Below are 71,450 nucleotides of genomic sequence, written 5' to 3'. Positions count from 1 at the left end.
AGGTGTCATCATCTTCGATGGAAAGGAATGGTTCCGGATCGGAGTGGTTCGGTGTAGCCGAAGAGTATGAGGGAGACATTGGAAATTTGTTTTCAACGAACGTGACGTCTCTAGAGACAAAAATTCGTCGTGTGGAGATATCGTAAACACGATAACCTTTTTGTCCATTGGGATATCCAAGGAATATACCGGCGGAAGAGCGGGCGTCCAACTTGGTTTTAACCAAAGGAATTCGAGCATAGCAAAGACATCCAAAGACACGTAGATGTGAAAGATTGGGAGCAACACCCATGAGGATTTCATGGGGTGATTTTCCATCGAGAATGGGTGTTGGTAATTTATTGATTAAATAAACCGCGGTGATAACACACTCTCTCCAAAAAGAGAGAGGAAGGTGAGCTTGGAGTCGTAAGGAACGTGCCACTTCAAGGATGTGGCGATGTTTACGTTCAACTACCTCGTTTTGTTGGGGTGTATAAGTACAACTACGTTGGTGGGTAACCCCTTTTTCGACAAACCAACTTTGTAGAGAGGAATTGATAAATTCGGTTCCATTGTCCGATCGAAAAGTCTTTATTTTACAATTAAATTGTGTGGAGACATAGGTAAAAAAATTCATAATTGTCCTATTTGAATCGGACTTAGAATCCAAAAGAAATATCCAAGTACAACGTGAATAATCGTCGACAAGGGTGAGAAAATATCGACACCCGGAGGTGGATGGGACCGGAAAAGGTCCCCACAAATCCGCATGTACCAACTCAAATATGTGAGAGGAAGAAGTGGTACTAGTTGGAAAAGGTAAACGACATTGCTTAGAAAGTGGACAAACATCGCACGGTACTTTATTAGATAAAAATTTAAAATTCAAACAAGGAAGTTTGGAATGGAAATATTGAAAACGACTAAAAGATGGATGGCCTAAACGCCAATGCCATAAAACAAAAGACTCATTACTAGAACTATCTTTAGTAAGACTAGAAATCAAAAAAATGGGACGCTCCGTGCGAAGGAAATAAAGATCATCATGAAGACTACCATGCCCAATCGTCGTCTTCGTTGTTCGGTCCTGAAAAAGACACAAATTCCGGTCAAATAAGATGGTACAACGAAGTGATTTAGAGATTTGAGAAATAGAGATAAGATTAAATTGAAAAGATGGAATGTGAAAAACATCTTCAAGATAAAATCTATTGGAAAAATAGACAATACCAATATGTTCAATCTTTACCCGTGAACCGTCCGGTAAACGGACGTATAAATTCGGTGGTGCAAGGGAATAAGAGGAGAATCGAGATATATTTGAACAAATATGCTTGGCGGCTCCCGAGTCAATAACCCAAGGAGGATGAAAAGAAGAGTAGTACTTACCGGTAAGGTTGATTAGAGGGTCCTTGTTGGTGTTGCCTTGAGAATTGGTTGTGGACGGTTGCCTATTGCGGTCAAGGAGTGCCAATATACCTTGGTATTGCTTATTAGTGAAGGAGGTTGCTGGAGGCACCCCCTGACCGGTTTTGTCAGAAACCGAGAGATTGATGGACTCTTGTCGGGTGCGGGTTCGTCCTCTTTGACCATAGTTGGGTGGATACCCATGAATCTTGTAACAAGAGGAAACATCGTGTCCATGGATTTTGCAATTTTCACAAAAAGGACGAGGACGTTTTGGACGTTGTCTCTCGGTTCCATTAAAACGAGTTTGATTAAACTCATTGTTTCCAACGGCAAGTGCCGAGTTGTTGGAGTCAATACTCATAGGAGTGACTAAGTTTTGTTGAACCTCTTCTTGTTTAATAAGTGAATGGATTCGAAGAATCGAAGGGAAGGGTTCAATCAATAAAATTTGACTCCGAATAGATGAAAATCTATCGTTAAGTCCTTGAAGAAATTCCATAGCCCTATCCTGATTTGTTCTTTCAAGTAAGAAACGACCATGTCCACATGTACAAGGCTCGGTGATAATCAAGGAATTGAGTTCGTCTTGAAGAGCCTTGAGGTTGGTGAAATATGTAGAAACATCGGAGTTGTCTTGTCTAAGACAAGAAATCGCTCTCTTTAATTGGAAAATTTTAGGAGCATTACGTTGATGGAAACGATCATAGAGATTGTGCCATATATCGGAGGCCGTTTCATCATATAAGATGGATGATCGGAGAGGTGGATCAACGGAATTGATGAGCCAACTAGAAACGAGATCATTACATCGTCCCCATTGTTCTAGTTCATTAGGATCGGTTGGTTTTTCGATGCTTCCATCAACAAAACCTAACTTAGCTTTAGCTCTTAAGGCTTTAGTCATTCCTCGTGACCATGAGGAATAGTTATCACCGGTTAGAAGTGGTGTGATAAGAATAGTAGTGGGAGAATCCGAATGGTGGACATCAAACGGCTCGCTATTGATGTTATGATGAACTTGAGAGGTTTCCGAAGTTTCGGGAGTAGTCATCTCTTAAAAAAAAATTTGAATTCTAGCTCTTATACTATGTGAAGAGGTACGTACCTCTTGATAATCGACTCGGATGAAGCCGAGGAAGATGAAGAGAGATTGATCCCTCGGTGGAACCGAGAGGGACAGCAGGACCTCTCGGGTGAAACCGAGAGGATGATGATGAAGATAATCGGGTGAGACCGAGAGAGAAGGTTAAAGAACTCGGTTGAATCCCGAGAGTTGATCCTAGTCTTCTCGGTTGGAACCAAAGATGATGATAGCAAAGTGTTAATCGTGAGAAAGAGAGAGAGATAGGTAAATACCTTTTCTTTATTCACAATAACATGATTTTACATTATGGATCTAATCCTTTATATAGGTTTACAAGAAGTGTTTAAGAAATATAAAACTATATCTAAGTATGTGTTTATCTAAACTACATCAATCTTGGTAGTAATAGGAATCCTAATCCTACTAGGATTACTATAATTAAGTGGACCTAATCCACTCGGTTTAGCCGAGTGGAGTGGACTCTAACACCTATGATTATTTCTTATGACAACACTAAATAAAATATGCGCAACACTAATTGATAATTGAGTTTATAGTATGAATTTATTATTTTGGACAAAATACTGGAGTCATGTTTAACACAAAGAAATTAGAATTACAAAATAAATAATTTACGGAAAAAAATAAGTCTTTACGAATCATATTCTTGATTAAACCTAACACTAAGTATAAGTGTTACAATTACTAAAATCACATTACCCGATTATTATACTTGGACACTTGGTAGTCATATTGTTTGTCCACAAGTCAGACATTGTCTTAGTGTTCTTAACAAAATTAGTAAGTTCAATGAGGTAAATTCAATTACAGGAGGTAAACTCAATTACCAATTAGTATTGAGAGGGCAAACTAAAAAAAACCTTATATTCTTTTCTTCTTTACATTCTCCTCTTTGTCTTCGAATAAAATTTTGGTATTGGAGACTATTTTGGAGACCAAAATGAAATTATTTTAGGGATCAAACTAAAAATTTTATCTACTTGCAAAAACAACGTTTTTCATCTCTAAACCCCATCACCAGTACCCTACGGTCCCTATAATCACCCATCACAAACACCACCACATCTTACACCACCACTTAAAGAAGTTCATTTATAGTACATCGATGGAGAAAGTTGACATTAAAAAAATTCCACAATGGAGGTTGACATTCACGAATCTAACGACAAATCATTCGACTAATATAATAATTCTATACGTAGGAAAAACATTTTTATATAGTGATTCTTAAAAAATATATAAGGTTTTTAGATTAAATTGTTTTCTTTATATTTGTACACGAATTAAAATTTTGGCCAATCGAAGCTTTTAGCGATGAACTTTTTCGGCCAACAAATGCTTCTAACGATAAAGATTTTCGGTGTTATTGTAATTTTAAAAGTTTCGTTCAAAGTTGTCGTATTTCTTTACAATTTTCGTTTGAAGTTTTCTAACAAAATTTCAAATGAACAGCATCACCAAAAATCTTCATCGTAGAAAGCATTTATTGACTGAGAATATTCATACTTAAAAACATTTATTTTGCCAAAATTGTGGGTCTTTAACCAAAATAGAGAAATCGATTTGACCTAAAAGTGTGAGTTTTTTTTTAAATCACCATAAGTAAAAGTTTATCTTACATTTAAAGTTGTTGTATTAGTCTAATGATTCTTGGTAGTTGGATTTATGAATGTCAACCTCCTTCAATCTCCATCGATAAAACTTCTTGAATATTTAACTTCTCCATTAGTGAAACATCATCAATGATAACTTCTTCCATTAATTTAGTGTAATAAAGATAGACTTCCTTAGTGGCACTCTAAGCTTTGGTGTTGTTTGTGATGAGTGGTTGTGGGTAGTTTTTTTTCGAAAACTTTGAATTAATATTTAGGGGAAAAAGAATGAAAGGACTCTACACAGACGACAAAAAAAGGGGGTGGGGGTATACACGGTTACATACTCAAAATGCCCCCCAATTCGACACAAAATCAAAATACGAGTATGCCTTGATCCATCTAAGAGAGCTACTCCAATGAAACAAAACACCCAAAATATCTTCCTCCACCACTTTGAACGCACTAGGGGAATCCTTAAAAATACTATCATTCCTAGCCTTCCGAAAACACCAACGAATAGCATATGGAACAAGGTTCCACAGTCCTCTCTTTGACTTCTTCACTGGGGGTCTTTCTCCATTGAGGCAACAACTGAGCTAAACTATTCGGAATGCACCCACTAACTCCAGCAGACCTAATGAAATAGTCCCATAACTTTACAACCTCCGAACAATGGATCATCAAATGAGAGACTGTCTCCTGTTCCTCCTTGCATCTCCCACATCTATTGGATATAACCCAACCTCGTTTCTTGAGGGAGTCCACCGTTGGCAGCTTGCCCGGAGCTGCTGCCCAAACCACAAAACTCACCCTAGGTGAGATATGGCTCAACCACAGGGAGCTAAAGTTGAACTGTTCTGCTTGAGGAGCTATACTATGATTGAGTCTAGAATAGCAGTTCTTAACTGAAAGAATCTCATCTCCCTTATCCACCCAAACCCTAGCATTCTCCTTGCCTTCAATGGGCATACTCTGACCAAAGGTCCACAACAGATTGGCGTAAATGGGAATCTCCCAATCATTAAGGCCCCTTCTCGTCCAAATTTCCCAGGCTCCCAAAGACCGATTGAAATGGCTATGAACGTATCCTTTTGGGATGTCGAAATGAGACATATGGATGGGAACCTATCTTTAAGAGAAATCTGAAGGCACCATACATCTTCCCAAAAACTAATACTCCTGCCATGACCTAAAGACCACTTGGCGATGCTCAAAAAGTCTTTCCCTTTAGCAGTTGTTCCTTTCCAAAGGCCGCACCCAAAGGGAGTTTTGATATTCATATGCCTCCACCCCCCACTAGAGCTCCCAAACTTTTCCTCTATAATGATCCTCCACAAAGAAGACTTCTCCTGAGCAAACCTCCGTAACCACTTGGATAGCAATGCATCGTTCATAACTTTAAGGTTCTTGATGCCCAACCCCCCAACCTCTAACTCCTGACATATCAACTCCTAGGCCACCCAATGAATCCTCTTAGTATTCTCCTTATCGTGCCAAAGGAATTCGCACGTCTTTCTATCGATCACCTTAAGCACTGACGCCGACATACTCAATAGAGACAGGAAATAAAGAGGAAGGGCCGACAGAACAAATTTAATTAAGGTCAGCTTACCTCCTCTCGAAAGGGTTTTAGCCTTCCACGAAGATAACCTTCTATTCACCCTCTCTATCACTGGGTCCCAGGCAGCCTTGGACTTGTAAGACTGTCCGAGAAGAAGACCGAGATAGCTAGACGGAAGAGATCCCACCACACAGCCCAAAGCCTTGACTTGAGCTCTCATAGGATTGTCAACTATAACCGACATAATAATAGACTTAGAATAATTGACTTTCAATCATGTCGCTATTTCGAACCAAATTAATATGTCTTTTAACCTTGCAACCTGATATGCTGAGTCATCTAAGAAAAAAAGAGTATCGTCCGCGAATTGGAGATGGTTGACTGCTGTCCCTTGCTCCTCCACCTTGAATCCTTGCACCCATTTTCTGCTTTCTGCCTCTCGAAGACAGTGACTCAAAGACTCAGCAACCAGTAAGAATAATAGAGGAGGGATCGGGTCTCCTTGTCTCAACCCTCTTGAGCTCTGAAAAGGCCGCGAAGGTCTACCATTCAGGAGATCGAAAAGGAGGCCGAGCTAACACACCCATACACCCATACACCCATACACCCATACACCCATACACCCATACACCCATACACCCATACACCCATGATCTCTATTTATACCCAAAGCCTATCTTCTCCATCACCTGATATAAGAAGTCCCAAGCCACCATATCGTATGCCTTTTCGAAATCTATCTTGATAACAAGGCCCTGCTGTCTTTGTTTCCTCCTCGAGTCAATAAGTTCATTGGCTATCAAAATGCCATCCAAGATCTGCCGCCCTTCCACGAAAGCTCCTTGGAAAGGGGATATCAGCTCCTCCATAACCAGTTCCATCCTAGAAGCCAGAACTTTCGACAAGATTTTATAGACCCCACTGACCAAGCTAATAGGTCTAAAATCCGAGAAAGAGCTAACCTCCTCTTTCTTGGAAACCAACACAATGAATGTATTATTTAATCTCCAATCCAATCTAGCAGTCTCTGAAAACTCTCTAACCATTAGCATTACTTCCTGTCTAATAATGTCCCAGCTCCGAATGTAGAAACTCAGAGGAAAGCCGTCTGGGCCAGGCGCCTTATCACTAGCTAGCTCTTTCATTGCTCTCTTAACTTCCTCTTCCTTGATCTCAGCTTCTAGAAAGTAGTTACTCTCGGGTTTAATCTTGGGGAGTTCCATATTGTCGATGGAAGGCCTCCAAAATCTGTTCTCAGCATACAACGTGCTAAAATGACTGTTGGCAGCTTCTTCAAGCTCCTTATCCTCTGAGATTCTAACCCAATTACACTCTAAGTTGCTGATTCTATTACGTCTAGCCCGACAATTGATGATTTTATGAAAGTAAGCCGAATTCCTATTCCCGGCTTTGAGCCATTGAACTCTTGATTTTTGTCTAAGGCTAATTTCCTCCAAGTTCAACAATCAAGTCAACTCCACCCTAGCCATCTTTCTCTCCTGAAAATCCTGAGGGGATAAGTTATTACTCTCTTCTTCTGAGTCCCAACCACTAATCTTCTCTTTCAAGCTCTTCAAACTTTCGTTCATCCTTTTATACTTTTCCTTGGACCAGACCTTAAGTTTTTTCTTGACAAACTGCAGCTTCCTCCACAACACCTCACTATTAGACCCACTAGGAGTGCACTCATTCCACCACAGTCTAATATTATCAAGAAAATCCGCTTCAGGCATCCAAATATCTTCTAGCCTAAAAGGGAGGGGGGTTGAGCTTTAGAGATCTTTGTTCTCAACAGGACAGGGGAGATCTCTGTTCTCAACAGGACGGGGGAGGCTAAGTCCTATTTTTACCAAAAAAAAACAGGACGGGGGAGTGATCTGAAACTAGCCTAGGAAGAACAAGCTGCTCCACTAGAGGAAATTTCACTTCCCAATCAGAACCTAGAGCGAGAAGACCCTGCTTGTAAATACTAAACAGTTTTGAATTCCAACTACAATATCTCTACAAATATCAAAAAGGTAATCTCTAAGTATCCAGCTTTGTAAAATGCTCCTCTGTGCTCTGTAAATACCAGCGGCCATGAAATAAAATAGGACCGGATCTTTCTTTTCTCAACACCAAAAAACTGACTATTCACTGAAAAGAATAGTTACATTGTAGTTGTGATGAGAAGAAGAAGGACAACAATTATTCAATTAATAAAGCAAAAGGAGGAAACCTACAAGTTCAAGACCAACCCACACTAGTCGTCGTTCCCCTTCTACTATCCGGAGGTAGGACAGTTTGGTTTCTGCTGCGATTTCAGTATACATCAATATTAAGTTTCAAATAACCCAAAGGGAGAAGTTGCGAAGCAGTGATAGCTACTGGTTTTGGCCCTTAGGTTAAGTAATGAGTGTTTTCCTTCGGCCAAATACGTGCTCCTGAATGATCTATACTTCCACATGACCCACGGGGCAGTCAAAGTGTATTCTGTATTAGTGTGTGGTCTTTCCGTAGGCCACTACAGATAGGTTGTTCTGAAGTGTAAGAATAACGCGAAGACATACTAGCTGAAGTTGACTGAATAAAAAAAGTATGACAAACCATGTTTCTGCTGTTGATTAACTTCTACATTATAAATCATGGATAGAAATCAACATTTTGAAGTACGGTTTATGGTAGAGTTACAAGTATATAACCCTAGTACAAAGCAGGAAACTATATCTGCAAATATTGACATGATGAAGATACAACCGAAAGAAAGGCGATTCGAAAGCAAAACTTGAGAAAAAATAGCAGAGTTCTGAACTGTCACATCGTCGATACCATTATCGCCTTCATAGTTGCAGATGGAGAGGCCACTAATATTCTGCAAACCTAGAGAGAGAGAGAGGATTCATTTTGCGCAACTTCAATGGGTCTCAGAAATCGTAATCGATATCTGTTAGGTTTTGGGCACTCGAGCGTTTAATCAAGTTCCCTTGCTCATCGTAACGATCAAGGTTCTCACATGGAGCAGGGAAGATAGAACCAATTACCCGACCTTGAATGAAGGAGCATTGGAAGATATGTTTCTTCTTGTATGATATCCCAACCGAGAAATCTCGGAATGTGAGGTTCTTTAAGGGAATCTCTGGGCTTCCATGAAGTCGGACTGGAACACGAACACCCTGGCCATGAATCCCAATGAACTTTATACCTTCGATGATTGGATAAGCCTTTGGATCGTATCCTTCATCAGGGTGTTCATTATAATCTGTCTTGACCACAAATCCTACACGGACATTGTCGAATGTAATATTCCGGTAGGTGATGTTTCGGATATATCCACCTCTTCCTGGACTTGTTTTGATCCTCATGGCCCGCCTTGAGCCCCACACGACAACATTTTCGACTGTGACGTTTGAGACTCCACCGGACATTTCACTTCCTATAGATACTCCAGCACTGCCACATAGTTCAAAAAAGTGGGCTTTAGTTACATAACTACATTTTGTTTTACTATGTGAGACAAATAGACATTCAACTTTTTAGATTCGGAAGGTATGTTAGGGACACCATGTGCGAGTAGCATGTGTGAGAGACTACACTTAGTCTCACATTGCTTCGAAGAGTGCCACTACCTTGGGCTGTAGGTGCGACGCCGGCACCTGAGGTGTCAACATGTTCTAGGTGGTCTTTTTAGGTCTTTTCCCTTGAACAAACACCGAGCCACATGGTGGTGGGCTGGTGGCTAATCAAGGAAAATATCGGCAGGTTTCCAGGGACTGTGTCGCCATAAGTGGGCCTTGAAGACCTTACTGATTCAGTAATATGTGTTTGTGGGACTTGATACAGACTTACATGGTCAGAAGGGTAGCGAAGTTGACCTTTTCAGTTCACCAACTAATCACAATTGATGTCTTTTTGACACACATCAAATACGAACCTACGAAATCATACTTGTACTGTTGTACAAGTTTATCCCGCATGTAATTAAGACATTATTGCAACATATAGGGCGAGCATGAATTTTTTGTAGAAAAATGCAGTATAACTCTCACCTTACTGTAGAACGAACAACAAGGTTTCGGATAAGAATATTGGCAGATGGGCGACCATAAGCAATTCCATATTGATCCCACCCACTCTTTATTGCAATCCCATCATCTCCTACACTTATGTAGCAGTCCTCTATGACCACATTCTCACATGAATCTAAACAAAAGAAATAAAGTACATGATTCAGAAGTGTGAAAACAACAGAAATCTAGATGACATACATAGAATGTGCCCATGAAATTTTTGAAAAACAGCACTAACATAGTTCGGAGCAAACAAAAGAACAGAGACCCAGCACTGATATTATCCTTTAGTTTTCCTATAATATTTGAGCATGAACTACTTCAGAAGTGTGAGATAGTTACCAGGATCTATCCCGTCCGTGTTTGGAGCTCCAAATACAGGAGCCAAGATGGTGACGTTTGTGATGAAAACATTCTTGCAGTCATACGGATGGATTGTCCAGAAAGGAGAATCACGTAAGGTTATGTTAGAGATATGGATGTCACTTGACCACAATATCTGCACTAATGGTCCCCTTGTGTAGTTGAGAAGCTTTTGGCGATACTTCCTCCACCATGAGTGACCTTGTCCATTAATGGTACCATTATGACCTGCAAAAGAGCGAGTTCACCACTTAACCGTCAGATATGATCACCATAAGTCACTATAGAGGGGGAGAGAGAAAAGATGACGATCAGTTCATTTTTCAATGTTCAAGTGATCCAGAGAGCAAGTTATCATCTGAAACTGAAAAACGTTTCCAAAAGAAAATTTTAACCAAGATCTTTCTCCTCTATTTTACGACAAATAATATATAGGCAAAATCAAGACTGAAACCTAATAGATGACACGAAGCCATCACAAAAAAGAACCAAATTTTTTTGTTTCCATCCTTCATAACCCAATTACTTATGATTAACCCGTGGCAGGGAATACTGGAAGACAGGACGCAAATTCCTTGAGTTGCAAACCAATTATGAATCTAGCACATTATAAACTTGACTAAGCCTAAGATTAGTTCTTTTTCTTTTGCTGTTTCTTTTTGCATCAGATTTTTGTGCAAACTACATATTTAGCATGCTTTCTTGCTCGCGTCTATCTATTGTAAACTCAGATTTTCAAATTTGGTCTTTTATATTCAAGCATATCATTTAGCTGAAAACACACATTTGAAATGAAGACTGTTTTTAGATATAACACCACAAGACAGATAAGCGTACGTAATACCTCTTGTTAAATATGTAACCTACAAATAAATCTGATTTAGATTGAAATTTAGATCCAGACAAAACACAATACCTCATTCAGAGTCTAAACCTAGGCTAATATATGAGTTACAGAGAGTTAAATGGTTAACTAAAATTTTGCTCACATCTAATATTATGATAACAAAATGTAAATTCATCTGTTCTAGATTTGTGATGAATTAGTTGAAAAAAAGAGTAGTAAAGTAAGAAAAGAAAAATAAATCAAACCTGTAATAACGACATCCTTTAGATGCTGGCCATGGATTAGACTTCCATATCGAGGTCCAGCATGCTCCCTCCCAGCTCCGTAAGAAGGCAAAGGAGGCATCAGCGGCCAGTAATCCTCGTTCTGAAACAATGCTCACTTGTTATCAACTTTCACCATTGATGCATTATTCAACTTGAAAGACAATAAGTATTCCCATTTCCAAAACAGATAGTTTTACTGAATCAAAATTCCAAATCTAATTAAGGCCCTGTTTCTAATTTAGGAGAATGTGTACAAGTTAGGAAGTAAGATTCCAAATAAATGCACGCATTTTACTTTCAAAGAGAAATGTGAAATAGCAAAATTAGTCCATTTGAAACATAACTGCTGCTAAATCCAGAAAAGTAAGAACATGCTTCTTAACAAAATATCCACCAGGGCAACTAAATGAATCAAATTAGATTGTTAACGATTAGAAATAACTTCTAGCTAACCATCATTATGACATACTACTAAAAGCAAAACATTATAATTAAGAAATATACCCAAGAGAGAAAAAAAAAAACAAGAAGGACAAACAGTATAGGACATCCAAGAGTCTATTTTAGACTATTTTACCATATATGGTAAATCCCAACTTAAGTGTTTAATAAATAGCTTGGAAGATCAATGATATATGGGTAGGACTGAAATTGCAACCCTAGGTACATAACATCAAATGACAATGAACTCATGATAAAGTTAACATTGAATCGAATCCGGAAGTTCTACCTGCAACTTTCCACATTGAATCCTTACTCAAAGAGAAGTCCAAAACTAAATGTGTCTATTTTAACTCTAATAGTTTTATAAATAGTTGTTTTTGTTTGTTATAATAACAATCTTCTACTTTGTTACTAGGCTTGTAATTTGCTAGGCGGGATTCATCTAAGGAGTTCTAATCAACAAACATTAACTTACTCTACTATCAACTAATCAAGTCATTTTCTTGTATCAAAAGGCCCTCGAGCGAACTCGAACTATTGGACTAAACTTGTTTTACTCTATAAGAACTAAGTACACATTTATAATTTGATGATCTGCAATTTTGCAACAAAATACATGGAAAAGCAAGAAAGAAGAAGAAAGTGTACCTCAATTCCTAGAATAACAGCATCTTCAGCAAGAAACAAAGTCATATGACTAGTAAGATTAAATGGAGCTGTTAGCCAATTTCCAGGAGGTATATTAAGTTGCCCACCACCTTTTTTCCTCAATTTTTCGATCTCGATTATTGCTCTCTCAAATGCCTTAGTATTATCAGTAATTCCATCACCAATTCCACCAAAATCTGTCAAATTGAATCCAAATGGCCTTAACAATGGAATAGGTCTATTTGAAATTGGTTTGAATAACCAAAATCCATCAACTAGGTTTCTCTGCCATATAAACAATGAAGCAAATCCAATAACCCATAAAACTGTAAAAATTGTTCTATATGATGATATCAAAGGTGGAAGCCATCGTTTGAGTTCTGCTCTTTGGTGGCTAAATCTACCAAATGATAGAGTTTCAACCATTATCAGGTTCAAAGAGAACAAAGTAACCAAATTTTACTCCTCCCCAGATCAACAATCAGAGATTTAAAGATGGGGTTAGGGTTTCAAGCTGGAAATGTACAGCTACAAATTGCTTAAATATGAAACCTTAAACCATGGAGTTAGTCAGATGTGAGAGAGAGTATGAGTGTGTGTGAAGGGTAATGAGAGAAACCTTAGAAATCAAAGTTGTAACTAAGTTAGTAGTAGTGATCTTGAAAGAAACAGAGAGAATTTTATTGGATCTGGGGAGATGAAGGAGAGAGAGAGAGAGTAAAAATGAAGATTAGAATTGAGGAGGAAACTAGGTTTGAAAAGAAGGTTCCGGTTGGAGTAGAGTCGTAATCAGGTAGGAATCTTTGTAGGTTTTGGAGTACATCTCAAGGGAAGGAAGACTCTGGTTTTAACTGAAACAACAAGACATTCTTTATACATGTGTTTGATTATATCAAACAACTTTCATGATAAAATGAACTCATAAAAGGCTATAAGCACAACAATGGAGCCTTCAAGCCCATCTCAAGAAGCCCTAAAAGATCTTTGGGTCATCTCAATTTTTTCATTTGTTGAAAGGACTATTATTTTGAGTAAATCTTTAATTACATTAAAATTAGGGATAGCATGGGTAGAATTAATCAAGCTTGGAACTTGATCGATTTGCTCGAAATGTAATTTATGTTGGATGCAAATTGTTTTTCAAAGTGAAAATAGATAAAAAAAAATAGAAACAATAGAGTTTCCTAAAGCTTTCTTGAGGCTAAAGATTTATGGTAGAGAGCGTGACGAGATCTTTTCCCTGTCACAATGCTAAAGTCCATTAGGATCACACACTAGCAAATGGAGGTCAAAATCGTCTTCCTTAATGAAATTTTGGAAGAGGATGTGTACGTGACACAATCTGAAAAGTTAATGACTCTAAAAGGCTGGTAAAATGTGCAAGCTTCGGAGATCCATCTGTGAATTGAAGCAGGCAAGTAGGAGCTGGAGTCTTCGAGCCAGTGAAATAACCAAAGTCGTTCAATTTCCTGAAGAATGAAGAAGAACCTTGAATTTCAAGATGGTTAGTGGGAGTGACCCAGTTTTATTGGTCCTGAATGTTGAGAACTGGCTCAACGAAGGACCACACAAAAGTGAAATAGGGCATCAAACGATGATAAAACTCAATCAAGAAAGGTTCTTGAAAAGTCTAATGTGAAAAACTCTTAGAGCGTAATTTTACCGAAGTCTCGTGACACCGCTTGGCAAGACTTAGAGTCTGGACGACTCTGATGACTAAGCACGCGTGAGAACTATATTGTATGTTCTGACTGTGGGGCCGGTCATATAACATATGACTAGTATTCGACCAGACGTCTCATATACTTGGAGTGTATGTAGTCGTCACCAATTGAATCCAGATAAAGTACTCTGGACCTCAACTAAAGAACATCCTGAAGCACTTAAGAACTAAGGATATATAGAAGTTATTGGTAAAAATCGAAGAAATGAAATGGTTGTAAAGGTCATGTATTGCAAATATCCAAGAATGGAAGAACAATAAGCTGGAAAGAGTTCCAGACTGGCCATTGTTGCAAACTATACGAACAAAGAAGATTAATTAAAGCGTTACAAGCATTAATTTTAGTATAGAGATACTGAAGATTATCATAGAAAATTGAAGGAAGCGTCCTTCGATCAAAGAGATAATTAGCAAGATTTACACGGATTGGATTCGTTAACTAAATGTCATCGAAGACCGAGTATGAAAAGTCATACACAGGTCTAAGGCATTAGGTACATTTAAGAATGACCTAAGACTCGTAAATTGAGTGCGTAAAGGAGTTTACGTGGTGAGACTCAAATTTACAAACTCTTGTTATTAGAAATAAAATGTTCTTTTTGTCGTTAAAATCTTGGTTTAGTATTTAAACGACAGTCCACAGATAGCGAAAGATTCTAAATAGGTTTATCAAATGCATGATCTGATAAATGAAACCATATTAAGTGAATTTGAAATTATTTTGTTATTCGCACCCTAGTCCTAGTCAGTAAATAGACAATAATGACTTATAAAGACTACGATATGAGATTACTGATAACGATGTTTCATGGGCTATATGAATAAGAGTATTCAAGTCAACTACGTGGGTGCATGATTGGAGAATGTGCACTGGATAATCCCACTATGAGAGTACTTTAAAGATTTGAACGTCAAACTCATTGACAAGATTTGAGAGATTCCAAGAAACATTAGTGCTCTACTCATCTTGTGTAAGGAATGCCGAATTTTAGTTATGTTAAATGTCGCACCGTGAAAGGAGACTATAAAGGCGGATACATGGGAAGGCAAGATATAGATGAAGCTGATTGGGAGTGCAAGATAGGATTATGTCCTCCTATTGAGTTATGATCGGTACCCCGGGACCACTTAAAGAGTAGCAACTTGAAAAATGTAAGACCATGCTTAAATGTATTAAAAAGTTAATCAATTGATTGATAATTGTACTTGAGATCAAGGAAGTTTGAAAGGATTGATGTTCAGATGAGATAGTAAGCGACAGGGGAATCGAGCATTATACTTGTTTTAAGACAAACAAAAGATTGAAAAAGATGTCCTTCGATCAAGATGTCGTTGCGATCAATTTATCAGATATGACAAATGATGAAGATGTGACGCCCCAAGCCTTCGCAGTTGTCAATATTGTCCCCGATTTAGAGAGAGAGAGAAAGAGAGCTCACGGGTTTTAGACAGAGAGAGGGAGAAAGTTATTCAATTTTATCAACTCCACGCGGTTTGTAACAGAGAACTCATACCATCATCATCTCATATTTGGGGGTCAAAAGCTCAAGAAAACAGGAATATTAGAGAGAGAGAGGGAGGGAGAGAGAAACACCATTATCTTCATCTACTTCTTTTTTCTTCTTCTTGTTCTGTAATTCTTTTAGTGAGAGAATGAAACAGAGAGAGAGAGAGAGAGAGAAATATTTGTAGTGAGAGAAAGGGAGCAATTTGTAGAGAGAGAGATAAAAAATCAATTGAAAAATATTAGAGAGAGAGAGGGAGGGAGAGAGAAACACCATTATCTTCATCTACTTCTTTTTTTCTTCTTCATTTTTGTTTCTCTGGAGTTTTCTTTATTCATAGTTGTATGAGAGAGAGGTACTGGAAGAAGTTTAAAACAGTAGAGAGAGAGAGAAAGAGAGAGAAAGAAAACAGTGATGAAGACGAGAAAATTGAGTGGAAAACAATTTTCCCACAGGGAAATCGTTTTCGAGAAGATGAGAAAATTAATTTCCCTAAGGGCCTGTTTGTCTTTAAAACAGTAAAAACAGAAGGAAAATATTTTCCTTAGGGGTGCGTTTGACTGCAACAGGGAAAATCAGCAAGAAAAGTTAAATTCTTTTTCCTTTTTTCTCTTATACTTCATATTTATTATTGTTAATCTCTTTAATCATGATTAGCTGAGACTCTCCATCTAGGATTTTACGATGAAACCTCATTTTTGATCTTTTAGAGATATATTTTTGATTGATTACTCTTGATTATGCTTCATAGTTTAATTTGTTTTAGTTTGTTAAATATCTTTTCTATTCATTATCTATACTTTTAGGTTTGATATATCATGCTGAGGTTAAATCCTTTGATGGTGTATACTTATCACTTGATAGATAATAGTTTAGAGGTTTGTTTTTCAAAATAAACACAATTACATTGTTATGATTTATCGGTTTTAACGAAAACAAAGGAGGACTACCTTCAATATTTATAAGAAGTGAGGTGGAGAGATAGATGTGAGTTGGAAAGAGAGGTGAGATGGAGAAGAGGTGGCGTGGAGAGATGTGTGGTGGAGAGGAAAGTGAGGTGGAATTCGAGTTTTCTTTTTTATTTTATTTTGAAAAAATATTTATAGGAAGGGTAGTTAGGACATTTACATAAAAAAAGGGGGTCATATTTGAATTTACAGAAAATAGAGGGCTATAAAGGAACCTGGTCACAAAGTAGGGGGCTATTTAGGAAATAACCCGATAAAATTTGTACTTTTGCTCCGTCTACTTTGATAATATTTATCATTAGTAAATATTATTAAAAGTTAATATTTTTAATATATCTTTCTTACAATAAATACTTTTAATATATGTTTATTAAATAAATATTTTTTGATACCTTTATTAATATAACACTTTTATATCTTTTAACTATTGATTATTCATTTATTAATTTTGTATTCTTGTTTTGTCCAATTTGATATTGAAGTAGTTTCTTTACGTACGAATATTTAAAATAATTATAAATCACTAGTTAATAATATGATTACAATATAATAAATAAAATATTATTAAAGTTAATGTTTTTTTATATATATCTTCCTTTAAATAAGTATTTTAATAAATCTTTATTAAATAAATATTTTTTCCGTCTTTATTAATATAATATGTTATTATCTTTACTAAGAATATATAATTTTTTTATTATATCTTTGTTTATTTATATGTTTTCGTATAAATTACTATCAATTATTTCACTATTAGTTTTGTAGTCTTGTTCTATACAATTTGATAGTAGTGAAGGAGTGTTTTCACTGTGACATACTTCTAAGTTCCGATAAAATTTGATCAACTGTATCGTATTGCTTAAGTATAGTTTTTCATATTTTTTTGTTTTTTCTGCGACTTTATAAAAGGGTCGTAACTATATTTATCCATAAAGATTAAATACAATAAGGTAGTCGCGTGCGGTAAATGAATTATTTCATTCTTTGTATATTTTTAATTAAATAAACTTTTAATATTAGCTGTAATTTTATTATACTTATCATATTTACGATTTTGAATAGATTCTTATTCCACCTTTTCTTATTAAACAATAGGCGATGATTTAAAACAAGTAAATATTTTTCTTTTATGTAGTAGTTGATTAAGAGTTAAGGTTTTATACTTCATTATAAATTAAAAGTCTTTCAAGTCGTCTTTGAAGTCTTCTAGGGCCACGTTACATTGTTAAACTATCAATTGTATACTATTTATCTATTGATTTTAATAAATATTTACTAAAAGAAATATTTTACATATATCTTTATTAAATAAATATGTCATTGATTTATTAATTGAAATATTTTAATATATTTAGTTTTAATAAATTTTTGTTTATTTAATAGTTTCTATATAAGTAACTATAGATTATCTGTAGTTTTGAAATCATTATGTTGTATTCCGCTAAGTGTATCGTGATTCTTGCGGCTATAGAATAAAGGGAGATTTTATAGGGCCCCCTCATTTTTGTTAAAAGGGCCTCCCCTCTATAATAATTTAGCAAGTAAAATGGTTCATGGAGAGGCCTTTTAACAAATGGGGAGACCTTATAAAACTTCCCTAGAATAAAATGTAATTGTTTTAAACCTCTCATTTCTTAAAAATATATAATTTTAGTATATCTTTATTTATTTAATATTTTTTATATAATAACTATAGATTATCTGTAGTTTTACAATCACTATGTTGTATTCGGTAAGTGTACTGTGATTCTAGCGGTTATAGAATAAAATGTAATTGTTTTAAATCTCTCATTTAGTATATCTTTGTTTATTTAATATTTTCTATCTAAGTACTATAGATTATCCGTAAGGGTATCGAGATTCTTCCGGCCATGCAATAAAATGTATATTGTTTTAAAAATATCATTTAAGAATTTTCATTACGTGTTTTAAAAATACCATAAATGTAGAAAGCTCTTTCTCCCTTATGTTTATTTTTTGTCCTTCAGCTTTCCTATCAGACACTTCCTATGGTAACTTTTCCAAGGCTGCTTGTTATGCAAACTTGATTTGGATAAACTGTAGTTAGTTTTTGGAAAGTTTTATAAGGCCTCCCCAATTTTGTTAAAAGGCCTCCCCATGAACCATTTTACTTGGTAAATTATCATTGAGGGGGGGCCTTTTAACAAAAATGAGGGGGCCCTATAAAATCTCCCTTAGTTTTTTTGGTTCTATTTGGGACACTTGTTATAGTCCTTAATCTTCCAGCTACCATGAAAATCACTACAGAAATAGAAACGAACTACAATCCAAAATCCTTTGCAACAAACAATTATTCGCAATACGTTTTCTGAAAACTCCTCCATACGACGCCAAACTTACCAGGATGCGGATTTGTGCTCCTCTTTGCTAGTTCCATATTATGGGTTGTTTGATGATGTTGTTTTTGTTTTGTTGCTTTCCATTACTTGTTTTACGCTTTTGCAGATAAGACTAAAAGAACTCAATATTTCTGGGCACAACTAAAGTGAAGAAAGTTAAAAAATCTATATCAAAATTTACCAGTAATAATAGCTAACACGAAGATCAATAAATATGTATAAAATTGTGAAGTTGTAGTTACCATGGTTTGGTAGGAATCTAGGACGAAAATCAACCAATTTGCCTCTTTCACATCGTTGTGCCATATTTTCTGATTTATAAACAAATATTGAACATGAGAAGGACAAAGATTGAACACAAAAGAAACATAAACATTTGACTATAAATTAGTATGGGCACCTTGAAATGAATTCTGCGAGGTTGAACCATCATCAAACCGATCAAGAAATTGTACTATCAGATCCACAAACCTTGAAATAACTTTGATGAAGAAAGAAACACAAACATTTGGCTATAAATAAATTAACACTTGCACCTCGAATTCAACTCTTCAGGCTGAAACAACATCAAATCAATTAAGAAATAGTAAAATCAGATCCACACTAATTAGTAGCAACTCAAAAAACAGATTTCTAGAAAAATATTTTATGCTCGATTTCAAAACAACTCCAGATTAGTGTTATTGCAAATCAAATTAAAACAAAAATAAAGATGCTAAAAATTTAGAAAGAGAAGCTGTATAAATTACTTGTGAAGATGGAGGTGAAGATGAAATCAGACAAAGGTATTATATAGATTGTTGTCCAACCTCCCTCTATAAGATTTTTAACTAAAACTCCTTTTATTTAGTTTGAAACTGAAAATCATTTAACCAGATTGATTGAAAAATGTGAGAGGTTATTAAATATGAAGAAATTTAGTTTGTAACGGCCAAATTAATGATTTTTTTAATGTGAATCATAATTGAAAAGGACCTAAAAGTTTATATCAATACTGCTGATCTGGGGCGGACGGTTGGATTTATTTCAATGTTATTAGCAATAAATTAGAGTTATGCACGTATTATTTGCTTTGTTAATCTTCGATAAATAGAGGGTCAAGATTTATCTTGGGATAACAGACGGCTAGATTTATCATTGGTTTGTCCGAGTCAACGCTCACCATTTTATTTTATATAATAGATTGTTTTAAGGAAGAGGAAGATGTTGAGATTGACCTTGTTGAATGGTCCTGGACGAATTGCCTTGACCTCTGATATTTGATCTTTAAGTCAGAGACCAAGTTATACGTCTCATATTGCCTATAAAATTGATCAAAGATGGTGCATTCAAAGGAGAGAAAACGCAAAAATGAGAGAGTGGAAAAACTAGTTTCTTATGTTTTAGATGGCGAAGTTTCACTTGACTTTCACTTTTTTGGTGAAATTCAATTTTTCTACCCGACTTCCATGCGTGCCAAACTCTTAAGCTTGTTTTCAATCTTCCCTCTTTCTATAGAAGTCATGCATACTCTCCAAGCTTGTCTGATTTTTTTTCGTTTTCAAAAATGGACTACAAGAGTCATCATTGCAATGCATTGATGCATCATAAATAGATAATACAAAATACATCAAAATTCATGAATTGAATACGCACTATAACTGTCTTAGATGAGCCTTAAAGACCATATATATCTGAGACTTTCATATTCCGAAGTGGGTGTCCAACCACCACACCAAAAAGTGGTTAACAATTTCTTTTCTTCGTTATTTTATCCTCTTGTTTTCCTCTTCATCATTTTCATTTTCATCATTATCTTCAAGTTTGGGTTCAAACAATAAGCAAAAGGGGCGCATATAATCTTTTGGTGTCAACAGATTAGATAGCGCCTATAGAACTTCCCAATTTCCATCATGGACTTCCAATAATACCCGGTTCCATGCCCATGTACCTGACATTCATGCCTGCTAGACCGTTACTGAAAACCCGATTACCCGAATAATCTTAGAGCGCAGTTCCTTGGATCCCGCGCGAAAGTAAAACAACCCTAATTTTGGGGAATTAGATACATCAATGGTGAATGTCTCATCAAATAGCAAAACAGGGGATCTCTCTCTCTCTCCAATTTTCTCTCCCTCTATATCAGTTTTGCTTGACAATTTCTTACAAATCAATCTCGTTCCAGAATGCATTGCTAGGAATCTCTTGCATTGTTTGATTTATCTGAAAATTTGAGGTATACTAGTTTCGAATTCAATGTTTAAACTTAGAATATTGATTAGTTCTTCTAATCAAAATGAAATGCCCTATATATTTTATATGAATTGCTGCTAATAATTCAAATCAATAAGATCTTTTGTTGGGTTTTAATTGAATTTGCAGAGAGAAGAGTAGATTCATATAAGAATGAAAAGGGATTTAAAATGTTGTGTTGTAACTGGTGGACGGGGTTTCGCTGCAAGGCATTTGGTGGAAATGCTTATCGAATCTCGACAATGGGTGGTTCGAATTGCTGACTTAGGTACTACCATCAAGCTTGAACCAGATGAGGAAGAAGGAAGTCTTGCTGATGCTCTTTGTTTGGGTGGTGCTGAATATGTGTCCGCCGATCTTAGGGACAAGACCCAAGTCATTAAAGGTCACAAAAAAAATCTCTAATGCACCATAATTCTAATTACTTCTGTCACATTTGTACTGTTTTATTTGTTCATCTTATGCCATGATCATGAGCCTTATGCCATATTTTAACTTAGGTTGGATCAATGTTATCTTGATTTAATTGAAACTGTAATAGTCCCACATCACTCGCAAGAGTGTCCGGATACTGGGCTATAGGTGTACCCTCAAGTTTAGTAAGTATCGAGGCCTTTTGGGTGGGCTCGTGGTGCCTTCGCCAAGAACAAAACCCCGTACCTGTGTGATGAGGTGGACAAAGCGGGGACAATATCGATAACTGCTAAGGCTTGGGGCGTTACAAAGTGGTATCAGAGCCAGGTTTCGATCGCGGGACCTGTGGTTATGGGCGTTACAAAGTGGAAACTTAAGAAAGTAATCGTGAAGCCCACTTCATTTGGGTGGTAGGTGACATGCTTCATTTTTCCATTAAAGAGACCAGGGTTCAAATCCAGGCACAAAACTATGTAAGAGCCAGCCGGACAGGAGGGGCCATTGCCCCCTCATGAACTCTTTACAGTTTGTACTCCTTAGTCCCCTCTCTTTTAGTGAATCACAAACTAACAAATGTTTTTCATGGATTTATGTAGTTTTTGGTGTTAATCATTTCTAAGCCAGTAGCGAATTTCAAATTGATTGAGCCAAACCCAAGAGTAGTAAGAAACTTGATGAAGTAACTTAATCATAAATATTGATTATCAAATGACTTCTAGTTTCCTGCATCAGTACTGAAAATGAATCAGATTAAAATCCGACTTACAGAAGAATATTGTGAGGAATTTGGATCTCTCTTTGGTCTTACTACTTTCGGATTTATATTCAACCTATTATGAAAATCCACATACCCTAATTTGTAAATTAGTTTAGCCAGCTGCTAAGTAAAATGTACTCCAGAATCTAAACATTGCAGTTCCTAATAACTAGGTTATAAGCCAGTCGAAGGATTCAAACATGTTCCTTCGTTCCTTTTGAGATGTTATCTATTCTTACATGTTCATCAAAAGAAGTTTGAAGATGTATTATAAGATCAATGGTTGAAAAACATAGATTTTATAGTTATCTATTGCCGTTCGATAAAAAGAGTTGTGTTTTTTTAAGATCTATATCATGTTAAAAGTATATATAATGTGTAAATCAAAATTCATTCATAATATGTAAAAAAGATAGTGTGAAAAACTATCAAATTTTGCTAACACATTGGCCCCCCTTAAGTTAAAGCCCTAGATCCGATCCTTACTGTTTCCAAAAAAAAAAACGTATCATTTAGTGTACCATCTTCTTAGCTATATTTTTTCTGTTTCTGCAGCATTTCAAGGGGCTGAAGTTGTATTTCATATGGCAGCTCCAGATTCGTCGGTTAACAATCACCAGCTCCATTATTCAGTCAATGTAGAAGGTCAAGCATTTGAACTTTAAAGCATGTCATAAGAATCAGGAAGTGATGTTCTAGAAGCACCTCGCTTCTCTGAACAGTAGTTTTGTTTTGCAGGAACTAAAAATGTAATTGATGCTTGCATTGAGTGCAAAGTAAAGAGACTCATCTATACTAGCTCGCCTAGTGTGGTGTTCGATGGAGTTCATGGAATACTTAATGGAGATGAATCACTGCATTACCCGCCTAAGGTTTTTGACTTTTTCATATACTTATTGTTCTTCGAGAAAACTGATGTCTAGTTATATATTTATGATATATATGATGTTTCAAACCATAGCCTCGAATCCCAAACCTCCCGCCTTTTTCTATTCATTTTACTGAGTGTGGCCTTTCCTGTTTTTCAGCACAATGATTCTTATTCGGCAACTAAAGCTGAAGGAGAGGCCTTGGTGTTGAAGGCAAATGATAAGGACGGCCTCCTAACATGCTGTATACGTCCAAGTAGTATATTCGGGCCCGGTGATAGGCTATTGGTTCCATCTTTAGTTACAGCTGCTAGAGCTGGAAAGTCTAAGGTAAGAGTACATTTAGTTTACGTACAAGTTCTCTGTTTTCATTAGAGTTCTAATATTTTAGTAGATATCTGCCCACTTCTAGTTGTAGAATGTCATCTCTTAATACTTATCTGTTTTGATTTTCATCAGTTCATTATAGGTGATGGAAATAACATGTACGATTTTACGTACGTTGAAAATGTTGCTCATGCCCATATTTGTGCTGAGAAAGCCCTAGCTTCTGAACGTGCTCTCGCTCAGAGGGCTGCTGGTCAGGTACTAACTCCTTTCCCTTGAAGTCTGTGGGTTAATTCGAGTTTTTGGAAGCCTTATATGTTAACACTCGAATGGAGATATGTCTGCAGGCCTACTTCATAACCAATATGGAACCAATAAAATTTTGGGAGTTTGTCTCGCTCATCCTTAAAGGTCTTGGCTATGAGAGGTACTTGCTGAAGTTCTTGGATCATTTTTATTCATAAGAATGTACAATCTTTTTGGTATAACTTTATCTAGTTTGCAGACCGAGTATCAAGATCGCTGCCCCTGTTATGATGCCGATCGCACATTTGGTAGAGTTGATCTATAAGGTATTAGGGCCATATGGGATGCCTGTGCCACAACTAACACCATCAAGAATTAGGCTTCTCTCGTGTAGCCGAACATTCAATTGTTCAAAAGCCAAGGACCGTATCTTTTATACACCGATCGTCTCACTTCAGGTTGGTGTCCACTGTCCACAAGCATCTTAAACCTAAACTCGCAGTACATTCAAAAAAGACAAATGAGTATGCATATACCAATTCATGTTTCGTCTAAGAGGAAAATGCAACTATAGTCTATTGTCAGTTCAAAGTTCCACAGATCGTCAGCTCATCTTATTATGCAGCATTAGTTGTAGATGCTTACTAATTCAATCTCTTGTCAAGAATAACACAAATATCTGATTCTCAAACACTTTGCCTTTTTTTTTTGGCTCTACAACCTTTCTGGATAGAGTTCTTCCAAAAGCTTTGCTTGGGTGCATATATTTTGACAGATCTTCTGTGCTTATTGCTAGTTTGTTTCAATTTTTTCATGTAGGAGGGTCTTAGGAGAACAATTGACTCGTACTCGCATTTAAAAGCTAAACCTAAAAGAGAAGGACCATCAAAATCTCGGATGTTTCTTGGAGGTGGAAAGGGTATATACCCACGACCCATTACTTCAACTTTCTATATACCTTTCTAATTTAGTTAATTCTCGTATATGCATTTTTATTCGGCTCTCTGCATGCCTAAATGCGATATGACTTTCTTAGACATTATCTCCTTTTCATCTTTATCCCTAAATATATCCCATAAAGACTAAAAGTTTTTAGGTCACTAATTGGATTGCGATAAATTCCACCGTGGTGATTTTGCAGTTGCCGATACACTTCTCTGGAAGGATAAAAGACATACAATCTCCACACTGTTTGTGTTGGTTGCCTTTTATTATTACTTCATTGCCTCTGGGTATACACTGGTCACAGCTGTATCAAAGCTTCTAATGCTGACAGCACTCTTTTTGTTCATTCATGGCATTCTACCTGCCAAAATGTAAGCCAACTTTTATTTACTGCCAATTTCTATTTAGTGAATATTGAGTGTGTCCAATTTTCTAATTAGTGAAAATAATCGACAAGTGACCCATCAAGGACTCTTGTCGATTATTGCTGGAGTAGTTTTCTACAAACTACAATAGCATAATTAGGACTAAGAACTGATATCTTGTGGTATAGATTTGGCTATAAAATTGAGAAACTCCCTCCATCGAGTTTCGACTTTCCACAAGAGAGGTGCCATCGATTTGGTCTATTGGCTGCGTTGGTGTGGAATTCTGCTGTCAATGATTTACATTCACTTTGCAAGGGGAAAGACTGGACCCTATTTTTCAAGGTATTTATTCACGATTACATAATACATACTTCTTTCTCTTGTTTTTGTTATTTTCCGCGGATAATCAGAATTCAATTTATAACTATGACGGTATCTAATAAAACTCGCTGTCGGTTTCTGATGGCTAAAAGTCACAGCTTGAGGCACAAGGATGATATCCTTAACCAACATTACATTTTTCTCCAAAAAATCCAGCGTGCTTGTTTTAGTTAATTGGATTGCTATAAATTTGATCTAATATGTTACCTTTGGATGAAACAGGTTTCCATCTTTCTATTGTTCTTGAGTCTTCTCGGAACATTACCAATTCAAAGAACATTTGTTATAGGTCAGTCGCAGATCTCATGCTTTATTTTATTACGTCTCTCATGCTAGTGTCCTTGCATCCGAAGAGTACGACTCAAGGTTGGAGGATGGTGGATAGAGATAAGATGACTTTCCTTGAACACTATGACGCCTCACCCTGACGACTTACCAGTGTTGTCTTGATTAGCCGCCACCGCTTGGACCAGGTTTTGTTTTCTTAGGGTGGCTGTCATAAATTCACATCAAACCACATTGACATTGGTGAAGTACAGGATGACACCATGAATCTCCCGACAGACTCAATACTGATCTAAATCACCACGTCGTGAATGGGGCAGACTGTGTTTTCTTATATATATCGACACTTTTGGTGGGCATCTGAAAGCTAAAGCAATGAACAAAACACTGGGCCACACAGTTGCATCTAATCGGGGACACTATCAGGCTATCAGCAGGTTGCTGGGGGCGGGGTTATCACATATACTACGGCTAGCCTGCACGCTATTTGTACATTCATTTTATAAGTCAACGACTAATAAGTTATTTGAACTAAATGCAGGTGTTCCCTTTGCCTTCACTACGTTTTTTATATATGAGATAAAGGAGGAAGAAATTGACTGTGCAGTACACAAAGCTCTCACGTATTGCAAACTCATAAAATCTGATGGCATTTCGAAGAAATCTGTGACTTGCAATTAATCCATTTCCAATAAACTTCTAACTGCCATTTGAGGTTCAACCTAGATTCAAGATCGAGCATCTCGGCCAGTCTAGGGAGGATTCAAAGAAGCTGGCCTTTATAGATTCTCAGTACTGATATTTCCTGATCTATATGATTTTGTTAGCAGGAATTTATTGAGAATTCTGGGACTATAAAATGAGCTTCTAGTTGTGTATTTTGGTGAGTATTTGTAAATGGATTGGTATGCTCAACATTTATGGAACACATTTGGCCCCATTATTGCTGTCCCTTTTAGCAACGCTCTGCTATCAATTTGATAAAGGGGAAATTTTATAGGCCCCCCATTCTTGTTAAAAGGCACCTCTTGTGAATTCGGTGAGAGTCCACTGAATTCACAATTCGGTGCGAGTCCACCGAATTCACAAAAATATCCTACTAGAGTGAATTTCGGTGAGTTTGTACCGAATGGGCTCGCACCTAATGGTCTCTTGTGAATCTAAATGATGAATGGAACACCATTTATTATTACATTTGTTATATTTATACCTTTTAACATGAATTCAATAAATGATGAATTTCTATCTATTGGGTATCGTACACGTGTCGTCTCGCTTTTTAGTAGATGCACAACCAATTGGTAACAAGTACATCTTGGGCCAAAGTGCCATAAAGACCCATCTTATGAAGCCTCAAAGTCCATCTCTTCCTTCATTTACTTTTTTTTTTTTTTTGAATAAACCTTTCATTCATCAAAGAACAATGTCCACAATTAGTAACATTACATCAAGGATTACGTAATAATTGAACTTGAAAGGGGCAAAAACACATGTTGCCGATATTTTGGACTTATGTTGAATGCGCTAAGTCAAAACGCGTCAGTGGTGCTTGCTCTTCTGGTGAATTGAATGGTAATTGAAGGCCTAGATTCTCTTAACGCTTGGTTTCATTCCGTTATCTCCGAGGGATGTTGTATATGCCGTCCGAGGAAGAAAATACTAAATCTTTGGAATCAGACTTCAAAATATCTCTTGAATTCCTTGATCCTATTTTAAATCTAACCCCAAACTCCACAGAATTTTGGAGTTCAATAGAAAAGAAAAGAGATTCTAAGAATTACAAGATAGCAACAATAAATTAACAAAACTCTAAAGGTTACGAATCAAGGACCCTAAAGGTCACGAATTAAGGATCATATAAGATCAACAATAATAAAATTATACTAAATAAGTAGTAATATGACGATACTAGAATGAATGCCATCCAACACAGAGATTATGATGTCGATTCTCTTCTAGTGATTTTATACTTGAAACACAGATCTTCGTTATTTTTTATACACAATATGTGCCTCTTTTGATAGATCTATTTTCTCTCTCTAGGAGTACAATCTCAATTCTCAATTAGAGAGATTTACCACAATCTTCTAAAGTTCATCTTCATCTTCGTTCAACACTGATGCAAAAATCGATTCTCTTTTAATGGATCTAACTTTTGATGGAGAGTTGTCGATTTGGAACTTATTTATATCGAATCATGAAGTTTAAAGTGAATATTAACTGAGAAGATGTATAGAAATGGAAGACCGGGGATGGATTGTAGAGTCGGTTTGAGGAATTGTAGGGAGAAAATCAAAGATTTAAACGAAAAACCGCCAAGAACTGCTCCGGGAGAGGAATTAGGAGGTTGCGCCACCAACCCCTAAAATCCCTCCGTTGCAGAGCAGTTTCTTCCCCTCAGTGCCCTCCTTCATTTACTTTATACACACCTTTAACATAAATTCAATAAGTGATGAATTTTCACCTCTTTTATCGAATCTTTGGCCTCTGAGTTTGTTTCAGTATATGGACAGCCAACGGGCAACGAAGACATCTTAGGTCATAAAGGCCATAAAGAACCGACCTGTGAGGCCTTATAACCAATTTATGCTCGTCTTGAATTTATGTAACATAAAATCAATAATCAACGATATGTGATTTCTGAACTTTTTGAGTAGATGCACAACCAATCGGACAACACAATTTTTGCAAAAGGGTAGTATTATATTAGAGCATTCTTATAAAAGACTCGTCATTATATATTGTCTAAAACCTGTTATGGATAGCTGAGTCTGTTTGTGCCCATGTACAGTCGAAACCGAACGTTAGTCCAACTCGATTGACCCGATAAAATATATTGGTCGGGATAGGGTTTTGAAGTGCTAAGTATTCCACCTAACCTTACTATTAGTATTTGTCCGACATCAGCACGTCGAGCTTCTCGAACTTTCGATAATCTCAAGTGATCTACTAGGCCTTGGCATTGATGCACTCATGTTGACAACGTTTGTAGGTGTCCTTTTCTTGAGTAGTGAGTAAAGATATCCTCCATTTCGATGGTCTAAACCCGAGTTTGGCCGCCATTAAACTCGAAAAATTTCATAAATTTTGATGGGTTTTGGACAATAGGACTTTAAAATTACCGGCCCACGTGCTAACCACATGCTGATGTGCCCGACTCTTATTAGGCGGCTTATTTTCTCTCTAAATGACTCCTGATGAGGCTTATAACATCATTGTCGATCTACAACTAACTCACTTTTGGAAGTTTTAAAAGTGTCCCTTGTAAGTGCTAAAAGTACGCCCTTTCTTCACAGAGTCCCTTCGAATTTGCCTTAAGAGAGGCGCTTTTGACACTAAAAGATGACACTTTCAAAACTTCCTCTCATTTTTTTCACGTCAAAAACATGTATCTTAGCAAAAGAAGGTGTCCACCACCCTTTGGTGCAACGGTTGGACACCCCCTCTTAAACCCATGAGGTCATGGGATCGAGTCTCGATGGAACCAGTTTGCCATCAAGATTTATCCTATCACAGTCGATTTCTCAAAAAAACAAAATAAAGGTCGATGTTTTAAGGAAATAAACTTATTTTCCGGGGTACCAATTTATTGGTGGAAACAAAAAATTGTGATATTTTGTTTCTTCCAAACACCAGACATCCTTAATATTTTTCTTTTTAGTTTCTTCTTCCTCTGTCTCCTCCCATCTCCGGCCACCACTTCCGATTATTAAAACAATCATTTTATTTCTCCTTTCATATCTTCCTCTCCCTCTCTTCCAGATCTCTGTCGCCATCCCTCAAATCTCTCTCTTCGTGTAGCTTGATTGAAACTTTAGAGTTTTACTCGGTTGAAACTACGGGGTTTCAGTCCACTGAAACTCTAGAGTTTCGGAGGGAGATTAATGAAGGTGGTGATGATGATGTTCTGGATGACGATGATAAAAACAATCTTGATATTTTATTATTATTATTATTATTATTATTATTATTATTATTATTATTATTATTATAAAAAATCAAGTTTGATATTAGGGAAGGCAGACGATGGTTTATGCTTCTTTGGTTGTTGCATAGATCTTGTAGGGTTTCCCATGCACTTTGTTGGACCTATTCCATCCGAAGATGCCTTCAGGGATATGGTGGTTATAACTCCATTATTTTCTCCCGTAGCTAATTTATGGGTTAATTCCATTTTGGCCCCCTAAAGATGACCAACTCACCAAAATGGCCCCCTAAAGATGACCAACTTCCATTTTAGCCCCCTTTTGATCTTTTTCGTTAGTCAACTTTAACTGTTGGGTTAACTTTACCTTTTCTACCCCTTTATTCAAAACTTTGTCCCTCTCTATCCTCTGTTATTTTATTTTCACCGGTCGACGGCCACCATCCGCCGGAGGTTGACTGGTTACCGACGGCCTAAAACCCTTCAGTCCTCTTTGTGTTATCTTCACAACTCTCGATCTCTCTTCTTCTCTCTGCAACTCTCCATCTCTCTTTGTTTCTCCAGAACTCTTGATCTCTCTTCCCTCTACAACTCTCAATATTGAAGAAGCAGTAAGATTTAGAAGAAGCAGACAGATTTGGAAAAAAACACTCGATTTAGAAGTATAACTAGATTTGGAAGAGATTTGATCTATTCAGGGTTTGGTTTTTTCCTTTTTCTCTCTTTCATTGAGTTTAGTAGAAGAATAAATCTGTTCTAGAAGATTCTGATCTCGAAGAAGAAGTATCCGATTAGGAAGCGAAGTAGTTTATTAAGGGTTTTTTTGTTTCTTCTCTCTTTCACTGTATTTATACAAAGAAAAAAAATTGGTTCACAAGAAGAAGCATTCTGATTTAGAAGAAGAGGAGGAAGAAGCAGCACTCCATCTGAGAGACCTATTTGCATTTTTAGATTCGATGAAATTCCTCTCTTCTGATTTCATCACCTAGATTGAATCTCGAAACGTTAATCACGATTCCCCAATTCTTTTCGTCATTTTTTTTTCTCTCACTCACTAAAGATTGTAATACTGCCCCCTCTTTTTGATTTGTGTTACTTTTTTGATTTATAGGTTTTTAATGTGTGCATCAAAAACTTGGAAACTTGCTTCAAACAACTTCCGTTTTTTTATGAGTTAGTTTTGGTTGGGAGGGTACAAGACGATAGTTTAGGAAACTTGTATTATAGGTGTGATTGGAAGACATCTTTCCTTGTTTCACTTCTCCCATTCATTCCTTGTTTTAATCTCAATTAAAATTGGTCCAGCTGGGCCATTGAACAAAGCATCATTTCTAGACAGAGAAAGAGTTCAGTAATAGAGATAGAGATTGGTGATGATGGTGTGTTTGTGTGGGTCGTGGATGGTTTAAGATGGAGTGTTTGAAGGATGGGTCATTTAACTACTCTTCCCCTTTCTCACCTTTTAGATTTGTAAAAAATTTCTGGGTTACTGTTGATTTCACATCTTTCATCTAGATCCACTATTATTTAGGTATATCCTGTTCTATTTATGTTGCTTAGGGGAGAATGGAGAAGATGAAGAAGAGAAAACAAATTTATAAATGTTGTCGCCAGTTGGTGATCGGCCAACTTCCGGCAAGAAGAAAGTGACAAAGGATAAAGAGAGAAAGAGTTTTGAAGAAAGGGTAGAAAAGGAAAAAATAACTCAACAGTTAAAGTTGACTAACGGAAGAGATTAAAAGGGAGCCAAAATGGAAGTTGGTCATCTTTAGGGGGCCATTTTGGTGAGCTGGTCATCTTTAGGGGGCCAAAATGGAATTAACCCCTAATTTATTAATCTCCATTCTCCTTTTACAATTAACCTCATTAGCTAATTTATGTCCTAAGTCTGATTCGAGAGAGAGAGAGATATCAAAGACAGAGAGATTTGAGAGAGATCAGAGAGAGACATAAGCGAGAAAGACATAACAGATGAAGATCAGAAGGAGGATGTGTTTGAAAGAAATTTTTAGTCTTCCTATCCGGTGAAATTTTGCAAAAGTTTTTTTGTTTCCCAAAACATCGACCGAAAGAAAGCAACTTCACAAAATTTTTGGGAATACAGACACACTTGTATAGATACACCTGTATAGAAACTGACCATATGCTTAATGATTAAAATGTCTAAGTTAAGTCGAAAATATCAATCGGTCAGGCTTATCGATCGGACTCGGGCGGAATGCCGGTTAGAGCCTCTTGTCCGTGTCCGTCCGATTAAATTTGCCGGTCCGGTCGGGTAGTGTCCGTCTCGGACTCATGGGCGCCCACGGTCGACCCATTGAAGTTGTTAGTGGTTCCGACTGACTCTTCCCTCCGACTGACTATTCCCGCTGGTCCGGCTAAAAGTACGTTCCCTTGCCAAGTGTAATTTCTTTTCTGTCTCCTCAGATTTGTACACATTTCCGATTCTCCTTCTGAACTCTCTACTCTCTAGTTATGTACCGATCAGTTGTGAAGCGCCTCCCCCTTCTCCGGGGCCACCACCTTAACAACTTAAATCGCCACCTCTTTCCTCCACCTCCACCTCCTCCGACCACCGCCATCCCCATCACTCATCGTTTCTTAACAGATTCAATTCCTCAACCTATATCTCATACAAAAATACTACCCCAGCAGAACCCAGAAAATGATACCCTAACTTCTGAAACAGCAAGAGCATCAAAAGAAACAGTAGATGAGATTCATAGTTTTGAGAAGCAGAGTTCAAGAAGGAAAGACAAAGAACAACAAAATCGACAATGGGTTGGTTACCAAGATGAACAAGCTCGTGTTCTTCAATCTGCTCTTCCTCATGTGGTTTGTGATTCTACATTTTTTCAGTTGTTTCTTGATTTTGAAGTTATGGGGGTTTAAGAATTTGTCTTGTTATTATGTGAAAATTGAAATTGAAGGAGAAAATTTGATTCAGGATAAATTTGAGGTTTTGGGTATTTCAGTTATTTGGTTTTCATGATCTGTTTGTTTTCAACATTTCTTTTAATGGTTTGTTTGTTGAGTGAAATCAACTTTAGAGCACAAAGAGAGAAAAACTAGCTCAAACCAACAATAGTTTCTGTGATTAAATTGATTTTTGTGGAAAGTTTTGACTTTTTTTGTTGGAATTGTGGGTTGTTGTTTTTTTTAGCATAGGTTAGGATGGAGTGAAGCTGCTATTATTTCAGGAGCCAAGGAGGTAGGAATATCTCCCTCTATTGTTGGATCTTTTCCAAGGAAAGAAGCAGCACTCGTCGAGGTATGAAGGTGCTTATTGTCTCACTAATGCCCGTATTATTTTCCATTGATATATAGTTAGAGGTATATATTTTTGAATTGGAGATATATTTAGTATAAAACTATAAATGACAACTTTGATTTAGGACGAAGAAGATCGTAAGAGTGTAGATGATCGTAGTTGACACATGTTTGCAGTTCGTATGGCATATTTGGGCACTTATGTTAAGCTATTTGGTAAATAGCCGATTCCGAGATTTCATGTTTCTAACCCGGGGATGTGATTTAAATTTCATCCCAAAACTCGAAATCGGATTAAAGCGGAATATATAGCATAGCTATTAAGAGAAAATGATCGAAATGAATCTCATTGGCTTCTAAGTCTTTTTTTATAAAGTTTTAAAGGTTTTTCTGTATGATGAGCAAAATGCTCAGAGGAAGGTTTAGATTGTGCAGACATGTAGGATGTTAAGTACGCAATATCAAAGAGACTTTCTTCATTACGATCTACCAGACTAGTTAATTTTACATTGATAGATGGTTCAATTTTGGTAGTATTTTTTTGTTCGCAAGTGCAACTGAGCAATCTGTAAGATAATTCGGCGATTTCAAAGCGTATTTATCTTACCCAAACAAATGTCAACTTGAACATGCATATCAGAAAAGTTCGCTGTTCCACTGAAAAGTCGATTTGTGTTTCTGGTGCAGCTGCCCTCGGGGGCAAGGCCACATAACCGTTGGGGCACGCCCCACCAAGTGCCCAAAGGTGAAATCACTCTACCCTTATAAGCCCATCAAGCCCAAGAGCCAGGAAACTCTGATCCATACTACAGGATAAACTACTTTTTTATTTCGACTAAATTCAACATCTGTAAATGAGCATTTACATTCCATAATAACATCTATACACGTCGTAATCGAGTTTGAAGGTGATATATTCCATTTGCTTGAAATCAGTTTTTCATGGATGACTGCCTGCAAAGATTGATAGATAAAATTGAGTCGGAAGAGAACTTGAGAAACCTTATGCAAAGTGACCGCATCGTAAAACTCATCCAGATACGGCTAGAAATGCAAGAACCTTACATATCGAAGTGGGCTCAAGCTCTCAGCATTCAGGTCTCGCACTCCATACCTGTTCATCTCATTTGATCCGCTCCACTTATATAAATACACTAACTTTTACGTTTCATTACAGGTTGAGCCGATTAATATTTCTACAAGTTTTAAACAGCGAGCGGTGCTGATAGATGAAATCTGGCATGCTTCCGGGGATCACGCCTCTGACATCGACTGGTATCTGAAGCGCGCTGTTCTTGGAGGAATATATTCGGCCGCAGAAGTTTACATGCTAACCGATAATTCACCGAGTAAATTCGAACCAACACTTTGTTGTTTATTAGAACTGTTTCATGTGATAAGATTCATCATTTCTTCAGCTCCGATTTTTCATAGTTATTTTTCGGAATAAATCGAATGTACGCCCTTGAATCAGGGCAACTCTTTTGAACATAAAATTCTTCTATTTTTAGATAGAACCTATGTTTATAATAAATACACTAAATTGAAATTGCGCAAGCAAATCTCTGTTACAGATTTTCGAGAGACATGGACGTTCTTGAAGCACAGAGTGAAAGATGCATTCGATCTCGGGAAGACAGTTCAAGAGGTAATCGATTTCGAACTGGTTGGGTAGCAGTTGATTTGAGTTCATCAGATAGCAGGGTCTATATCTCTGTTGGGTTGACTGATAGGTTGTTTGTTTGTGCAGGCCAAGTATTTGGCAGAAGCTGTTGGGGCAGGAATTGGAAACTCATTTCAGGGGATTATGAAGGGAATGTCTCAGAGCTGATGAGACGCAAACGAGATGGTTGCTCAAATCTTTGATAAACTTTTAACTCCACTAATTAATATAAAGTTTTGATCCTTCTCTGAAATCGAACCAGAGTTTCGTGTAGTTATGTGGACAAAGATGTTAAATACCTTTGATTATTATATTGTCTTTCAACTATTGTTTTTTTCTGTAAGAAGATGTGGAACGTTATTGGCGGCCTATGATGAGGGGCATAGCTCTGAGAAAGAGAGCAAAATAGAGAAAGTTCCCTTGTCAGATGAGCTTGATACCCTTGCAGGAAATGGTGGTAGCAAGGTGCATGTCTGATTTATATTTTATGTTTGGGTTGCTCTAGAAACCCTAAAATCCTTTTATTGGTTAAAAGTTAGAACTTCTCTAGTTTTACCCTAATTAGGGGGACATGGAGCATCTAAGAAGCGTGAAGAATCTAGAACTCTACTGGACTTAGAGACAATCCAAGCGTGCGTCTCGACACAACATAGAGGGAGCATCAAATTGAAGCTTACTCGAAGGAACACACACCACGGGCAGAAGTAGAAACGGGAGAACTCAACCCTCACCCTAAAGGTTTAACACTTCGTCAAGGTGTCCAAAACCCTACCAATGCTATGCAGAAAGGGGATCTACCTCCAATATCCTACAAAGAGGCAATTGAACCCTCACAAGTCACTACGACCTACATTGATCGCTAAACGCCTCCCAAAGGCTTATCGGACATTGAATGCCTCCCCAAGACTTAACGTATACTAAAATCCTTCTGTATGACCTAAAATGATCTTTAAACACGGCTGGGGGACTATGACCTAAACGACGAACATCATCAACACATATCGGTGATTAACTAGAAATGATGGCTCTTATTCTTATAGACCCAAGATTATTACTTTTTTCTAACTAGACATATGTTAATCCATAAAGAGGGGACCTAAAGATCTTCTATACCACACATTTAATATTTTACTTTTTAGTATAGAATCTGAATGATTTGAATATGTAATTGTATAGATATAACCACCTTAATAAGTAATTTTACTTAATAAATTAAGAATATTTTTCTAAATTCACATTAATTCTAACGATTGAAATAATAACATGAATGAATGAATTAATTACTGAAATAATTACAAAATATTTTGTCTAGCTAAGCTGCCATTTAATGTTAATCACTGAAATTTTACCATAAATATCACTACTTATGTATCTAAAAGGGACAATGAGGAGATAGATGAGACAGAAACTCATTAGAAGAAAGGAGTAAGAAATTTTAAGATGCAGGTATGAGTGATTGTAATGAGCATGAAAACACATTGAAATTGGGTATCACCAACATAGAGGGTAAGTATTTTATTTGTTTGCAACAAAAAAAAAAAAAGTAATTTTATTTGTTTCAATTATTTATATCCCCAATTTTATTTATTTATTTTAGATATATAGATGGTTTGCTCATCCTTTAGAAAAAGGTATGAAGAAACCACAACATAAGCATAACTTAGGGTGGGTCGGAATCGAAGAGTACTTTGGCTATTATGTTGCGAAAGGATAAAATGCAAAACAACCCGATCTCTATCTATTATCTCAATGAAAAGCAAACTAGTTGATCTTAAAGCGTATATTATAATTCACATTTTCTTTTCTACTTTTTGACGGAAATATTTGAAATTGTATAATCAGTGTGGTACATGATTTGAATATTTATTTGTTAAAATTAAAAAGAATTTATGATGACCCAATATTTATTTTTAGAGGAGATACTAGGAAATCCAAATGAAATCCGAAAAATATCAAGATCTTGAACTAGGACACTTTCTTTTACACAAAGTAAATAGTCATTCAGTTGTTGTGTGATGAAATATTACAGTACAATAGACCAAAGTGGAAATATGTATTTTGAGGATGCTAAGATCCATGAAGCCTCTGTTACATATATGTGGTAAAAATGAGATTTGGATTTCGAAGACTTGGTTTTTTGTTTAGTTTTTTCATGAGGTCATTGAAATGCTTCACTTCATACATATTTGGTGGTTAGTGTGCCTAATTTTTTTGAGTTAATTGTGTTTAAGTTTTTAATTCCACTTATAATTCATTGACATAGATTAAAAAAAATGTGTTTAAATTTATGTGCAGAAACAACAAGTGACAGATGTAAGAAAAGATCAGAAATGGATGAAAATAAAAAGGTCGTCGACAAACAACCAGAGAAGAAACAAAGGATAAAAAAAGCAAAGAAGAAGAAGAAGAAGCTCAAAAAGATAAAATCAAAACCCAAATTGGCTGAAACAAATGAGTTTAAAGATTGGACTACAAGTCCAATATGGTCTCATCTGACTGAGAAACAGAAGGGACCTATTCTTAAATTCCTAAAGCATGCAAATATAAAGTAACTAAAAATTAACCCTAGCTCGAATGAGTTCTTATATCGCATTTATTCATCTGTATTTGTAATTTAAGACGAACAATACATAATTACGTAAACTACAACCCAAGCCATATCAATTATTGATATTGTTTCTGTTTTTGAGGTCCAACCCCATGATTACGGTTTTGTTCCTGCAAAAGGATTTTAGTGGGTTCAATAAGCTTTTTCCTGTGAACAAAACTACGTGTCGGGTGGTGTTGGGTCTGCACGACAAAGACATGATATCAGTAACTGTTGGTGCTTGAATTGTCACAATATAGTTAGGGTTTTGGTTACATATACTTCTTGAAAATGAAATAGGTTTGAATATAAAATGCAGCGAAGAGGCATGGGGAAATGAAGAACTAAATATAAGGATACCCGGAGAGCTAGTTGAAGACTTGATGATGAACAAGACAATTGACAACCAGGTAAAATATACAAACACATAAGGCACTTCAAACTAGGACTAATAAAAACCTTTCATATACTTTTTTTTAGAGAATGCAAAATAGTTTCATTGATCAAAGAGAAGCAGAGTGGTAGCTAAGGAAGCTAAACATCCCCCAGACAACAAAACAAAAAAACAAAAGATTACAATTAAACTGGCTTATAACCTGACCATGACATCCCAATAACTAACAAATTGACTGAACCGAGTATTGCTAATCAAATCCTGATTCGAGGCTCAAAAGTAAATTATGCTCTGCACCTTTCATATACTATTAAGTTTTGATTTTTCTTTTTTGGGTTTATGTAATTGTTGCAGATTATAGACTGGTACACCATGAATCTAAGCAAGAGAACAGACTACCAATTCAAATCTTATAGTTACTTTAAATCAATGTTATGGGTAAGCACATCTTCCTTAAATAACATTTATATTAATAGATTTACCTAGGAAAATGCTATTTGGCTCAAGAAAAAAATGATCCGAATGACCTGAATAAGGCAAATTGTTGATGTCGTACTAACGTCATGTTCAAATTTTGCCTTGTTCGCCACTAATTCTTGTCGGGCCAAGTAGCATTGTTATATTCGAATCAAGTGTTTGTACATCATTTTAAGTTCTTTAAATGTTAGGATTTTTTTATATTCTAAAGATGATTAGGGTGGGTCTTTCTTACGCCAAAAATTGCTTGATAGCTCAAAATAGCAAGTTTAGACAAGGTTAATGTGCTGAGGCCAAGCAAACAAAGCCTCGCTTTAGAAGTCCTAGTATATATGAGTCTAAAGAATGAGAGTTTCACAATCGTGTTTTCTAGAAAAGTACACGAAATGACAGTTTTCTACAAGTACTAAAGTTCAATGAGACTTCTTTTTTACCATGCACTAAAAAAGTTTTTTTTTCTTTCTATTTGTTATGTTAGGGAAAATGAGTTTTAGATAGATGTTATTATAGTTGGTTTCGCTAGCTCTTAATGATTAAACCTAAGATTGTATCAGAAAGTACTTGCATCATGGTACGAGTCTTTAAAATGAAAAGATATTTGAAAAAGAATAAATGACATCCCTTGATATTAGAAAACACGAGTTTTAACTAACTATTTTTCTTACCAAATACAATTTGTCGTTTTAACTTCACGCCATTGACTACAGTAAGATTCGAACTTTGTTCTCAAAATGGAGAGACATATGTTATTATCCAACAGTATTACGTTAAAATGTAAATTTGAATGGCAGACCCTGATAAATGGTAAATATAATGAGGATGACATCATGGAACTACTGGATCACAAAATCAGCAAAAACCTAAAAGAAGGCATAAGATGGTTATGTTTTCCAATGAACACAAATAGTGAGGAGGATCCAACACAAGGGTTTCATTGGACATTGTTGGTGTATGACTCCAAAGAGGATGATTGGAACCATTACAACTCATGTCAACCACCACATTCCTTTGACAGATATCATCAAGATGCTACCAACTTGGTAAATAATAATCACATATTTTTCGTAATCTCTTTCTCTTTATTATAATAAGTAAATAGAAAAACAAATATTGTTTGCAGGCAATACGAGTTGTGAAAGCAATCAACAATCAGTTTAGACGAAAGGAGCATCTTGCAAATGAAAATCCAATAGTTCATAAACAACCTTGTCCTCAACAGAAAAATGGGTAAGCATACAACTTTCCTTTTCATTCTTCTTTTACTTGTACTTCTTTTTCTTTTTATAAATATTCGCATTCTATTTCAGTGTCGATTGTGCACTATATGTCTGCATGTTTATGAAATACCATGCACAAGGAAAGACCAAGAAGATGAAGTTCGAAAATTCGGAGTCGGTGGCTATTAAGGCAGAAAAGTTAAGAGCAAAGTTGACATATCAACTTTTGAGTGACAAAGAACATAGCTATAACAAGGAAGGAGATGCTGATTTCTCATCTTCAAAGATTAAATAGGAATCAGGATTTGATTTTGAAATTCTATTCCTAGCATCTAATCTTTTCTCACCAAGAACTTGATAAAATCAAACCTATCTCGCAGGAGAAGCCGAAAGAACTTCATTTCGTTTTGCTTGTCTTATGCATGATTGAACTTCAAACTAAACATATATTAGTTTTGTCAAACCAAGGAAACTATATATGGCTAATATCATGGTTAAAAATGACTTAGAATTTAACTTCGGCGACGGTTTCAAGTGTTGCTAAACCTTTTTGCTTGTACTGTGGCAAGAACCATTTTTCTCAATTCACTTATGTGAAGGAAGCACCCTCATGTAGATGTAGTTGTTATTAGACATACATTTTATCATGCCATCTATACTCTATTAGATCGTTCTGTACTTAGAGAACTCGCTCTTAATGACTATATGTTAGAAAATTGTCTTCGAATACACAAAAGTAGAGGGATGGAGACGAGAGACATGAAAAGTGTCCTTAAAACATTATTTGTCTCACTTCTCGGTTGATATGATTACTTGGAACGTTGCAGTGAAAATAAGAAATCCAAATTTGAAAGTGCTATAGATCGACCAAGCTACAATGAAAGTATCACATATATAAAAGAATTAGTATGTGCCCATAATAAGAAAAAGTGGTTTTGATTTTCAGAGTGAGGCCTTGGCTGCTTTGTGAAACCAGCCTGGGGTTCTACCTCTACCCTCCACTCTTAAGACCCACATGAACCAGGCCTTCACATGGTTCAACTCCTAACTTGGAATGGGCAGAGTCAAAACTATTACTCTCACATGATCCTGATGAGTTAACTCAATCATTGTTGTAAAATTCACCATGCATGAGCATAAATAAGGAACACCACATTTAACAAGATCGGTAATGCTACGTTTCCAAAATGTTTTGACGAATTATTTTCACGGAATGATGTGGCATTACGTTTGAAAATTTGACTAGATCTGGGCCGTTCATTTCTAACGGCCCAGATTTAATTTTTAGTGAAGGACTGAAGGAGTACCTCATCCTTTCATTATCTTTCATCCCATTTTAGAAAGAGAGAGGTACAGACGTAAAATCTCCCTTTTAAACCAACTTAAAAACCCTAGATTTTCTAATCGGTCTTCCTAAACCAACTTAAATTAGATGAAAAAATTTCTTCAAACTTTTGTAATTTTTCTGGTTTCATGCCCAATCTAATAAGATTAAGGAAACCTGCAATAAAATCCGTCGTCGGTTTCCTCTTTGATCACGCGAGCCCGCCCCAATTTTGGGATAGAGACTAATCTGATAGAATGAAAAAACAAAAGATTTTTTTCTTTCTCTACTCTCTGGTCGAATAAAGAAGACACTAAGGGATTTGGGCATAAACTCATCCATATGTGATAGATGAAGAAGAAGAAGGGTGTTCTGCTTTATCTTCTTCCCGTACACACTCTCTCTCTCTTAAAAGTGGGAAGAATGAAAGGATGATGTGGCAGAAGGAAGTATGAATCTGGGCCGTATATTTTTAACGATCCAGATCTGGTCAAAATTTCAAAAGTAACACGCCACGTCATTCCGTGAAAGAAATTCGTCAAAAATTTCCGTGAACATAGCATTACCGTAACAAGATTTAGTCGGATATTCACGACTTACATCTTGGAATACAGCAATTACATACTTTATTACTCACAATTGTGGGGATCCGCTACAATAGGCAAACATAAACTAATGTAATCGAATGAGTTAATTTTACGACACTCTCTTATTTATACAGAAATTAGGGTATGTGGTTTCCTAGTTTCTCCTAACTAAACAAAAATATAAAATCTATCTAATATTATTACCATTCAATAGTTACAAGATATATATCTAATATTATTACCATTCAATAGTTACAAGATATATCATAAATATAAGAAATTATATCTTTTATATCTTCCAATATCTTGGACTCATATCTTGTCGTCGGATCTTTTCATCTCGATCCATCTCATATATCATGTATCTCAATAATTGTTCACCCACCATAATGCCCCCACGTTGGTTACGTAAAAGAAACTCTGGTGTATGTAACACATTTCTCATTTATATATCACATAATGTTAGATGAATTGTGCATCTAATTTTATGCAGTATACCTTGTACACTTTCTTACTATGTACTATTATTTACCGCCTAGTCTCTTCTTTTCTTTCTCTCTCCATCAACCTCCCCTCTCGCCCCTCTTCAATCTCACTCTCTCTTTCTTCCGCTTTCAATCTTGCTCGTCAAGTGGTCAACAAGCAAGTGTTCATCTTCTCCTTGTGTTTATTGTGGTTGGAGTTAACAAAGCCTTGAATGGACTAAATCAAATGGGGTGTGTATTAGTGCCCATATAACCTTTTTAGTCCTAACATTGGCCCACTATGTAGGTTCCGATTAGTTATGGGCTCAAATTAAGGAAAGCCCATTAGCCTAGACATATCTGATCACCCAGAACTTCTCAAATAGCCCACTGATCATCCAGCTCAGTGCCAGCAAATCTCTCATTCGTCAACCCTTTCTTTCTCTCTCTTCGTTGATATGTGCCAGCTGGAATAAATATTTAAAGTAAAAGGTCCACCAATATGCCTTTTTAGCTTACCTGGCAAGTACCTAGAAAATCTCAAATAAAACCTAGATAACAACCCTAATTAATCTCTATTATTCTCATTTCCCAATACTTAAAACACATAAATTATGGTTATTTTCCAAATAGCCCCCAACTTTATGGCCAACTTCCTGTCTAGTCCCCTATTTTATCAAAAATACTCAGATGGCCCCTATTTCAGTTACCGTTATAACTCCGTTAACTAGTCATCATCTCTCTCTCTCCTCCATCTCATCACCTCTCTCTGCCACGTCATCTCTCTCGCCACCTTATCATCTTTCCGATAAGGTCGTCAGGCGACTAAATTCCCGACGACCGGCCGACGACCTTCATACTTAAAATAAGCTTTCTCTCTCTTCTCATCTTCCCTCTCCTTTTCTCTCTCTTCATCTCTGTTCAAACTGATACAAACTGCAGATCTACAATATACAAATTGCAAAATCCAAAATCAAACTTTCAAAGTATTTGAACGATTACTACACAGATTAGTCACCAGTATCGTAGTAATCAATAAATATAATCTAACACAACATTAACATTCATAAGAGATTTAAGAGCTCAGATTAAACATCAACATTTCGTTCAAACTTCACAGAATCGACTGAATTTCATCGTAAACCATCTAAATTACAGGTTTTGTTTGTAAAATTTGGACCTAATGATTAGAACTTCGATTGAACCTAATAGAAAATTTCACATAAATTGTAGAATCCAGATCTAAGGATTTGAATACGTACTTGATGCTGGAAACCGAAATCAGAGTTAGGGTTTCTGATGTCTAGAGAACAAATTGAAAGAAATGGTTAGGAAGAAGGAAATACTTTTGACCTAATTGATTAAAGCTTGAATTTTTTGACCTATGAAGAATGAATGTGAATGACATATTAAGTGTTTGGGGAATTCTTCTGTTAAATCTGATGCAATTATAAGTTGGTGGTAAATTTTTACCATACCATCTGATTTAATGAGCTTGATAGTTGATGACCCACTTGTTTGATTACCATCATCATCACCTGGAGAAGAAGCACTTCCTGGTCTGGGAGGTAAGCAGGAGATATAATTCTATAAAAGGGGAAAACACCATGGAATCATTTGTAGATTGAGCAATGACTTTAAACCCGTCTTATCTATGTAACCATAGATAGAATCACTGCTAATATATAGAGGTTTCGGCAGGTGATCCATGAAATTGATTTGTGAACGAGAGAAATGAGGTTGTAATGAGAAGAGAAATGGTTAGGTCGGTGGATTTTTTATCGAGATTGATGGATCGAGTCGGGAGATTATAACTGTGGGCGTGTCGGTTTATATATATATATATATAGATGGGAAAAGGAAGATTGGGTTTGGAATTGAAGTTAAAAGTTGCAGAGAAAATGGAAGAGGATTATTAGTAAAGAATTGGGCTCCACAAACTGAGATTCTAAGTCATGAATCAACAGGTGGATTTTTAACTCATTGTGGCTGGAATTCAGTTTTAGAGAGAGAGGAAAAAAGAAAGAAGAAATTTTTTTTTTTTAGTTTGAAGGGTGCCGTCCGGAAAATTGGTCGGTCGACGACCTTAACGAAGAAGATGATGAGGTGGCAAGAAGGTTACGTGGCAGAGAGAGATGATGAGGTGGAAGAGAGAGAGGTGATGACTAGTTAACGGAAAACAGTAACTGGAAAAGGGGGTCATCTTGATATTTTTGATAAAACAGGGAGCTAGACAGGAAGTTGGTCATAAAATTGGGGCTATTTGAGAAGTAATGTCTTAAAATGGTATTGATTATGGGGTTTTACCTCACTTCCCTCAGCAAGAATTGCTAAATGATTCTACTCTCTAATTAATTGGTGATTGAACTTACCTTCTTGGAATTGTTAGTTTAATCAAAGGAATACTAAGGTTGTGTTTCTGTGAACTGAATTTAATTATCCAAAATCACAATTCCAACATTTATCTTTATGAATCCTGCTCGAACCAAATAATAGAAAAAGTATTATAATTACTAGATATTACATGACATAGAGTTATTCTTTGATAATTATAAGATCATACAAGTCTAAGAGCATTTTCAATGCAAAACTCAAAAAAACTCGTATTGTCTTGTGTGTTGAGTTTAAATTGAGATTTTTTTTTTTTCAGATGGCACAATTGAGATCTTAAATTCAATAAACATCTCTTGTATAACCCTCTAAAAACTTAAAAATTGTTTATGTGTCATTTTCTAAATAATTATTTTTAATATTAATGGAGAGTTGAGACCCTCAAGAGAAATCTCAAATATTGAGTTTATTGACATCTTGAAATTAAATGTTGTGACAACATCGTAGAGCATCTCTTCAAATGCAACGCTCAACAAACACTCAACTAATCCAATGTGTTAAGTATGAATCGGGATTCCCTTTCCTAACTGACACTATTGAGATCCTCAATTCAAAATACTTCTCCAATGCAAACTAGGAGTGTAACCGAGCCGAGCCGATGCGAGTAGTAAGATACTCAAGCTCGGTTAGTTTTTTTTACTGTTTGCTCGAGCTCGAGCACGGTCGAGTAATTGTCCACTTTCTCGAGCTCCACTCGTATATGTTTGAAAGAGCTTGAGGTCGCATTGTTTTAAGCTCGTTTATCAAAATACTTCAAATTAAAAAAACTTCCTAAATTATCAAAACACTTCAATGATCATTTGTCACATACAATAATAATGATTATTGATTCATATTATAGTAATCTTTTAATGGTTGATATTCCATGTACAAGTTTCAATACTAATACGTAATTATGTACTACACTATTATATATAGTATGTTAAACGAGTTGTTCACAAGTAGTTCGGGATACACTAAAGAATGCTCAAACTCGTCTAGTTTACATAAACGAGCATGATTTTGGGCTCGTGTTAAGCTCGTACTCGTTAATTTTCGAGTTGATCACGAGTAATAGTCGAGTCAAGCTCGAGCAGCTCTTTAAAAGCTTGACTCGGGTACACCCCTATGCAACACTAAAAAACTCAACATTTACTTTAGATTTACTCTTGTGTTTTATTTTAATATATAAAATTATGATGTGGACCAATTGAGATACAACAATAAATGTTAGGATACTCAAAAGAATCAACATTTATTGTTGTCACATCATATTGAGATTCAAGTTGAGTGTTGCTTTGGAGAATGCATTTTGTCAAAAACTCAAGTAAGCTTATGTGTCAATTTGTGTTTTTCAAGTTGAATAATACATTGGAGATGCTCTTAATACCCAAATTGAGTTTTGCAGTGGAGAAAGTTTTGTATTATAGTTTTCCATTTTGACTTTTTCCAATGCAAAACTTAAGTTGGGATTTAAGATGAAACATAAATTTTAGAGTGTTGCATTGGAGATGTTTTTTTTTTGTTAAGATATTGGAGATGTTTGTTGAATTGAGGATTTTGATAGCGTCGTTTAGAAGGAGAATCTCAATTGAAATTTGACACAAAACAATTTGAATTTTTTCAACTTTTGCACTTAAGAGAAAACTTAACTACCAAATAGTTTGGTAAAGTTAAAAAACACCATTGATTATACCAAAGAGAACATCCTCTCAAAGATTCCCTTCCTTTTACTCTAACAATGCACCATTCGTGCACTTCCTTACCCTAATCAAGCCTAAACCCTACTTATAATTTTAAATTTTCTATAGTTTGAATTCATTAATTAATTGTACTTTAATCCAGGTATTATTTACGCAAGTATTATATATCGTTTTTTCAACCAACGACATGATATGTATCTCTTCCCACCGTACACTAGATTCTCCCACTCTTTTCGACAGTATATATTTTTTGTTTTTTTTTTTTAAGTCTAAACCCAAAATACGATCTCGTTTAAATAACTTCCTATACCGACTATATCCTTTTAATAGTAACGTAATAAAGTTGTAGAATATTTAGGTGCGAAATGCGTATGCATCTAGCTAGTTTGTTTAACACAAATGTGTTACAATTTCATCATTTAGTTTTTGCTATTAACACTCAATTGACGTTAGACCGTATCCACTTTTCTTTTTCTTTCTTTATTTACATTTAACTAACATTAATTTTTCATCGTTATTATTATTATTATTATTATTATTATTATTATTATTATTGTTATTATTTGTTTTTATGTTCTTGTTATTGTAATAAATGAAGTCTTACTAAACATTGACTCTTTTACAATAAAATTTTATTTTGCTACTCCTATGATTTAATTTCCAATTAATCAGAATTATTTTAAAAAATGTTAGTAATAATTTTATAATTATTTTAAGTATGTGCAAGCGTGCGAGCATGTGAAGGTTAGACTGATTAGGTTGTAGATCAGTTGACTTCATTTAATTTGTGATTAGTTTTAATCTGTTTTTGTATGTAATCGAGGAGGCAGATTTAAACAGGAATATATACTAATTTTTACATTAAAATCATTTTAATTTCAAAAAAAAGAGAGACATAGCCAGCGGATCAAGCTTTCCTGCTTGGTTAACCTCATTAATTTATATTTTAAAAATTAGTAGTAATTTGCATATATAAAAACAAATTTTAAATCCAAAAGTAATATTCTCAAACAACTTGGGTGGATAAGGAGTGAGAGAATCGATTTCTTTATCACTGATAATTAAATTAAAGTGAAAAAAATAAACAAACACCTAAATAACATCCAAAATGAAGAATTTGATCAGTGGTATAGAGATTGGTTATTGTAGTTATACGAATTCCTTATGTACTTATACTAGGTTATGGCTGTGCTCTACGAACTCGGTAGATCTCTTTTGACTAAGGTCTTAAGATAGATATAAAAATAGAGAAACAGGCAATTCAAGAAAAAATTCTGAACTGTATTGTTTTTTTTCTTTCAGGTGAAGAAGAAAAAATATATTGAATTTGAGAGATCTTTGGAGAAATTTTTGAGTGGAGAGAACCCGTTTAGAGAGAGAAACAAAGAGTGGATTTGAGAAATCACAAAAGTGAAAAGTAGAGAGAAATAAGTGGAGTAGTAGTTCTGATAGTGTGAATCGAATTGGAGAGAGATATTTCAGAAAATTGTTACCAATTTTGGTATATTAAAAGTTAATTGTTGACACTAAAAGTACTCTATTTTGAGTCGATTTCATGAAGAAAAATTCATATAATTGGACGTGGTATTTATCAAACTCCCACAAAAAATAGATGGTCAGACTTATCTCTCGGGTAACCCGGCTAACCTGTTTTAAATACTATATAAGATATATTCAAGAGTTTATAAAATTGTAGAAAGTAACAAAATAAAAACAAAAATAAGTCAGAATCAATCACCAAGTTGTCTTCTCCCAATTGATTGACTCGATCAAACAGAAGCTCTCAGCCTCGCAGAATAATTTTATGTCGCAAGCTGGTCGCATGATTGTTGTTCCTACAATCGCAGTAGATATCCTCACATACCAGTTGCAATATTTTGTGATTCCAAAAAGTATTTGCAAACGCATTAAGATCATTCAAAGGTCCTTTTGATGGGGAAAACATAAAAAAAAAATCCATATTAAGAATTGGCATTATATCTGCTCCTCCAAGCACATAGGAGGCCTAAGATGTTGTAATCCTCTCACCAGAATCAAGCATTTCTTGGCAAATTAGCTCGGGGTTGTAAAACAAAAACCAATGCTCATTGAGCCCAATTTCAAAAGCTAAATACTTTCGTCATTCAAACTGATATAGTTCACTATACCCCATCATTCTTGTATCTCGAAACACATAGCTACATTGATCATATTTATATTAACAATCAGGGATGAGCAAACACCAAATCAGACCAAGTTGAACTGCACTGATCGATTTTCGGACCATATAGTTCGACTCCTTTCAGCCGAAAAACTGAGCAACCCAAACCGGTTTGGTTTGGATTCGGCTTGGATTATAGAAACCGCCCAAACCAAACCGACTGAATTCTAAGGACTTTATCATAATAAAATATTATTATATAAGGGGTATAAGAGTAAGAAATACTAAAGTTTAGTACTAAATTCTGAATCATCCTTGCTATCTTAAGTTAATAATAATGTAGTAAAGTTTGAAGCATTAAACTTAAAAGGAAATATATTACATATAACAAGTCTACATGACCCGCCTCCTTGGACTCCCACTTGAATCGCATGAGAGAAACAAGGGTTTCTCTCTCCACGTGACTGAACATGTGAGAGGAGAGAAAAACCTTTGTTTCTCTCACATGCGGTTCAAGTGGGAGTCCCACGAGGCGGCTTGAGTAGACTTTTTGTATTATAAAAGCATCAAGAATAAGGAATTTATCCTTTTTTTTTTGTTGAAGTAAGGAATTTAATCCTTATTCAATGAAATGAATAACATTACTTTAGCATTTTCTCTAACTTGTTCTCGGCTAAACCGATCAACCGAGCCGAACAAAACCGGGTCAAACCATGTTGGCTGGCCGAATGATTGGCTCGGCTTCAACCGAATATTTAGTCAAACCGCTATTTATTGGTTTGGCTTCGGCTCGAGGCAAAACCGAAAAAAGCATCCGTTGCTCCCCCTACAACAACAATTCCATATAGGAAATTCATGATGACCAAAAGATCAATATTTGATCAGATTATTGGATCCCTAACATCGATCATCTTAGTGTTAATTCTAAACATTCTTTGCTCACTAGAGTATCACAACTTATTGCTAATAGAAATTGGGACCAAAACATTCTCTAGAAGACTTTTGATGATACCATTATCCATTTCATTTTATCAATTGCTATTCATAATACAGGAAACGGTCATTTGAAATGGAACCTCAGTAGAAATTAGAATTCTTTTGATATCATCTTTATAGAGACGATTACATTATTCCAAAAATTAATTATTCTTATAGAAATTTTGTACCGGTTTTTTACCACAACTATAACAAATTGCCAGATACCTAAGTAAATTAGATACTTGCCAAATTTGCAATAAAGAAATTGAGACGATAGAATACACATCGCTCCATTGTGATTATGCCTAAAATATCATGGAAGATATCTTGGTTTACTCATACATGATCACAATTCACAGAAGATTCAATCCAAAAAGAATCTTACCAGAGCACGCAGTAGTGAAGAATGAGAAACTAAAACAATATCAGAAGGAATTCAATGGGCTAAGTCCCTGAATATCAACCAGATTATAATAGAAAGTGATAATCAAGCATTCATAAAACAACCTTCAACGCAAGCAGACAAACATTCATTGGGCAACACACGCAACTCTAAAGAAAATTCAAGAACGCAATCATTTATTTACTTTCATTAAATTTTCATATTGTAATAGAAAATATAATGAGATAGTCCATAAATTAGTCAAAAATAATATTGGTAGTTCATAGGGCAAGGGTTTCTTCCAATAATACTACAAACAATACTCTGATGTAATTTTATCAGGAAATTGACCCGAAGATCCAATTTTAAACTTTTTGAAGTTGAAAAGACAAGTTATACTTTTTTTAGTTAAAAACTCAAAATTTATATTTTTTTTTGTTAAAAATCTAAATATTTTTATTTTGTTTGGATAAAAACCCAATATTTTTTGCAAAGTTGTTGCAAAACGTTGCAAGCTATAGGAAAGTTGTTGCAAGGTGTTGCAAAGTTATTGCAAAACTGTCGCAAAGTGTTGCAAAGCTATCGCAAAGTTGTCGCAAGGTGTTGCAAAGATGTTCAAGGTGTTGCGAAGCTGTTGCAAATTACATAAGTACCTAGAGAAGCTGAAGACTAAAAATTGACTGATTCTGTTCACACCAAAACAAAAAAATTACAGGGTGTTTTGGCCAAATTTCCCTAGTGTTATGCTTTAACGTTAGCGTATTTTAACAAAATAAAATAAAATAACAAATATTCCTATATCAATTGGCCAAAACTATTTACAGAGCTACTCTGGCTCTTTACATAGCTCAAAAGTTGGAATCTTTTCACTTTTTCTGTGAATAAGGCTTTGCTATTTACAGATCACATAGGGACTAAAATCAAATTTTGATAAGGATCAAACTGAAATAAAATTATTGATTATAGAGTAGAAGATATTTTATCCACCACCCCAACAATCACCACACAACTATGAACAATCAACTCACAATCACCTACTAGAAACATTAATAATGGAAGAAACTAACAATGAAGAAGGTACATTAATGGAGGAGCTTGGTGGTCAAGAAGCTTCATTAATGGGCGAGTTTGATATTGAAGAACTCAACTACAACTCTTCATTGGACTCATATAACAACATTTTGAGTGAAAATATAGCTTTAAAGGTAAGATAAACTAATTTGTGGTGATTATTCTAAAAAGGAACTCAGATTTCTAGGTCAACATTTTTTCCTCACTTTTATGAACGACCCGAGTTTTCAGCCAAATAATGCTTATTTTCGAAGACGTTTTTTATAAAAACAATTTTCGGTGAAAAACAACAAAAACTATAAGCAAAATATGACAAAAAAATAGATTTTCGACAGGAACCTCCGAATTTAAACCGAAATTTTTAGGCAAGAACCAACAAAAAATATGGCAACAAAATCTGATCTTCTTCGATGACAAGATTTCTTTGAAAACTACCTAAAGAGCTAAAGAGAAATCTACTTCCATGAATATATATGATTCAAGATAAATCTATAACAAGGTTTCTTTGAACACTACCCAAAAAAGCCATGAAACCCTAATACATCTAGATACAAGTTGAAAGAATGACTTTAAGAATTTTTGGAGGGAAGAGATCAAGGATTTTAGATGGAGGAAAAGACTTATCTGTAAAATAGGGGTCTAATAAACACCTAATAAGTTGTCATAAATACAAACTATTTGCAAATAACAAAAAGTACATCTACAAATAGCCAGCTCTCTAGAGTTTCAGACTCTCTAAAAAGCCTGCTGACCTATACAAAAAAAAAAAAAAAAATAGCCAGCTCTCTAAATAGCTTTTAGCCGCTCTGTAAATAACACTGTTGTTAAAAAAGATATACTAACAATTTTTTTTTTTTGTTGAAAGTTATACTAACAAGTTTTTTTTTTTTTTTTTGATGAAGTTTATACTAACAAGTTTGATTGTGGAAATATTATCAAAAAAAAAGAAAAAAGTTTGACTGTGGACAGTGCACAATTTTTTCAACTGAGGTGGTCTTTTTAATTATATTTTTTTTTGTTGAGAAGGTGGTCTTTTTAATTGGAATGTGATTGCTCCTATCTTATATATACGTGTAGGATTGTGAAGCTAGAGCCATGCAGAATTGCAGATTTAGACAGAAAAGAAATTGTGTTATTAGTCTTTCTGATTTCACAGCAAAAACAAGCTGTCCAAAACCAATGTCCAACAACAAATACTAAATAAAAATAATTTTCTCCAAGCTGTTCCCCTTCCAAATAAATTAAACTAACTGATCACATGTATTCCTTACACAAATTTTATATTCTATACAAACCACCCTCATCCATCCGATCATATGACAAATAATCAAAGTCATCAATGACCATAAATTCAATCTGTATAATTAATTTTAGCCCTTGGATTAGTAATTCTCTTAGATCAACTACTAGTTAGATTCATATTAACCATAAAGGTAACCTGTTATAGAATTGTGCAGGCCAACCTTTAAGGTGATAGTCTCAGTCCTACTCTTTATTTTTCCACTTCAATTATCTCAACCCAAGAACACTTCATTAGAAAAGTATGTTTAATTTTCATAGATTAAATTGTTGAGAAGTACCAAATGTCCCACGTAAAAGAATGGTCATCTAGTAACTAATAATATAATATTTAGTTTTTCTCGATTCATTGTTCAATAAATTTTGAGTTAGATGACGATATAAGAGTCAGACTCACACGTAATAGGTTTAAAATCCACACATATTCCACGTCACCAGAAAGAAAAAGATTACGTGTTAGGTTCAACAAATGCTACATCAAAGAAGACACGTGGGGATATAATGATTAGGTCCTCTCAACTAATTGGTTTTGAGTTGGATGACTACAAACTTAACACGGTAAACAAATAAAGATCTAATTACATTTTTGATAAACTTGCTTTTTCGGCAGAGAAAACATTTGTTGGGTGTTGTCATTTTTCATACTAGAATTAGTTTTATATCAAACTTAGTTGTTTTTTATGTTTTTGCCTTAACATCTTGAAACAAGTAATTGTATCCTCTGCATATGTTTCTAGCTTGTAGAGCAAGTTCTAATTTGATAACTTCATCAAAAAAAAAAAGTTTTAATTTGAAAAAGAATATGGGTTTTAAGGTCTGAACTTACTAGATAAGTAAACACATGCAAATAGTCAAACTATACAAGTAGATTATGTATAGATTTGTTCGGATTTATACAAGTAAATTATGTATAGATTTGTTCAGATTTCAAATTTGGACTTCAAAAAAAAAAAGCAAACAACACTTTAATTTGAAAAACAAAAATGATTTAAGTTTTGGAAAAATAGTTAACAACATCATATGGTACACAATATCCTTTTCAAATATCTTTGTTAGATTGAAAAATGAAAAAGGGCTAATTTCATTAGTAATTAGTGTTGTTTTTCACTCGTACAACAATTAAGTAGAATAGACGTTAGACCAGTTGTCTCGAGTTCCCCATACCATATATCTATTTGAGGATATGATGACGAAATCGAATGGGTATTACTTTTTTATTTTTTGATGAAGGGAATGGGTATTACTTGTATAAAATATATCAACCTTTGTATATTAGTGGTTCATGAAATTATGCTCAATACTTTCATATATACATATATATATATAAAGTGTTGCCAAACCCTCAATGCCAAAGAATTCTACAAAAACCTTCTAATCCAGATCCAGACAAATAAAAACAGCTGCTTTTACTTGCAAAATCATAACTTCTCCCCAAAAAGAAAGAGAAAGAAATAAACCAATTATAATCTCCCTCCCTCTCTCTCTCTCTTTCTCTCTCTCTCTCATCCATAACAGTCATCACCCCACCACCATAACCATAAACAAAAAGAAAGAAAAACCCACAAAAAGATCTCAATCTCAACCTTTTCTTATCTATTTTCAAGTTCTAGTTTTATATACACAATCAGAAAACCTTCACTTTAAGCCATGGAACCACCTGAAAGATCAAACAGTACCACCACCAACACCATTGGTGTTGCAGTGGAGTTTGAAGCAGCAGAGAAACTTATCTTAAGATGGGATTCAACAGTATCAGAAGAAGCAAGAGAAAGAATGATTTTCGATGGAGATGATCGACAAGAAGCTAATCGTTACTTAAATGCAGTAGATGAGATTCAAAGATCAATGGAATCAACAACCCTTTCTAATGATTCAACTAATAAGATCAATGGTGCTATTCAAATAGCAATGGCTCGTCTAGAAGACGAATTTCGTAATATTCTAATTACCCATACAAACCCAATCGAAATCGAATCACTTCTTGATCCAAATTCATCATCTTCAACTTATAGAAGTAGTAATAGTATTGGAGAATTCAATTCAGAAGAGTTTTCTTCAGTAATAGATCAAGATGTTCATGAACAAGGTAGAGATAGTACTAGTTATCGAACAACAAGTAGTATAAAAGAGATCGATCTAATTCCAACCGAACCCATTTTCGATCTTCGAAGTATAGCTGAGAGAATGATAACTTCTGGGTATTTACGCGAATGTATTCAAGTTTATGGTAGTGTAAGAAAATCAGCTGTCGAATCAAGTTTTCGTGGACTTGGTATCGAAAAATTAAGTATTGGTGATGTTCAAAGATTAGAATGGGATGAATTAGAAGCTAAGATTCGAAAATGGATTAAAGCTGCGAAAATTTGTGTTAGAATTCTGTTTTCGAGTGAGAAAAAACTCTGTGAACAGATCTTTGAAGGTTTGGGTACTAATGCTGATGATTCTTGTTTCATGGAAACTGTTAAAGGACCAGCTATTCAGTTATTCAATTTTGCAGAAGCAATTAGTATAAGTAGAAGATCACCTGAAAAACTTTTCAAAATTTTAGATCTTCATGATGCATTATCTGATCTTTTACCAGATGTTGATTCAGTTTTCGGATCGAAATCTTCTGAATCTGTTCGAGTTCAAGCTGCAGAAATTCTATCAAGATTAGCAGAAGCAGCAAGAGGTATATTATCTGAATTCGAAAATGCTGTTCAAAGAGAAACATCGAAAGTCCCCGTTCCTGGAGGTACTATTCATCCTTTAACAAGATATGTAATGAATTATGTCAACTTGATTTCTGATTATAAACAAACATTATACGAATTGATAGTTTCTAAACCATCGATGAGTTCTCGGGTAGTTTCTGAATCATACATAAACGAGCTCGAATTTCCTGAAGTTGAAAATCAAACTCCATTAGCTCTTCATTTGATTTGGATCATTATGATACTTCAATCAAATTTAGATGGAAAATCAAAACATTATAAAGATAATTCTTTAGCTCATCTTTTCATTATGAACAATGTTCATTATATTGTTCAAAAGATAAGAGGATCTTCAGAACTTCAAGAAATGATCGGAGACGATTACTTAAGAAAGTTGACAAGAAAATTCAGAATTGCTGCAACAAATTATCAAAGATCAACTTGGGTAGGTGTTTTATATTCTTTAAGAGATGAAGGGTTACATGTAAAAGGTGGGTTTTCATCTGGAGTATCAAAATCAGCATTAAGAGATAGATTCAAAACTTTTAATTCATCATTTGAAGAAGTTCATAGAACTCAAGCAACATGGTTAGTACCTGATCCACAACTTAGAGAAGAACTTCGAATATCAATAATGGAGAAATTACTACCCGCTTATCGATCTTTTCTTGGTCGATATAGAAGTCATATAGAGAGTGGGAAGCATCCAGAGATGTATATCAAGTACTCTGTCGACGATCTTGAAGCTGCTACTCTTGATTTCTTTGAAGGGTATCCTGTTTCAATGCACATGAGAAGAAGATCACACTAAAAACAAGTTAGAATCATATTAGATGATATTAAATTTTTTAGGAGGAAGCATTTGGGTGATTTTAAGTTTGGGTGAAGCTAGATTTCTGTAAGTTTTATCTGAATTCTTCGAGGATTGATTCGAATGGTAGAATCGACAAAAAGGTAAGAGTGATCAGAGTAATAATAGTGAAGATCAAGTTGAGGATATCTTCTTCGTTATCTTCAGATAGTCAGGGTTCATTTTTACTCACATACTTTCTGTACTTTAAAAGCAAATTGTTTTTGATTTGTTACTAAGCTCTAGATCTTGTTTCATTCATTTTGTTCATATCAGAATTCTTGTTGTTTAGTAGTACCTTTATAATCTCTATTGGTAATAATATTTCTCACTTATGGTAGAAATTATTAGAGGAAGGTCAATTATGAACTGTTCTGCAAGATTCCTACTAGTTTGAAATTTTTGTATGTATCTAGGGTTTGATCTTAAGAAGGGACGTCGAAATACAAGCGTTTTGAATTGTTAGGATAAGTCGTGTAAGTGCAGACGGTCAATTCATAAGTGTGAAGGGAAGTCTCGCCTCTTGAGCTAACTTTGGGGTGCTAAACGGTCACGACCACCCAACACGAATTACGTGAGCTAATACCAGAAGCACGCCAATGTATGAGTTTCGAAGACCTCCCTTAGGAAGTGATAACAAAGATGAATTTTGAATTGAAGATTACAGGTTCTCTCAAATCCTCCATAATGCAGTACTATATTTTACCCACTCACAAAAAGATGCAAAAATTCACAAATGAATTCGAAATGGTAATTGATGTGTTTATATAAGTGGAAAGTGGAAATCATACAATGATCAGTCACACTACAAAAACGAGAAGGAAAAAGAACAGTCGTCCGATGCTAACCTGTCCCCTATAAAACTGAGAAACAACATGTAACGAATGAACAGGTGGATGGAAACTTTTCTTTCATCTTCCCAAATACTATTTCTAGTCGGAGGTATTTGGTTCTTGTCGGCAACCGTAACATATTTTCCATTAGGACTGAGGAGCCGAAGAATCCCACAAGGTTCATTAGAATAGCAACATCATCTGGATCATTCCTACTCTGTTTTTCCTTGTTCTTCTTCAAGATCCTCATTCAGAACTTCTTCATTACTCCGTGATGACCCTGATTCAAGTGAGTCATCAAAAACATCCTTCTCTACTACGTGGGACGGATTCATGAGTGTCATAGTCTCCTCCTTGTCGAACTCCTCATTTGTTTCACTAGAGTAAGCGTACCTGTCAAATACAAACACACGAGTACCGATAAAGTTTGAGAATAGTCCCACATGAACCAATGGACGTTTCATGACCAATAACATGCTATGTAAGACCTCTACTCATTGCCAATTGGTTCTAGGTTGGATATCCACAAACTTATCACAAGGAACTGTCCATTGAATGGAATAGGCTCAACTATTTTGGACTTGGGATAAGTTTGTATCAACATAACGTCATAGTTATGAAAACGACTTGCTTGTTCATTCAGGTCCCCTAGCATTGCAGAAGCACCGGGAGTACCGGTCTAGTATTCTTGTGCGTCTAAGGTATCATGAACATTGCATTCCACAACCATCACCTACAAAAAGTTTTTGATGCTTAGCTTCTAAGTTGCCAAGTAGGGAAATTACCGTGTTGCGTTCTGAGACGGTGCCCAAAGAATACAGATGACACACAAAACAGAAAAGGATAAGAGTTGCCAATAGGCAGGGATGATCCAAGCGATCTGCCACCGCTCATTATACACATCAGTCGACTTGAAGTAAAGCTGTAGAAGGAATTTGCGAGTATATTAATTATTTGTCTAGGATACTAACTCATATACTACATACTTCCGCATAACATTGCGATTACATGAATATTACCTCGTAAATGAGCCCACCAACAGATAAAATAACAGCAACCACCAGGGCGTTCGTGAATTTCCTATAAATTTCTAACTTGGCCATCATCCGTTTCGCCTGTCAATGATAAATCAAATAGGAAAACGTGAAGCATTTCAACCAAATTTATGTGTTAAATTTGTCGGCATCCAACTCAAAACCAGTCGGCAATGAGAGGAGAGGCACTAGTTATTATATTCTTTGGCATCAGAGTAGACGTAGTCCATCTGAGACTATTCTCATGTGCCCCCTCACATGTGGTGCTCTTTTAAGCCTAATACTGTAGGCATGAAATGAGTAATATTCATCAGCTACACGAGGAGAAAGAACTGAATTTAATGAGCATCAAGTACCTGAAGCTTATTGAGTGTGGTGGAGAGAGAAGTAAATATCCAAAGAATGAAGAAAGCATCCAAGGTAGCAACAGGAAGAACCAAAAACAATCTTGCCTTCCCAGAAAGATCATTAATGGTGCCAACATTCTCTACCAGTTCAAGAACTTCAGACGCACATAAAAAGGTTCCACCTAACAAAATCACCTTTGACTTAAGACCACCTAAAGTAGGCCTAACAACACCGAATCCCATAGAAACCATTAGAATGATCAAACGTTCAACCGTACGTTTAACTGTTGCGAACGTGACAGCCGATATGGTAATCCCAACTGGACGAACTCCTGTCTCGTTGAACTTGGCATACTCGAAATACCACAGTGCCATTTCGAACATACCCAATGCAATTACCAGAGTTATGCAGTTTTGTAATTGAAGAATCTCTTTCCAGTGTCTAGCATACTGAAAGAACCAGAAAATCCCAAGTACCACAAAAGCAAATGACATATACATATAGAAGTTCATAAGCGGGGCCATTCGCCCAGGAAGATACCCAGTGGGGTTTTTCCATACAGTCTTCCCCTCTATAACTAACTCTTCGAGATTTGGGTCACAATGAATGAAATACAAGTTATACATTCCCGTCTCAGTAATTTGCATGGATTCCGATGGCAATGTTATCACAAGATTATCCCCTTCAAAGACTGAACTTAGGACTTCGGGATAGTGTCTATGATGAGTAGAAGGACGAAGGATAACTTCTCCTTCAGTACAGAACCCAAGTTTTGCAAGATCTGAAGTGCAACAAATAGATCTTTGTCCTCCATAGGCTGAACCACCAATTGTTTCTCGATCTTCCACTTCGAAAACTATAGCATGAATCACTCCAGTGGTTAAGTTACCAGCTTTTGGCCTTCGAAATGAAATCTCTTCAAAACTAGTTTCAACCAAAACCATAAGCATCAGGTAATGTCTATCAAATATTAACTCTCGATAATAATAAACATCGCAAAATATTAAAAATTTAGAATACGTGATGCTTTTCTTTACTCAAAATGGAGGACTCTGTAACTTAAATCTATATGGCAAGAAAGCCAAAAGACAGATTCTTTCGCAACAAAAAGAAGCACATTGATTGATTAACACCCAAGATGCAAATTATAGCCTAATTTTTTTCTTGCACCTAATCAAGATCAAAACAACTTTTCGACATTGTTTACTTATTTAGCGAACAAAATGAGATCTTTAAAAGTGATAATTAGGTTAGAACAGGTACTGAATCAACCTCAATGGTGTCAACTTTTGCAGACTCAAATAGTTAATTAAGTTGCCATTGTTGATGGCATAGCTAGGGCATCACAGTTCACATTCTATCAATTCAAGCAATTCATTTTTAGCCAAACAAAATTAACCAGCTGAAGAAAATTCCATGAGCTAACAACTTAAACTCAGATCCAGTAATCTAAACTAAACTTCATATCAGATCTACGCATATAACAAATCAATACCAATAAAAAAATCCCCCAAATTGGTACTAGAATTACAAAATTCACCAATTAAGAAACCCTAATTTCTACCGAGAAGATTACCGTATAAAGCTTGAACTTTCCTGTTGATTAGAGGAAGGGGAGTAAATTCCTTCACTACCTCCATGTAAAACAAAAGCGTTTCCTTTACTGATGAATTTCTCTCCGGTGTAATCGTGAATCGATGCTTCAATGCAGATGAAATTGAAGAAGAGGGAAAAAATAGCTACGAACAAGAAGAACTGAACCGACGCCATTGCCGTAAAAAACTAAACCGGTCTAGTTATAGAGAGAGAAAGTGATTTCTCAACTTATAGAGAGAGAAAGTTAATGAGATACTAGTGTATGGTGGTACTATAGATCTAGTAAATGTGTGTGTTTTAGTGAGAGAGAGAGAGAGAGTGACGAGTGAGTTTGGTTTTGTTTTCTCAAACAAGTGCAAGAGCGTATCTGTTTAAAGTCTAATTAATACACTCTTGTCGGTTGTATTATAGTTGACCCTTGTTTGATTGAACTCAAGATTTAGTATTTGTTACATTTCCACGCCATTATTACGAGTTATACGCTCAACATCATCACTCTCTTTGAGCAACTCCAACCGGTTGGGGAGGTTCAAAATTCAAATTTCGGGTTCAGCTAATCTTCCAACCACAGTCGCATGGGGTTGAACTGAGACTTAGCACCAAGCCCACCTTAAGTCGACTCTTGTTTAAGGCCCATGGCCAGATGACGGTTGGTCCGTGAGGGCTCCAACAATTATATGGCCAGGATACTTTGGTTGTTGGAGCACATCCACAATGGCTAAAAATGGTTTCAACACCTATAAATAGGGTAGTTCAACAAAAAAAACACCTATAAATAGGGATTGAATCCATACTGCTCTTTTTTTTTTTTTTTGAGAAAAGCCAATAACCATTAAAAATAGAGTTAATTCCTATTTGGCCCCCTACTTTGTGACCAGCTTCCTTTATGGCCCCCTTTTTTTCGTAAATTCAAATATGGCCCCCTTTTCTTAACACCGTCAGTCAACCTTTATGTTTAATCTTTTTGTTTCCATTATTACCCTTGTTTGTGAAAGAGATTTTGGAAATTCAAATTTGACCCCCTTAAAATATGGGTTGATTCTCAAAAAATTTAAGTTGTTTAGAAAAAAATTAGGGGTCAAAACAGAATTTCTTTTAAAAATACCAAACATACTTCTCTCACCTCCATGTCATCACCAATCTGCCCACGTCATCACTCACCTGCCACCTCACCATCTTCTCCGGCCATGGTCGCCGGACGGCAAAAAATTCCGGCAACCATTTTTTTTTCTTCTCTTCTTCTTCTTCATCTTCTTCTTCTTCATCTTCTCTCTTCTCTCTTCATCTTCTCTCTTCTTCTTCTTCTTTCTCTCTCTTCTTTCTCTTTCTTCTTTATTCTCTCTCTCTCCCTCCTTTCTACTCTCTTTCTCTCTCTCTATAATGCTCCGGCGAAGGGGAGGACCCTTTCGCCGGAGCACTGGTTTCCAGAAGAAACCGGCCTGGTTTCGTCTGGAAACCAGGCCAGACCAGACGAGATCTGGTCACGTCTGGACGAGATCTCGTCTGGTTTCCAGACCAGACGAGATCTCGTCTGGTTTCCAGACCAGACCAGATCTCGTCTGGTCTGGCCTGGTTTCGTCTGGAAACCAGTGCTCCGGCGAAGGGGTCCTCCCCTTCGCCGGAGCAATAGAGAAAGAGAGTAGAAAGGAGGGAGAGAGAGAGAGAGAGAATAAAGAAGAAAGAGAAAGAAGAGAGAGAAAGAATAAGAAGAAGAGAGAAGAAGAAGAAGAGAAGAAAAAAAATGGTCGCCGGAATTTTTGCCGGCCGGCGACCATTGTCGGAGAAGATGGTGAGGTGGCCGGTGAATGATGACGTGGGCAGATTGGTGATGACATGGAGGTGAGAGATATCTGTTTGATATTTTTAAAAGAAATTCTGTTTTGACCCCTAATTTTTTTCTAAACAACTTAAATTTTTTGAGAATCAACCCATTTTTTAAGGGGGTCAAATTTGAATTTCCAAAATCTCTTTTATAAACAAGGGCAATAATGGAAACAAAAAGACTAACCATAAAAGTTGACTGGCGGTGTTAAGAAAAGGGGGTCATATTTGAATTTACGAAAAAAAAGGGGCCATAAAGGAAGCTGGTCACAAAGTAGGGGGCCAAATAAGAATTAACTCTTAAAAATATAATGTCTCAAAAGTCAAACAAAATTACAACACTGGGACTAAATAGTAACAAAATTTAACTTCAAGGGGCTAAAATAGTAATAGTCAATTTTGAGAGGGTAAGATGGAAGCTGCCAAGTTGTGAGCGTCCCGATTATTTATTCTAGGGCAAAAGCTAATTTCCAGCTGGCTTCCTTTTATTCTCTCGCGAAGGCCGTTGATTAAATGAGCCAATCTCCAAGGAATTTCTGGATCAACGGCCACGATCCATTCGACCAAAACCCTAGAGTCTCCTTCTAATATAAAGTGAAAGAGTTGCGTTTCTTCAGCTAGGGTTAGGGCGAGTTTGAGAGCGGCGATTTCCCTGTGTATAAGAGAGATAGGATGAATCAGTCTTGCCTTTGTTCCGATAGTAACTCTATTGGAGTTTCGTGCGATAGGATGAATTCATACTACTCTCACACTCTCAATTTCTCTCTAAAAATTTTTCTCGTTCTCCCTCAATTTCTTTCTATCTCTCCCATAATTTTCACATTCTCTCTCATTTTATCTATCTATTCCTATAATGAATTCCCAAGATGTCCAACAAATGTTCGACGAAAAGTTGATGGAATTGATGTCTCCTAATTTTCCATCTGTCGAATTAAGGAATGATGTTACCGAAGAACATCACCACATATTCCCTCAACATTTGATGAAATTTTGTATTATTCTTATGTGCAAGATGACACTATTACAACCAAAAATGTTCTTCGGATGTTGTATGCAAAGGATGAAGATATTTTACTTGTTACTAATTATTTTTTGAAACTCACATATGATGCGGTGACCAGAAGAATTAAAAAGTACTCCCTCCGTCCGAAATTAAGAGTGATATTGGAAATCCAACTTACTTTCATATTTTCTCTTCTTCTATGTTTGCCCTTATTTATTTGATAACTTTTCTTGAAGTAATTCAAAGATTACAATTTTCATTATGGAAATACATGTAACCATATTAATTTCTCACTTGATTAATCCAAAAGAATGGATTTATTCATTGGAAAAATAAGTTTTTGTATTGTAAACAATCAAATGTTTTAATTAGTGCACCACGTATATTAGAAACATATAAGAAATGGTATTTAGGGAAAAGTAAGGGATTTTATGTGATATATAAGGAATGAGATTCTTAATTTGTGACATCTACAAAAGGAATAGTGCACTCTTAATTTGGGACGGAGGGAGTATAAAGTATTTCGGAAAAAAATATCAGATGAATATGATGCAAAGGCGGTCTGAAAGCGTACATTAAGGAGTTGTAAATCTCGTTTCACTGAGATAAACTTTGAATGTCAAAACTTTATTTATATTTTGAGGCTAGTAAATAAAGTACAGAAAAACGGGGAAAACTATTATGAATGGGTAGTGATTTTAACTTTTAATCTCTTTATTTTTTTTACTTCATAATATAAACTTATAAATTACTTGTAAGTTTATATTATTTCAGTTCGAAATAACACTTTTGGTGTTTAAAAAAACAACAAAGGAAAAACCTTTAGATTCGAACATGTTTACAAAATTTTGATGACAAACAATAAATGGATGTCAGAAACGCGAGGTGAAACAATGTTCGAAAAAAGAGACTCTAGTTCCAATCTGAACGCAAGAATGCCCTATTCGGATTCATCGGAGGAGACTCAATTGGCCGTAAACAACCCAAAGCAAATGCGAGAGTTGAAGAAAATTCTATAAATTCTACAACTAAAGATAAAGAAGTCAATGGTTTTTCAAAAGCTCCAAATGAGGGATATTAAAAAGCGAGAGACGAAGAAGCACGTCGGGGAGCAATTACACTGGATGAAGTTGTGAAAATACGACGGGAAAATGCACGGGTACAACAAGAATCTCTACGGGTTCAACAAGAAAACCTACGAATACAACAAGAATACAAAAACCACAAAATGCAATATACTAGAGATCAATATGGTGCGAACTTAATGATGATTGATGTTAGGACTCTCGACGAAGATGTTGTACGAATGCTTAAGGCAGCTAGAGATGCTTATATGGCTGGTCTTCCACATGACCCAAGAAACCCTTTTCGTTATCTTTAGTCATTGACCACTTCTATGCAGGTTGATCTTCATCTTTCGCTGAAGGCAACACTTTCGCTGATCCCATCTAATACAAAAAATATAGGTTCTCTTCAATATTTCACCCTGACTCGACCTAATTTAGCCCAATCAGTGTTACAAAAGTTGTCAAGACTTGGTGAATTTACACCAAGTAATTTGTAAAGATTTCACTTAAGGAACAATAGTAACACATTTAAGATGACAAAGGATATTTCGGCATAGTTCCTACATGGTATTTCAATCATACAATTCTGTTTAGAGAAAATCTAATTTATAAAAAACAAAAAGACATTTTTCAAGTAAAATCTTTTCACAAAAAGATATGTTTCTCCAAATATTTTTATCAAAAGACATAACTTTATTAATTATTTGTCCAAATGTTCCAACAATCAGTCAATAGTGGTTGTCAGTATATGCATGATATATCCCATTGTTGATCACTCTTCGGTACTCAAATAAATTCTTTGGTATATGAATGAAACTATATATGTTTAACTTAATCTGTAATTTGTGATACTTTATTTGTTAGCCTATTCAGATGTTGATTAGGTCTGATGTCCTGACACTAAATAACAGGACCGTGGGGTGGGGGATGCGGGTTGTGCGCGTAAATAAGTAATGGAAATGCCCCAATGTAGGGATCCGTAAATAAGTAATGGAAATGTCTCAATGTAAGACAACAATTTGCATTATTTTTATGAGCATAATAGTTATTTATTTATTTATTTTAAGAGCACAACACTTGTGTGCTTTCCGTCTTTTTTTTTCTTTCTTAAGAGCACCATATTTGTGTGCTTGCTAGCTAATTATGCAAACGCGATATTCAATACAGTTTTATTTTAGTAACCTTTTCTTATAGTCTCTTGCTCATGAACCTCGCCTCTCTTTCAAATATGTTCTAAGTCAAAATCGTAATGGACAGTCAGACATTGAGAAGATAATTATTTAATTTTTTAGAACCATTTGATTATCTCAAAAAAGGTTATTTTGTTATCATGGGAAAAAGCAAACAAGCCTACGTTAATTCTTTATTCTCATAGCTCAATTTTCATTTCTTAAATTTCAAAATAATGTTTTGTGAAAATAAAATACTATCATCAAACCAGAGAAGTTTTACATGAAAAGTGTTACGTGAATCATATATTAACATCATACATTGAGTTTGGATTCGTTAATGGTTCAATCTCGCGGCTTTGGGGCATAAACATTTGTTTCTAGGAAATAAAGACTTAGTCATTCAAGATTGACTTTAGGGAACATATTTATCTTTCTACCCAAATATTCATTTGATTGTTTTTAGGCCCCTAATCTTCATCTCCTCATATCTTCTCTTTCTTTCTCCTTCTCTCTTAAATTTAGGGTTTGATTTAATTTGGGGGTTTTGATTCTTTACCATATATAAACATACCTAGGTTTCCTTCCAAACAGTTTTAAATTTCTAAATTCAATTTTTTTTTTCTACCATGAATTAGCCAGAAAGATGCAATTGATCACTTCTTTTTATCTCTCATGTGCTTAATCAACTCAAAAAGAGGAAAAAACAGAAATATCAAGTACAGGTTTGAAGAAATACTTTACTTTTGCCTAGTCTTTGTCTCTAACATGATCATTCCATCATAGGTTAGTATACAACTCAATTAGGGTTTTTCTAGTTTTGATATAACCAAATGTTATCTCACTTTGATTTCTTCATCCGAGAAGAAAAAGGAGGAGATTTTAATGGAACCCCAAACTATAATAGTAGTAGTAGAGAAGAAAGAAACTATTGGTAATGTCAATGGTAGTGAATAACATGGAGAAAAAAAATCTTCGATTAAGGGAAAGAAAAACAGATACTTATCTCCTCCTTGTACAAATCTAGAAGATAATCTAAAGATGATATTGGGTTTTGCATGGGAGAGAGAGCAGCAGGAGATATAGGGGAATAAAAGAGAAGAGATGAAGATTAAGGGGCAAAAAACAATCAAGTGATTTCTTGGACAAGAATGTAAATATGTCGCTTAAGTCAATCTTGACTGACTAAATCATTATTCCCCGAAGATTTTTCTTTATGCCCCAAAGCCCCCACCTTATTTTATAGTTATATCATATCAAAACAAAAAAGATTTAGAAAAAAGAAATCTTTGAACTCTCGTGTTTTTCATGTAAAAGGACCTCCTTTCAAGTTTGGCATCGGACCCCTAAATTTTCGGCCACGACCCTTCTAGATGATCTATAAATTTTCTGTTTTTGGGCTTGGTAACTTAGAAAATACAAAGTCCCAACGAAACAACCGGTCACGCTGTGTTCTAGTTCTAAGACTGAGTATAAAGCTCTTTCCACTGCAGCTATTGATCATACTTGGGTAGGAATGTTGGATTTGTTCTTCAGAAATCCAGTGTTAAATATAGTATGATAATAAAATTGATATGTGATACGCCCGACTCAATAGTCCGTTGGAGGAGAAGTTAGATCTTCAGTAGGAAACCTTCTAAAAATCGTTTTGTTTACTAATGTAATAGGATTTCCAATATTGTTGTCTCTTTCGCGAATATATAAACCTTAGAGAGGTGAATCAGTTTGTGAAGAAGAGGAGATTATTATTTTTAATGAGTGACATTTAGAAGGGTGAAATATTATTGGAATTATTATTATTATTATTATTATTAACGAACGGTCGTTTGGAGGTGGAGTGGTAAAAAAAGATCAATTGTTGAAGTTGACTGACAAAAATTTGAAAATTTAGATCACTTTTCATCTTCAAGAAGAAGAAATTATTATTTTTTAATAAACGAACATTAAAAGGTGAAAAGTAAAGAGTTAAAGAAAGATCAATGGTCACAGTTAACTGACAAAAAATTGAGTCATTTTTCATCTTTAGAAATCCAAAATGAAAAGTTTATATTTTATATATATATAATATTACTTGAAAATGTCCTTAATTCAATATATTTATATACTAATATATCCATAACCATATGGAGGAAAATGTGGATCAAGTAAACAATTCCTTACAATGCTATCTTGAAAAAAAAAAGTAGAAGAAGAAATGGTTTGGAACATCAGATCCAACCATCAAACAGATAATATACAATCATCTGCAAAAAGAAGATACAACGCCGCGTGCACACTGTTGTATGCACGGGCAAAAACTCTTCAAAAGTAACACTGTCACCGTCTTCTTCTACTCTTACTAGTCTTATTCAAACTCCACCAATATTCAGACCCAACGCTTTAATTAATAAACACTAATTTTATTGATGATGACATTATGACAATTCACAAGTCTCTAGCTAGAGCAGATGTTTTTGAGTTCTAGATCTGCAAAATAATAACATGGGTATCAATTACTATTGATGTTTAGCTACAATTGTATGAGAACTGTCGTCTTTTCGGTTAAAAACTGTGGTCAAAACTTGTTATTGTTGCAAATACAAGTGCTCAACTTACCATGTAACCATTTTTCCACAATCTTGAGGTAAAACTCTTGCAGGTTTATATTTCTAAAACAATGTCTGCAATAAAAAAAACAATTTCAACCCATTAGTTGTAATTCATGCTTGTATCATATGCTACGTATTTAAGATAAACGTACGTGTATGTACATGAGATAATATATATTTTCCAACTAATTAACATGAAAAAACTTACATTCAGAATCTGTCTTATCCCATTTATTTGATCCATGGTTTTCCCTTTCCTCAGTTTGATCTTCTCTTTCTTTCTCCGAAAGATGTTTATTCTCTTGTAGATACTTCTTTGTCATTGCTTTTGAACCCGAGCTTGTTCGATGAATTTTTTTGTGTAGTATTGCCCTAAGAAGCTGAAGAGGAAATTAGTTATAATCAATAAAGAAAAAGATTGTGCTTCTAGATGCACTTAATTAATCTACGCATGGTTTAAGGTATTAAATGCATTACGTAACAAAAGTTGATTAGTTTGCGCGACAAAATGAATTGTTATATGCGTAAGTATGATAAAATACATATATATGTGTACCTTCTCCATTCTCGATTCGGGAAGTTGCATTTGATCTCTGAAACTCGGAGTAGGTGCAAAGCCACTCGAGCAAACAAACATCTTTTTAAGAAGAAAAGCTATAGACTTTTTCTTGATTTGGGTGTTGTTACTGTCGAAGCTAATGTCTTTCCCCCTTCCCAAAACTACGCTAATACTCCGTCGTAGATCAGCAATAATTTCTTTGTCAACCTCCAAATCATCTTCATTAGTATTGCAAATGGTTCGATCAACCTCCAAACTTGATGGACAATTTAGAAACTTATCTAATGGGAGGTTATTACCGTTCCTCCTTTGGCTTTCAGTTTGTTCAATTGGTTTACGTGATAGTAATTTTGTTAACTCTTTTTGTAATTTTCCAACTTCTTCGGGTGTAAAATCTAATTGATCTTCTAAAGACGACGAATTCTCTTCTTCGTGTAGGTCACTATCATGTTTAACCTTTAAGTCTTCATTTACATTTTTGTTACCAAATGTCCCGATTGCTAGCAACGCATGAGGCCAGTCACTGAATTCTTCTTTGTTCTCGTACGAGTTTTTATCTACAATATGAATTAAGTACAACATTAAATAAAAATAACTAAAATGAAAATCAAATTAGAAATAAATATAAGTTACATATGAACTAAATCATTTAAAAAAAGGTCTAGAGTGGGTTTTCAAAAAAAAAATCCCCAACACTCATTAAAATAAACAGAATTAAACTTGAAAAAATAATGTAAAAGTTATTTAATGGAATCAACCCTAAGCAAAAAAAAAAAAAGATTAAACATTACAAATTAAACTAAATTAACCATTAACTTACTAGTAATACAAGTTCCAATGGGAGTTGGTTTCTTTGTAGTTTGCTTTCCAGTGAGCTTATTTTGCATCCAACCAAATATCTACATTTCAAAACAAATCAACCCTTAAATCATTTTACATCATAAACCTAAACCCAAACATTTAAACATACAAAAGACTCTCCTAACACTCTTAATTTCTCTCTCTAGCTAGCTTTCTTTAATTGCTTACCTTCATGTTTGCTAGGTAAACTAGGATATGAGATCTCTTGTTTCAAGAGTAATTAAGTTATAGATAGATAAAAATGTGAGAGTAGTGGTGGATCTAAGAAGGAAACTTAATGATGAAATTCAAGCCAATCTCTTCAAAAATGGAAATGTATAGAAGAAGAGATGGAAATTTGTAGTAGTGGGAGTACTTGGTGGAGCTCCAAATTTCAGGTGTATTAATAGACAGTTCTTATAACCTTAGTTTGCTCCAAACCTCGAAAATGTTAAAATAGTGAAAAAAAAAACAATGTGGTGAATTCCATGGCCAAAAAAGAGCATATGAGTTGTTAATTGGTTCAAGTTTCAAAATACTAGTGGTAGTAGCTACTATTCATTTAACCTATAATATCTTTATTTACTTTCTCTCTATGACTTATCTTCTTCTCAACTACTATGTCTAATAATATTATGGGTTATTTCCCTAATGGCCCCCTACTTTGTGACCAGCTTCCCGCCTGGCCCCCTACTTTACGAGAAATACCCATATGGCCCCCTATTACCGTTAACTTTAACATTCCGTCACTCTCTCTCCTCCATCTCTTTTTCTCTCTCTGCCATGTCACGCCACCTCATCTGTTAGGCCACCTCATCACCTTCTCCGGCAGAGGTCGCCGGCCGGCCAAATTTCCGGCCGGCGACCTTCAAACTAAAAAAAAAAAAATTTTTATCTCTCTCCTCTCTCTCTCTCTAAGAACTCCAGCGAAGGAACCCTTCGCCGGAGTTCGTCTGTTCTCACGAACAGACCAGATCTGTTCGTGAGAACAGATCCCCTTCGCCGGAGTTCTTAGAGAGAGAGAGGAGAGAGATAAAAAAAAAATTTAGTTTGAAGGTCGCCGGCCGGAAATTTGGCCGGCCGGCGACCTCTGCCGGAGAAGGTGATGAGGTGGCCTAATAGATGAGGTGGCGTGACATGGCAGAGAGAGAAAAAGAGATGGAGGAGAGAGAGTGACGGAAAGTTAAAGTTAAAGTTAACGGTAATAGGGGGCCATATGGGTATTTCTCGTAAAGTAGGGGGCCAGGCGGGAAGCTGGTCACAAAGTAGGGGGCCATTAGGGAAATATATATGGGAGTACTATAGTACCCTTACTATGTAATATGTGGATGCTATATATAATGAAGTGTTACATGAATTAATTGTTCATTTTTTTTCATACTAGATTCAATACAATCGAAGTTGTATATATGTAGTCCACAAGTTGCCTACATTCTCAAATAATCCTGATCCAATGACCAATGGGATGAGTATTGTAAGTTTTTTTTAAGTTAAGAGGACAAGTTACATTTTGTTTACTTAAAAAATTCAATTCTTGTATTTTGTTTGGCCAAAACTCAAATTTATTTGATTAAAAATCAAAATACTTTTTGCAACCCTCTTGGAAGCAACCGCAAACAGTGCAATTCTTTTGCAAGCAGTCACAACCTATTCCCACGCAACAACAACTTTTTTTAAAGCAGTTACAATCTTTTGCAAGCATTTGCAAACTTCTTGCAATCAATTGCAAATATCTTGCAAGCACTTGTAAATTACGAAAATACTTAGAGAACTAAAGACTAGAAAATTGAGTAATCTTTTGTAACCAAAACAGAAAAATTATAGGATTTAACCAAATTTCGACCCTTTTCTTATTGGTTTTGAATGTTCTACTAAAAAAAAAGATAACAATCTATTATATAAAACAGAATCAAGAGTGCTTACTGGGACAAACTCAAAGACAAACCAAAGACAAATCTAGCCGTCTGTTATCTTATGATAAATCTTGACCCTCTATTTATTTAAGATTCACAAAACAAATAGTACGTGCATAACTCTAATTTATTGCTAATAAAATTAGCTATTTAATGGGTTATAATAGGTTTTAGTAATAAACTATTTATTATATCTTACCCAGAGATAAATCTGGTCGTTGGTTCTGTTTCATCTTAAATCTTGATTGTTAGATCTATTACCTACCTTAAAAATACAAAATTTGTTGACCCTCATAAAATCTATATAGCAAGGTAACAATGTACATGATAAATCTTGACCACTCAATTCTCAATCTTTGAATTCTAGCCTTAAATCTCCAAATTAAAAGTTAGGATAATATTGATTAATTGTGTATTAATTATACAAAAAAGAAAATGTTTCCTATTCTTTTAACTCTCCAAAAAAATATTGTATTCATTTAGTTTTGTATTAATTGTCATAAATATCCATTATACATAAAAATGTTACATATTCTTTTAATTTTGTTTCATGTTCTTTTGGTTATAAATAAGATTTGTTGATTAGTTATTTTTCACACTCTCTTATTTTAAATTTTAGATTTTTGGTTTTTTTGTGTATGGGTTCTGGATCGTTTTCTTTTGTATATAGATTCTGGTCTTGGTAATTGGTCATGGATAACTCTTATGGATATCGATTGTAAATATTTATTTTGCAGTACTAGCTTGAAATAATAGAGAATTTTTGTGGATTAATTGTTGTCAATGTTGTTGCCTCCGAAATTAAAAAAGACATGCATGAGTCTACTAAGAGTATTTCTGTAGATTCATTTTCATTTTTATTTTCTATATGATTCCATATATGTAACACGTTAATCTTTTTATTTGTTTTAGACAACAGGAGATCAAATAAACAAAAGTGAAGCCGTATCATCTATGTCTATCGAAAAGGTTGAAGAAAGAAATTCAAAGAAGTTCGATGGAAAAGTGTCGGCCTGGTAGTGACTGTGTCATGAATTATTTTTGAAGATTGTATAACGGTAAAAACCAATTATAAGTTTTTAGTAAATTTTAATGTATTTTTTTTCTATAGTTTGTTTTTAGAGATTTACATTCTTAAACGTTCGCTTTGATTTGTTTATGTTAAGTGTTTGACTCTCTAACCTTCTGATGTGTTGCATAATTTCACATTTGTATAATGGTCCTCTATATATTTGATAGTCAAGATTTTATATTTGTTTAGTGGTTAATGGTTATATAATTTTTCTCCTAATAGATAATGGTACTATTATATAAAACATTGTGTATTAATTATCTTAAATCTCTATTATACAAAAAAAATTCCCATTCTTTTAACTCTCTAAAAAATATTGTATTCATTTAATTTTGTATTAATTGCCATAAATCTCTATTATACAAAAAAATGTTACATATTCTTTTAATTTTGTATTAATTGTCGTAAATCTCTATCGTAAAAAAAATGTTTCATGTTCTTTTGGTTATAAATAAGATTTGTTGATTAGTTATTCTCACACTCTCCTATTTTAAATTTTAGATTTTTGGCTTTTGGTATATATAGGTTCCAGATCTTGGTATTTAGTTGTGGATAATTGGTATGGT

At 35.2% G+C, this 71,450-nt stretch overlaps 6 protein-coding genes across 7 annotated transcripts; 3 read left to right on the top strand and 3 right to left on the bottom strand.

Moving 5' to 3' along the window:
• Positions 1–8,243: 8,243 nt before the first annotated feature.
• On the bottom strand, positions 8,244–13,334 carry LOC147539308 (putative polygalacturonase). Its single transcript, XM_086644053.1, has 5 exons — positions 12,268–13,334; positions 11,155–11,275; positions 10,042–10,290; positions 9,679–9,832; positions 8,244–9,082 (listed from the first exon to the last, which is right to left on the bottom strand). The coding sequence occupies exons 1-5, from the start codon at positions 12,691–12,693 to the stop codon at positions 8,557–8,559; spliced, it is 1,476 nt and encodes a 491-aa protein (XP_086500179.1). The 5' UTR covers positions 12,694–13,334; the 3' UTR covers positions 8,244–8,556.
• A 7,421-nt stretch (positions 13,335–20,755) lies between these two features.
• On the top strand, positions 20,756–26,587 carry LOC147539307 (3beta-hydroxysteroid-dehydrogenase/decarboxylase-like). Its single transcript, XM_086642128.1, has 13 exons — positions 20,756–21,038; positions 21,185–21,440; positions 22,782–22,871; positions 22,965–23,098; positions 23,255–23,425; positions 23,555–23,680; positions 23,770–23,849; positions 23,928–24,126; positions 24,488–24,587; positions 24,810–24,984; positions 25,167–25,323; positions 25,585–25,651; positions 26,189–26,587. The coding sequence occupies exons 2-13, from the start codon at positions 21,209–21,211 to the stop codon at positions 26,326–26,328; spliced, it is 1,671 nt and encodes a 556-aa protein (XP_086498254.1). The 5' UTR covers positions 20,756–21,038; positions 21,185–21,208; the 3' UTR covers positions 26,329–26,587.
• Positions 26,588–31,869: 5,282 nt separating this feature from the next.
• LOC147539306 (uncharacterized) lies at positions 31,870–34,832 on the top strand. The gene is made up of 6 exons (XM_086643715.1): positions 31,870–32,407; positions 32,736–32,843; positions 33,779–33,940; positions 34,020–34,191; positions 34,417–34,490; positions 34,593–34,832. The coding sequence occupies exons 1-6, from the start codon at positions 32,048–32,050 to the stop codon at positions 34,671–34,673; spliced, it is 957 nt and encodes a 318-aa protein (XP_086499841.1). The 5' UTR covers positions 31,870–32,047; the 3' UTR covers positions 34,674–34,832.
• Positions 34,833–52,773: 17,941 nt separating this feature from the next.
• Positions 52,774–59,359, bottom strand: LOC147539304 (uncharacterized). Of its 2 annotated transcripts, XR_015225297.1 has the most exons (6): positions 58,833–59,232; positions 57,265–58,180; positions 56,894–56,989; positions 56,660–56,796; positions 55,890–56,267; positions 52,774–54,967 (listed from the first exon to the last, which is right to left on the bottom strand). XR_015225297.1 is itself a non-coding variant. In XM_086640723.1 (5 exons), exons 1-5 carry the CDS (start codon positions 59,024–59,026, stop codon positions 56,087–56,089), a joined length of 1,524 nt encoding a protein of 507 aa, XP_086496849.1. In that variant the 5' UTR covers positions 59,027–59,359; the 3' UTR covers positions 55,779–56,086. The 2 variants fall into 2 exon arrangements, 1 of the variants encoding a protein (XP_086496849.1); XM_086640723.1 differs by lacking the exon at positions 52,774–54,967 and having other exon boundaries at positions 55,779–56,267; positions 58,833–59,359.
• Positions 53,044–55,385, top strand: LOC147539305 (exocyst complex component EXO70A1-like). The gene has a single exon (XM_086640722.1). It carries the CDS (start codon positions 53,146–53,148, stop codon positions 55,000–55,002), a length of 1,857 nt encoding a protein of 618 aa, XP_086496848.1. The 5' UTR covers positions 53,044–53,145; the 3' UTR covers positions 55,003–55,385.
• A 6,624-nt stretch (positions 59,360–65,983) lies between the features above and the next one.
• Positions 65,984–68,288, bottom strand: LOC147539303 (protein NEGATIVE GRAVITROPIC RESPONSE OF ROOTS-like). The gene is made up of 6 exons (XM_086641460.1): positions 68,089–68,288; positions 67,880–67,958; positions 67,057–67,616; positions 66,709–66,880; positions 66,508–66,572; positions 65,984–66,378 (listed from the first exon to the last, which is right to left on the bottom strand). The coding sequence occupies exons 1-5, from the start codon at positions 68,092–68,094 to the stop codon at positions 66,553–66,555; spliced, it is 837 nt and encodes a 278-aa protein (XP_086497586.1). The 5' UTR covers positions 68,095–68,288; the 3' UTR covers positions 65,984–66,378; positions 66,508–66,552.
• Positions 68,289–71,450: the final 3,162 nt, after the last annotated feature.

This window comes from Eschscholzia californica, unplaced genomic scaffold, assembly GCF_041429995.1.
Source record: "Eschscholzia californica isolate CP2 unplaced genomic scaffold, dmEscCali1.0.p SCAF_5, whole genome shotgun sequence".
In the NCBI taxonomy this organism is placed as follows: domain Eukaryota; kingdom Viridiplantae; phylum Streptophyta; class Magnoliopsida; order Ranunculales; family Papaveraceae; genus Eschscholzia; species Eschscholzia californica.
This window is presented reverse-complemented; position numbering and strand designations above follow the sequence as displayed.

Bases quoted from the DNA above. Each gene is read 5' to 3' on its own strand.
- LOC147539308 (XM_086644053.1), bottom strand. From the start codon at position 12,693: ATGGTTGAAACTCTATCATTTGGTAGATTTAGCCACCAAAGAGCAGAA. The intron at 11,276-12,267 runs GTACACTTTCTT...GCATTGTTTCAG, and splicing joins CTGTTATTCTAGGAATTGAG to AACGAGGATTACTGGCCGCT. The intron at 9,083-9,678 runs GTGAGAGTTATA...ACTATGTGGCAG, and splicing joins GTTGTTCGTTCTACAGTAAG to TGCTGGAGTATCTATAGGAA.
- LOC147539307 (XM_086642128.1), top strand. From the start codon at position 21,209: ATGAAAAGGGATTTAAAATGTTGTGTTGTAACTGGTGGACGGGGTTTC. The intron at 24,588-24,809 runs GTATATACCCAC...GTGATTTTGCAG, and splicing joins GTTTCTTGGAGGTGGAAAGG to TTGCCGATACACTTCTCTGG. The intron at 25,324-25,584 runs GTATTTATTCAC...TGGATGAAACAG, and splicing joins ACTGGACCCTATTTTTCAAG to GTTTCCATCTTTCTATTGTT.
- LOC147539306 (XM_086643715.1), top strand. From the start codon at position 32,048: ATGTACCGATCAGTTGTGAAGCGCCTCCCCCTTCTCCGGGGCCACCAC. The intron at 32,844-33,778 runs GTATGAAGGTGC...GCTTGAAATCAG, and splicing joins AAGAAGCAGCACTCGTCGAG to TTTTTCATGGATGACTGCCT. The intron at 34,491-34,592 runs GTAATCGATTTC...TTGTTTGTGCAG, and splicing joins TCGGGAAGACAGTTCAAGAG to GCCAAGTATTTGGCAGAAGC.
- LOC147539305 (XM_086640722.1), top strand. From the start codon at position 53,146: ATGGAACCACCTGAAAGATCAAACAGTACCACCACCAACACCATTGGT.
- LOC147539304 (XM_086640723.1), bottom strand. From the start codon at position 59,026: ATGGCGTCGGTTCAGTTCTTCTTGTTCGTAGCTATTTTTTCCCTCTTC. The intron at 58,181-58,832 runs GTAATCTTCTCG...GGTTGAAACTAG, and splicing joins GAAAGTTCAAGCTTTATACG to TTTTGAAGAGATTTCATTTC. The intron at 56,797-56,893 runs GTAATATTCATG...TTCCTTCTACAG, and splicing joins TTGGTGGGCTCATTTACGAG to CTTTACTTCAAGTCGACTGA.
- LOC147539303 (XM_086641460.1), bottom strand. The intron at 67,617-67,879 runs GTAAGTTAATGG...TTCATATTGTAG, and splicing joins CATTGGAACTTGTATTACTA to ATAAAAACTCGTACGAGAAC. The intron at 66,573-66,708 runs GTAAGTTTTTTC...TTTTTATTGCAG, and splicing joins GGATAAGACAGATTCTGAAT to ACATTGTTTTAGAAATATAA.